The following is a 71,002-nucleotide window of genomic DNA, read 5'->3' on the forward strand; positions in this document are numbered from 1 at the left end:
TAAGATTTAGAGCAGATATTTAAACTTACTCTTAAAGACAATATAATTTATCTCATATATAATCGAGTTGACTCATGAACCTAACGAGTCGAACTATGTATAGTTCAAGTTCAACTCATTTAGTTAACGAACTTAATTTTTAGCTCATACTCAGCTCATTTGGTTCATGAACCTAGTTCAACGATTTAATTTTCGAATCGAGTTTCGAACTATTTTCGAGTTAGTTTGGTTCATTGCCAGCCCTACTTGCGGCGGAGGATTTTTTTTTTTTTTGCTTTCGCACCGGTTCCGACCTACATAGTAGATCGACTAATCCGACTCGTGCTACGGAGGCACGTGCATTGGCCAAGCGTTGTTTCTGCCAGGAATCGAACTCGGTATTCCCCGAATATCGTCCTTTGCAAAGACTCGTTTGCCACTCGAGCCCAAGCGCTTGGATCGGCGGAAGATTTCAATTGAACCAAGATTCCAATTGAGCTGACCCGCGTGAAGTAAGATTGACCTGACCCGCGTGAAGCTTCATTAAATACTTTTGGAAGGGTGGTGAAAGGAGGCTGAGATGAACAATTACAATTAAACCAAGATTTCAATTGAAGTGACTCACGTGAACCAAGATTGAATTCACCCGCGTGAACAACATGAAGTTAACAACTTTTGGGAGGGTGGTGAAAGGAGGTTGAGGTCAAACCATACTTAAACAGCTTCCGACGAGAATAGTAGAGAAAGATGAAATATTGTATTAAAGCTGATTGAATTATTGTACAAAACATTGTGACATAATTTTTTTATAAATATGTTTCGAAACACTTACTTTAATCTCACTTACTCATATTCTTTAATATCTATTTTATGTGAAGTCAAGCTTCCCAAATATTGTGTTTTGATGAAGACAACTTTAAAATTTTCAAGACCATGCACATATATCAAAGAAGAAGGAAGAAAAAGATGCATGACTTTGTTCAAGCTTTATGATGAAACTCTTAAGATATATGAAATTCTTTTCATATACAATCTTAGTGCTCAAAATAAATTAATCATACGTATTAAAACTTAGTAAAATATTTTTTTAAGTTTCACTCAAAATAAATTAATCATGCATATTAAAACTTAATAAAATATTTTTTTTAGTTTCACTTTTTGAAAAATATGTTGAAAAATAATTTCTTATTTCGTTAATATATTATTTTATGAGACAATTTATTATTTTAAGTATATATAAGACAAAGCATGTTAAACCAATATATTGGCATTGTGAAACAATAGATTGCATGGTTAAATCAATTTAGTAGCATTTTTTAAAACAATTGAATGGTTGGTACTTCTACTGTTAGAAAGAAAGATTTTTTTAAAAAGGGACAATCCAGTGTCTCTTAATCAATTGATAACGGTTTATTTTTATTTTTAAAAAATATATTATATTCGTTGTAAGCCAATCGATTGGCTTTTTGAAACAATTAAAATTGTTGCTCACAACGTTTGAAAATTTCTGAAGCAATGTCTCTTTTTGAATATAATTGTTTTTAAATTATTTTCATAAAAATCTCTTGCTTGTATTTGTTCAAATTCAGCGTATAAACTTTTTTACAGAATTTATTCTAACCATTGCCATGAATTTTGAATGATTGTATGCACTCTATAAATTGACTTCAAAATTATATTTTTCAAAACCTCTTTCAATCAATTTAACAGAAAAAATCTCTGCATATTTTCATAACAGAAATTTCACCAAGTGATACTTTTGAGTCATATTTTTCATATCATATTCATAAAGTATCTTGAGCACTTAAGAGAGTATATTGTTCTTGAGTTTCATGTTTGAAAGAGAAGAATCCTTCATAGGATTTATATACTACAAATTTATTTATTCAAAAATTCTTGTTTGTATCACATCTTATTTTTCCAGGATTGTTGGAATTAAGATTGTGTGAAGTGTATTCCTTGTTTTTAGGATTGATGGAAACAAGAAGTTGAAAGTGAGAGGATTGTTCTCATTTCAACTTGATAAATCCAAGAGGATTGTTCTTGGTGGTTTGGGTGTTAGAAGATTGTAGGATAAGTCTTGGGATTAGGCTTGTACAAATATCTAACAATAGTGAAATCTCTTTCGTGTTGAAAGGGGACTGGAGTACTCTCAGATTGTGAGGGGAACCAGCATACATCATTGTGTTCTTTACTTTTCCGCATTTACCGCTTTCCAAATCATAACCAGAAAAGAAAGTAACACATTTCTAACTCTTGCACCAAACCAGAAATAATAAGAACATCTTGTTTCTAAAAACCGATAAACTTTCAAAGTCCTAATTCACCCCCCCTCTTAGGCGCACTCTTAAACTTATAATTCGCATCAGCGCATGTTATAGGTAACTTGTTCCTAAAGATCCAGAATGGCTTCCGCAAATCAAAATCCTGTTTTCAAAGATGGTGGTAGTAACAACAAGTCTCCATTGTTTTATGGTGACTACTTTGACTTTTGGAAAATCCGAATGAAGGCTCACTTAGAAGCACAAGGAGAAGAATTATGGGAAGCAGTCCAAAATGGTCCCTTTGTTCCTACAACTGTTGTCGATGGCGTTGAATCAACAAAGCTTAAAGTTTCATGGAATGATGATGATGAGAAAAAGGTCCTCTATGATAAAAAGGCAATCAATCTTCTTCAAGGTGCACCTAGTATGGATGAATTCTTTCATGTCTCGGCATGCACAACGGCAAAAGAAATATGGGATAATTTAGTCGAAACTCATGAAGGAACCGTTGAAGTTAAGAGATCTCGTTTAAATACTTTAAGTCAAGAATATGAATTATTCAGAATGCAGCCTAGAGAATCAATCCTTGATTTACAAAAAAGATTCGTTCACTTAATAAATCATTTCAGTGCTCTTGGAAAGAAAGTCTCTACCGAGGAACAAAATCTAAAGGTGCTTATATCTTTAACAAGAGAATGGCAATCGAAAGTAACGGTGATATCCGAGAAAAAGAATCTATCAAAGATGACTTCTGCAACCTTGTTCGGTAAACTTCAAGAATATGAAACAGAACTCGGAAGACTTGAAACGCATGAAATTTAAATAAAAGATTCAAAAGACATTGCATTAAAGGCAAGAGTCAAACATCATGATAACAATAAAGAGGATGAATCCACTAGTGAAGAAGATAATGAGTTTATCAAAAAGTTTGAAAAATTTCTAAGAAAAGAAAGGAAAAAAAGGAGATCATTAAAGAGGAAGCACCAACAAGGAAGGTTAAATGCTTTGAATATGGAGAAAGAGGACATGTCAAAAGCGAATGCCCTACACTTGAAAAGAAGAATAAATACTTCAAGAGAAATAAGGATAAAAAATCAAAGAAAGCATATATAGCATGGGAAGACAATGAAGTAAGTTCATCATCCGATTCCAAAAGCAAAGAATATACAAATCTGGCATTGATGGCTTCACACCATTCTGATGATGAAGACAATAAGGTTAGTAACAAATTTACTATCTATGAAAATGATGCACAAGGTGCTATAGATGAATTGTTAAATGAATGCAAAATATTATATAAAACTATAGCATCTCAAGAGAAACAAATCTTGTCCTTAGAAGAGAAAGTAGAAACAATTGAAAAGGAAGTCAAGGATGAAAAACAAAAGATGATTAATGATCAAAAAGAAAAACTTGTGTGTAAGAATTGTGAATCATTTTCTTTTCAAATTGTTCAATTAAAGAGAGTTCTTGAAAGGTATGAAAAGGGACAAATTGGGTTGGAAGGTGTCCTTAGACAACAAAGATTCTCTAATGATAAAAGTGGTCTTGGTTATTCAAAGTCTAACAAACCAAGTACTAGTAAAACTATTTTTGTGAAGGCAAGTGACCAATCCAACAAGAAAGAAATGGATAAAGCACAAGAGGTTCATTATTATCATAAAAGAAAAAGTTTTGTTAAGAAGAAATCATATACTCCTAGATATAAAAACAACTTTGTACCTACTTGCTTTTAGTGTGGTATTGTTGACCATACACCTAATGCTTGCTATGTTAGAAACTTTAGTGTGACAAGTGGTCATTATGTGTGGGTTAAGAAAGGAACTAACTATGATGGACCCAAAGCACATTGGGTACCAAATCAAACATAATTTGTTTTGTAGGTTTGCTTGAGGTCCACTTAAAATCTATAGTGATTTTTGGTAAGTGGTGGTTCTAAGCATTTGATGGGAGGCATAAACTAACTTTCAAATCTAGTTCTAAAGTCCAAGGATTATTTCATATAGGGAATACCTTAAAGGAAGAATTATTGGCATTGGCAAAGTTGGAGTACTAACTTTCACATCCATTTGAAGATTTACTCATATTCTTTAATAACTATTCTATGTGAAGTCAATCTTCTCCAATATTGTGTTTTGATGAAGACAACTTTAAAATTCTCAAGACCATGCACATATATCAAAGAAGAAGGAAGAAAAAGATGCATAACTTTGTTCAAGCTTTATGATCAAACTCTTAAGGTATATGAAATTCTTTTCATATACAATCTTAGTGCTCAAAATAAATTAATCATGCATATTAAAACTTAGTAAAATATTTTTTTAAGTTTCATTCAAAATAAATTAATCATGCATATTAAAACTTAATAAAATATTTTTTTTAGTTTCACTTTTTGAAAAATATGTTGAAAAATAATTTCTTATTTCGTTAATACATTATTTTATGAGACAATTTATTATTTTAAGTATATATAAGACAAAGCATGTTAAACCAATATATTGGCATTGTGAAGCAATAGATTGCATGGTTAAATCAATTTACTAGATGTTTTTTTAAACAATTGAATGGTTGGTACTTCTACTGTTAGAAAGAAAGATTTTTTTAAAAAAGGGACAATGGATTGGGTGTGTCTCTTAATCAATTGATAACGGTTTATTTTTATTTTTAAAAAAATATATTATATTCGTTGTAAGCCAATCGATTGGCTTTTTGAAACAATTAAAATTGTTGCTCACAACGTTTAAAAATTTCTGAAGCAATGTCTCTTTTTGAATAGAATTGTTTTTAAATTATTTTCATAAAAATCTCTTGCTTGCATTTGTTCAAATTCAACGTATAATTTTTTTTACAGAATTTATTCTAACCATTGCCATGAATTTTGAATGGTTGTATGCACTCTATAAATTGACTTCAAAATTATATTTTTCAAAACCTCTTTCAATCAATTTAACAGAAAAACTCTCTGCATATTTTCGTAACAGAAATTTCACCAAGTGATACTTTTGAGTCATATTTTTCATATCATATTCATAAAGTATCTTGAGCACTTAAGAGAGTATATTGTTCTTGAGTTTCATGTTTGAAAGAGAAGAAGTCCTTCATAGGATTTATATACTACAAATTTATTTATTCAAAAATTCTTGTTTGTATCACATCTTATTTTTCCAGAATTGTTGGAATTAAGATTGTGTGAAGTGTATTCCTTGTTTTCAGGATTGTTGGAAACAAGAAGTTGAAAGTGAGAGGATTGTTCTCATTTCAACTTGATAAATCCAAGAGGATTGTTCTTGGTGGTTTGGGTGTTAGAAGATTGTAGGATAAGTCTTGGGATTAGGCTTGTACAAATATCTAACAATAGTGAAATCTCTTTCGTGTTGAAAGGGGACTGGAGTACTCTCGGATTGTGAGGGAAACCAATATACATCATTGTGTTCTTTACTTTTCCGCATTTACCGCTTTCCAAATCATAACCAGAAAAGAAAGTAACACATTTCTAACTCTTGTACCAAACCAGAAATAATAAGAACAACCTGTTTCATAAAACCGATAAACTTTCAAAGTCCTAATTCACCCCCTTTTAGGCGCCCTCTTAAGCTTACATTCTATAGCTAATTGAATTCTTTAATATTTATTCTATAGCTAATTGAATGGCTAAAAACTATTGCAATAAAATGATAAAATATTAAAATATAGTTTCCTAAAAAAAATGAATGAGGAGATTATAACAGAACCATAAGCATGAGACAAGTGTTTGTAGATATCCGTATCCCATATTCTCATTCACCGGATATTATACTAACCAGTAACAAACATGTGTATACGCACAGATTCTGATCTGTTATGCAAGTCATTTGAAGAAGATTTCTATCCCATACTCTCACTCATCGAATACTATACTAACTAGTAACGTGCATATGCACAATTTCTGGTCTGTTACGTGCATTTGTTTACATAATATATTTATTTTAAATAGAAGGTTAAAAAAGAAAAAAATTAGATCAATAATAAATTTTTTCGCATATAAATATATTTAGATCAATAATAGATTTTTTCCCGTAAACCATTTTTGGATCAAAAATATTTGATCATAAATATCAATTCTCGTATATAAAAATACTTAGATCAATAATTGATTTTGTTTCCGTATACAAATATTATTTTTGTTTAGGTAACATTTACAAAAATATTTAGATCAATGGTAAATTTTCATATATAAAAATATTTAGATCAATAATAGATTTTTTTCCCGTATACAATTTTTTAATCAAAAATATTTGGATTATAAATACCATTTTTCATATATAATATAGATCAATAATAGATTTTTTTTCCTGTATACAAATATTATTTTTGTTTAGGTATCATTTATAAAAATATTTAGATCAATAATAGATTTTTTCCGTATATCATTTTTTAATCAAAAATATTTGGATCATAAATATCATTTTTTTTGTATATAAAAATATATAGATAAATAATAGATTTTTTCCGTATATTAATATTAATTTTGTTTAGGTATCTTTTATAAAAATATTTGGATAAATAGTAAATTTTCTTATATAAAAATATTTAGATCAATAACATATTTTTTCTCGTATAACATTTTTGAATCAAAAATATTTTGATCATAAATACCATTTTTTCGTATATAAAAATATATCGAGTAATAATATATATTTTCCCATATTCAAATATTATTAATGTTTAGGTATCATTTACAAAAATATTTTGAGCAATAGTAAATTCTCGTATATAAAAAAATTTAGATCAATAATAAATTTTTTGCCGTATACCATTTTTTAATAAAATATATTTGAATTATAAATATCATTTTTCGTATATAAAAGTATATAGATCAATATGAGATTGTTTCCCATATATAAATATTATTTTTATTTAAACAAAATCATAATCTATAATATTAAAAATATATTTAAAGAGATGAAATAATTACTATATTTAAAAGATTAAAAATATATTTAATTCTATAATTAAATGTTATTAAATTAGAAATGACTCGGTTAAAAGTTAGAAGTTATAAGTTTTATTACATCTAAGACAATAAATGACTTTTACATTAGTCATGATAACCTAAGGCTCAAAATCTTAGTTCATGATTGTTAGAGGATGAGAGAACTATTCTTCTTCTTAAATGTCTAACATTAGTCCATAGGATTTTCTGTCATGAAAGATTAGAAAAATCCTAGACACGTGAGAGGATTTGTTAAAAGATATGACTTTGAAAATTCAAATAAAATAGGATTTAATGTGTAACATCCCTAGATCGCTAATCACACTAATTATATTAATATTGGTAGTTAGGCATGATTATGATGATTAGTAATTAGAGGGAGGATGTTAGAATAAATTGGTGAAGCTAAACAAAATTAGTTTTATTAGAGTTTAAGTGGAGGGTAGATTAGTCATTTCACTTGTGGACTACATTAACCATTTTTGTAGACTCTAACTATTCTTAAATCAAGAAAGAGGAAGAGAGGGGTGGACAAGAGAAGAAGAGGAGAGGATGAGGATTCCAAGTTTCTTGCATGCAAACATCATAATCCTTATCACCAAACCAGCCTCCATCCTTCATCTACTTCCTTTTAAGGTGGGTTTCTAGGTAAATTCTTGGGTAGAGAGTTAGGGTTTCACATGAATAAGGGTTGGCTTTTGATAATTGATTGTATGTTCTTATTTGAATTGATGACTTTATGTTGCATGTTAGTATGGAGCATGAATTTACTTGATCATTGATTACATGAACATGCATGATGAATCCTTATGTGTGTAACCTGTGAAATCGTGTTAAGAATGATTCTACCATATTTGGGTCTGTTTGAATTGAGAGGAAAATGTATTGAAACTGATATAATGGAGGGAAAATGGTATTTTTGGCTCTGGTTCAGTGAGCAATCGATTGCACTACAGTTTAAATCCATTGCACTGCTCCAAATGTGTGATTTTTTTGCTCTGGTTCAGTGACCAATCAATTGCACTACAGTTTAAATCCATTGCACTGCTCCAAATGTGTGATTTTTTTGCTCTGGTTCAGTGACCAATCAATTGCACTACAGTGTAAATCGATTGCACTGCTCAAAATATATGATTTTTGCTTCTGGTTCAGTGAGCAATCGATTACACCATAGTGTAAATCTATTGCACCTGACAGAAATTTACCCCTTTACTATTTTGACCATAACTAGAGTTCCGTAACTCAGAATTAGGCGTCGTCAGAGACATTGGAAAGATAATGAAAAGGTATATGAGATGCCTAAGCTTACACAAATTTAAAAAACTCTTAAGTATTAGAAAATTCCATGTGTATATTCTTGTATCTTGATTAATAAAGATAAAGACTTGGAAAGATGAACCTTAGGAAGCCTAAGTAAGAGTAATGGTTGGAAGTTGCCCGCTTTTCCCTTTAAGCGGCTCCTTCCAAGATCCTACAATCTAATGGTGTAGTAGGTATGGTATGAGGGGTTAGACAACAGACAGAAGGATAGTAGCTGCTCATTGATTGTGGTTGATTTAAGAATGAGGCATGTTACACATATATGTTGGCTACTTCTTGCGAGATGATTCCAAGGATGCCCTTGTGCCACATATATGCAGGTTATTTCTCGAGCTTGAGTCTCTGGAATGGTTCATGCTTCGTAGTTCATGAGCTATTCTTCGGGGATGAACTCCCGGAGATGTAGACCACCACCTTTCCTTTGTCACCTCCCATTACGGGTGAATGTCGATGTACAACTTGGGCCTTGGGATATTGGGGGGGTTAAATCATTGTGACGATTCAATGTCGATCTTATGGTTCTCTATAGTCCATATGAGTTACTTACCATAAAGTCTGAAATAAGATTCCTTCCCAAGATTGAAGTAAAGTCACTTCGGAACCGTATGGATAAAGTCTTATTATAGCATTCGTATTCAGAATCTTGTAGAGCCGAGTGGACCCTAGGATAGGGAACCCACTGAGACTAGTATCTCACCCCATTCCTACTATTATTTTTGCAGGTGCTTCTTCTCAGGAGAAGGGAAAAAGCAAAGTGGTGTAGTGATGGGCGGGATGGATGTTTCATGAAGCTTCCGTTGTAGTTTTTGTTCTTTTGGCTATGTTACATTTATGTATTTTAGATTACTAGTTTTGTACCTTATACATGACTTTATGGCCGCTTAGGCGTATTATATGATTTTAGTACCACCTTTTGACTATGTATTACATTATTCTAGATGTATGGTATGCATGGTTGTTACATAATTTTTACATTGTTACTGCATAAGTACAATGTTAATAGAATATGGAATTAATCCTTACAAATCCAAAATCAATTGATAAATTGGGAGTCAACAAAATAAAAGTTACATAAATCATTTTAATAAATAGTTAGAGATAGAGTATCACTACTTTTTGATATGTTTGGGTTTAGTTGCAGACTCTTTAGGTGTTAGAAAGTCTGATGTATATATCTCTTCAGGAACAGTTGTTGAAGCTAGCCTTTTAGCCAGAGTGTTGGTTGAGCTTGACTATGAACTCCGATTTTACCGGTTTGATGGTGTTAGTTGGGTTTATATTGAAGGTTCAACAGATAAAGTTGGTTGTTTCCGAATGGCAACAAAAGTATATTAGTTCCACATTGAATGAAAGTGTGGATTAGTGTCTAGGTAATCAACAAAACATATTTTTGAATTGCAAATTTCATAAAACATCACCGTTTATAAAGTAGTTAGGAATAACTCCAACCGATCATAGAAGTATGTTATAAGTCATTTATATCAGTCAAACATATAAGTTAAGGAAATAATGATGGATATGAAAAAAAATTATCAACCTATCAGTTTGAATACACAATAAAAGATCTGGTGTACAATAGGTAAGCATGTCGAACATCAAAATGAGACAAGCAAGTATACAGAAGAAATGATAAAGGGAACCAAGAATAATAAACTGAGGGAAGCAAGTAATGAATAAATCATGTTGTTCTTGATGAAAAATCGAAATTAATTATATAGAAGAAAGATGCAAGTAATAAATATGAGACAAAAAACCAGAGCAAGTGTCATGTCACATTTAGACAGGTTCATGGTAAAAAATGAAAAAGGAAATTATAAAAGCCAAAAACTTTAAAGTGAAAAGAGTCATGTCTATTTCAGCTATCATTTCAACTTTAACAGAACTATGTTAAACGCGGTGAAAAGAGTATTGAAGAGCATTCAAAAAATGGCATAAACGCATAAGATGCAAAAAATCAAGTCTTTATCCAATGAGACACAATATAAAAAAAACAAAAGTTGAAAATGAAAAAATAAAAAACAAATTGATGAAAAAACCATGTACAATAGGATGTGTAAAGCAAAAGTTTCAGTCGGCCATAAAAAACTATTAATCCAATTTTAAAAACACCATGTTCAAATTAAAAGAAAAATGTAGTACCTGCACACGGGTATCGGGTATCAAGGAATAGATAAATGTAGTACTTGTAAAAAAAGCAATAAAAACTGCATGGCTAGTTTAACATCATTTCCAGCCATCATAGACATAGATGTCTATTCCAATGTTTCACACAACTTAAGCTGTTATGAGTAGGCATGAACACAACTTAAGAGACTTAAGAGTATCTCCTAAAAAAACGGACTTTGCATCAAAACATCTTAAGAGTACAGCTATAAATAACTTAAAAGCTGGTTCTCAAAACAGTTCCAAATAGTTTCAAAATATTCATCAAAACAACTTAATAGTATAATCAAAATAAGCATCAAAACTACTTAAGAGCAAAACCGAAAAGAACTTAAAAACTGGCACTCAAAACAGTTCCAAATAGTTTCAAAATAAGCATCAAAACAACATAATAGTAGAACCATAATAAGCATCAAAACTACTTAAGAGCAAAACTGAAAATAACTTAAAACCTAGATCTCTTTCTTTTTACACTTCCAAAATAAACATCAAAATCACTTAACAGTAAAACCAAAATAAGCATCAAAACCACTTGACAGTAGAACCAAAATAAGCATCAAAACAACTTAAGAGCAAAACTCAAAACAACTTGTTAACATTTGTCAAAATAGATATCTGGATTAGCATTAGTCAAAGTAGATATACTGATAAACTTATTTATCTGCATAAGAACAAAAAATGAAGTTGAAATAGTGAAGTAATGAGAATATCTTTTATCCGGATAAAACAAGTGTCCAGGAGATTTGAGAGGGTTTTGAATTTTCCTTTTAAATAAACTGCCACTTGGATGCATCCTTTATTTTGATTGGTGTTTCTCATTTAGTCCATTACATTTAAGATCATAATTTAGACAACGTTAGTGTAACATTATTTTGTTAATAAGGGTAAATTAGGGATATCATTAGTAGTCTCCATGCTTAGGTAGATAATTGATTAAAATTCAGTATTATCCTTTATAATTTATTTTAATTTAAAATAAAAACAATTATATAAAATGTATTTTATGTCATTTTAATTTATCAACTAATTGAACGCTAATTTTACTAAACATTTCAATTTGTTTATCAACTATAAGTCACCAACCATCAGCTATAAACTATAAGTTATCAGTCATCAACCATCAGTCATAAGTTGTAAACTATAAGCTAACTTAGCAAATTAATACATTAAAAGTATGCTTTAATTTTAAATTGTATCTAATATTTAAGTTTTATTTATGAAATCAAAAAATATAAAATTCACATAAAAAATAAAAAATACATAAAGGGAAAAATAAATAAATAAATAAAGGAAAAAGTTAAGTTGTATATTAATATATACATATATTGACGTCTTTAGTGGTATACACCCTCTAGTCACTATTATAAACAAATTTTATTTTATTTTTTTTCATTAAATAATTGATGTATATGGATTATATATGGACTAGATACATCAATCATTGGATGAACAAAAAAAAAGTCAAATTTTCTTATAATAGTGGCTGGATTGTGTATTCGCAAACTAATTACAGAAAGTAACATACGATTCACCAAGGATATGAGGATAACGAGCATCGCCTAAAATATGATTCGTGGTATGCCCACAAAGTAAGTCCATTAATTGAGTCACTCGATCGTTGGTTATATCACTCGCCCACTTATGAAAGTATGGGGTGTGACATGTCATGGCCCACTAATGGTACGAGAAAGGAAGTTAAAGAAGAATAGTGCATTCTCCAGTATAATAGGGAAGTAATTGATCCATATTCCAAGTTCTTGAGAGAGAAGAGTATTATAACCGCTCTCTTGGGTCTTAAGATCCTGGCCCAAAAAATTCTTATAAATACCTTAGCCATAGGTGAGAAAGGGAGATGCAATTCACTCAGTAATCATCCATATACAAAGCTTCTCACCATCTATGTGTGAGCTTGTTCTAACTCCCCAACCACTTAGACATCGCTACACAATAAGGTGTAACTGGAATTGCATTGCAATCGGTATCATTTATTTTGATGTTTTGTCTAAATTTAATTTGTAAGTGTAAATTAAATTATCACATTATTGTAATTCGTTTGTAATTGTTTTGTAAGTTTATCATTTCAATTATTTGTTTAGACATGTACCTTGAGATACCCATGTATTTCATGTATTAGATTTGGACATGTGATAATGTGTCTTTTTAGCCTAGATTTGATGCAAGTCAAAATATTGAATGTAGCTTTAATCACAAATTAAAAATATTTAAATCAAAGTTTTTTTTAATCTTGATTTGAATCATACATGTTATGATTCGAATCAAACACCTTCTAGAAAGTTTAGAAATTGGTTAAGCCACCTAGATTCGAGTTAAAAAAGTGTGTGATTCAAATCATTGTACATCATGACTCGAATCACATGATAATTTGATTAGAATCATGTGAATCAAAATTTCTTTAAAATTAAAATGTGATACGAATCATGTTTTAGTATGACTCAAATCACAGATACAAAACATGAACCAAATTCAAATTACAAATTATTCACTTTAATATCTTTAACTCAAATAATTACTTCTTTGATTCAAACCATAACCTCATCATTTGACTCAAATCTTATTTATTGTCTTTCTTTCATCTTTTTGTGTCAAACCTCATGCATCTATTTGACTAAAATCTTATTGTCTTTCTTTTATTTTTTTTTCAATAATCATTATTCATTGTTAGTGATCAATATATTCACCAAAAACCAAATACTCATTTTGTAAAGAATCTTGGGAGAAGCCATGAGAGTTTCTTCCTTTACACACATTATCTCCTTATTTTATCCTTGTGAAAAACTTCATAGAATGTTGATGGTTAGAGAGTTTATATCTGTGTTGTGTGAGATCCTTTAGATAATGTTAATCATCTTCAACCTTATATCAAGAAACCATTGATGCAACCTCGGGCAGTTCGAGCCTTCACTAGGCTCATCCGTCTTGAAAACCCCCATCTGGTTTTCCTAATGGTAACTAGATTAAAGTTTGACGAGATGCAAAATATTGTTTCGAAAACTGGTTTTAAGAACATGTTTCCTATTGATTGTAGAGGTTCAAGCAAAGGAAGAGCTGGTGATTTGTGTTTATTATGGAATGAGGAGCTTAATATTTAGGTTGTCTCTCACTCTCCTAACCATATTAGGGCATTTTGCCACGAAGGTGAAGACAACAATCCATGGGCCTTTCTTGGTTTGTATGGTTTCTCAGAAGAACACCGAAAAAGAAATACTAGGCAGCTGGTGCAGGATGTTTGCAGAGAGTTGGGTGACTGTCTGATTATTCTTGGCAACTTCAACGATGTTGTTAAAGATTGCGAGAAAGTGGGTGGAATTGGAGAACTTTATCTCAACTCTCTTGGGGCAGGAATGCAATTAAACAATGTGGCTTACAGGATATTAGTTTTACTGGTTACCCTTTCACTTGGTCGAATGGCAGACAGGGGAATGAAAATATCCAATGTAGACTAGACAGAAGCTTTATCACGCATATCTTTAAAGAACAATTTCCTAACACTTCTCTGGTTCATCTTCCTTGTCAAGGATCAGATCACGTGGATCTACGCATTTCTATTGAAAAGGAGTTTGAAAGAGAAAGGAGGTTCTACCTGTTCCGTTTTGAAGAGGTGTGGTCTAAAGATCCATGATGCGAGAATTTGGTAAAGCAGGTATGGAGGGCTAATGGAAACACTTTTACTCACAAAACCAAAGTTATCCAGGAACTTTCATCTCTGTTTAAGGAGTACAGGTCTGGGAGTGTGGAAAAGGAAATTAGGAAATTAGAATCCCTATTGAAGGAGGAAAGGAGATCGGTGACGAATGTTGAGGAGATCCAGAAATTTAAAACTCTTGAGAGACAAAGGGGTAAGTTGTTGGGAATTGAAGAAACTCTGTGGAGGCAAAGGAGCAGAGCCACGTGGTTGATGGATGAAGATCGCAATACAAAATTCTTCCACAACAAAGCTAATCAACAAAGGAAAACCAATACAATCAAAAGGCTGAAAGACAAGAATGGCATCTAGTGTTCTGGCTCAAGGCAATGTGAGCGTATTCTGGTTGAGTATTTTTCGGAGATATTCAAATCCTCCATTCCCACGAGCATTGATGAAGTTTGCAGTTCTACCAATGTGAAGTTATCTAAGGAGTATGTAAATGTGTGTGCTTCCCCTTTTTGTGAATTCGATGTAAAGGAGGCAATATTTCATATGCATCCAACAAAAGCCCATGGCCCTAATGGTCAGTTTGCTATTTTTTCTAGAAGTATTAGAACACAGTTGAAAGAGATGTCACGACAGTTGCGTTGGAAATTCTGGATCATCATCGGGATCCCTCTGACATAAATGCGGCTTTCATTGCGCTAATCCCTAAGACCAAAAATCCGTGTTTCCCTCATGAATTTAGACCCATCAGTCTCTGTAATGTAGTCATGAAAGCAGTCACGAAGGAAATTGCGAATAGATAGAAGCCCATTCTGCCGGAAGTTATCACCGAAGATTAAAGTGCTTTTGTTAGAGGCAGATTGATAACAGACAACGCGTTAATCGCTATGGACTATTTCCACTGGATGAAGAATAAAAAGAAAGGGAGGAAAGGATACATGGCACTAAAACTAGATATGTCTAAATCCTATGACCGTATTGAATGGGATTTCGTGGTGGCGGCTTTAGAAGCAATGTGTTTCCCTTCTAATTTGGTCAGTCTTATCAGAAGGTGCATGACTACTATATCTAACCAAGTGCTTGTTAATGGCAAGCCAACCAAGAAATTTCATCCGGAGTGGGGGCTTCGCCAAGGCGACCCTCTCTCCCCTTATATGTTCATCATTTATGCTGATTTTATTTCAGGTATGCTTAGGAATGTTGTTGTTATTTCGAAGGAGATTCATGGAATGCAGGTTTCTAGAAAGGCCCTTATAATTTCTCATTTGTTCTTTGCCAATGACAACCTCATTTTTCCTCTCGCAAATGAAGCAGAAGCTGACAGAATTTTAGGAATCCTTGACATGTATCAGCGAGCCTATGGCCAAGTAGTTAACTTTGAAAATTCCAAGGTGTCTTTCAGCAACAATTTTTCTTCGAGTATTAAGGAATCCATATGTTGCAGGCTTTGTTTCAAATTTGTGGCGAGTCACTCCAAATACCTGGGCCTTCCAATGGTGTTTGGAAGATCAAAAAAAGAAGTGTTCTCCTTAGTCATTGAGAGGGTATGGAAGAAAGTGAATGGGTGGAAAGAAAAGTTCATATTTAGGGCTGGTAAGGAGGTGCTCATTAAGGCAGTGGCACAAGCTATCCCAACATACACTATGAGTTGCTATTGAATCCCAAATAGTTGTTGTAAAGAGATTGAGTCGATGCTGGCAAGATTTTGGTGGGGATCAAATAATGAGGAGAAAAAGATACACTGGATGAGTTGGGAGAGATTGGCAAAAGCAAAAGGCGACGGAGGAATGGGTTTCCGAGGCATCAAGGACTTCAACAACAGCCTCCTTGGTAAGCAATTCTGGAGGTTATTACAGAGTGACGGTTCCCTGTTCGAAAGACTTTTCGAAGGAAGGTACCATCCAAGAAGCAACATTTCTGAAGCAGGCTTGGGTTTCAAACCAAGCTATGCTTGGCTCACCATCTTCAGTGCAAAGGATTTGGTCCTTAATGGGACAAGATGGTGAATAGGGAATGGTGAAAGTGTAAACATTGTTGGTGAAAATTGGATTCCTAATGTCCCAGGTTTTAAACCGTTTACGATGTGCAATTCCTTGGAGCAAAACACAAAGGTTTCTAGTCTGATTGATGGTGATCTTGGAAAGTAGAACATGGAGATCCTCAGAGATCTTTTTGCTACAAATAAAGTGGATCACATTGCAAGTATTCCAATCTCCACTAAAGCTCCGGAAGACAAGCGTATTTGGCACTACGAAAGGGACAGGGAGTAGTTTGTTAAGTCGGCCTATCATCTCTCGAGAAGAATTCTGCATCTTCCAAAGGCTCAATCTTCTCTTATACAAGATGGTGAGATTTGGAAACATCTTTGGAAAGCACCTTTGCTGGAAAGGACAGAGAACTTCATTTGGAGGCTGCTTAATAATATTCTCCCGACAAAGTGCAATCTTGAGAAAAAAGGTATTAAACTTGATACATCCTGCCCTCTTTGTCATTGTTTTCTTGAGTCTGTCAATCATGTTTTTCTCCATTGTGAATTTTCAAAGAGAGTCTTCTTCTCCCCACCCCTTGGAGTGCGTCTGCCGGATGCTAATGAGTTGGTTGTTTGGTGTTTTAAAATCAAAAGAGCCTAAGTTTGTACAAGTTATTGGCTTTGGTTTGTGGAAAATCTAGAACGCTAGGACTGTGTTAGTGTTTAGTCAGAAGGTCTCATGCCCGCAGGGAGTGGCTCAAGAAATCCATGAAGCATCTTTAGATTTTAATGACTCTAGGCAGGTGGGTTAGAATAGTGCAAAGAAAAACACGATGAGCCTCATTCCTAAAGGATTTTGGAGTGTTCAATCGGATGCTGGCTGTTTTGACAATGGTGTTGTTTCATTAGGGTGTGTCATCAAAGAGCCAACGGGAAACATTGCTCTGGCTACGTGCATGAAGAGTTTGAGTTATGCAAATTCGGCAACAACGGAGCTTCTTGGCATTCAATGGGCTATCCAATTGGTGTTGGATCTTCATATAGATTCAACTCTCTTCTTTTCTGATGCCTTATGGATAGAGGATTGTGTGAATGGAAATGATTTTGATGCTGCTTTGGATTCGATTGTTCAGGACTGCAGGCTCCTCCTAGGAAAGTTTAAGAATTCTCCATTGTTGTACTTAAATAGAACTTTTAATTCTGATGCCCACCTTTTGATTGGTGTTGGTAAATCCTTAGGTAATATAACTTGGATTGGTAATTTGCCCACTGTTGAGGATGTTGATGTATCTTTGGCCCATTTGACTCTTTCTTAATCTAAATGATGTTTGGTATAAAAAAAAAAAAGAAACCATTGGTGTAGTGTTCAATTCTAAAGATTGAGTGTGAAAGGTAGATTAAAGATACGTTAGAAAATTTAATGTTTTTTTTGAGAAATTTGTTTTATATATCAGGAGAAAGGATCTCTTCTTGTATAAATTATTAGATGGTGTTTAAAGGAATGAGCTAACTATCAATATCATCTACTCCAACCAAGAGATTTTGGTGAAAACGTTCTAAAATAAATTGAGGACTGTGCATTAATTTTATTAAATTCCTTGCATAAAACATATCCTAAAATAAAAGGAAAATTCTTATTTATCCAACTCAAAAAGTTACGTTTAGGGTGTGTTTAGTTCAAGGTAAATGGAGGGAGGGGAGGGAAAATTTTTAATTAATTATGTTTGGTTCAAATTTAAGGAGGGGAAGGGAGGGGAGCAAAATCCCTCCAAACCTCACTTTTTGCGTTCCTCCGAATTGGGGGAATTTGGAGGGGAGGGGAGGGAATTTGAATTTGAATACGTAAAAAATCATTATATTTACTAAAATATCCTCAATTTAATTTTAATATTTCAAAATTATTTATTTTCTTTTGTGTTAATGTTTCTCTTCTATGTGATTTTTCTCGATTATTTCCATCAACTTATTATAACTATTATCCACCTTCAATTTTTTTTTCAATTTTTTTTACTTAATACGAATCATAATCATTGCATTATTTTTATAATTATTTTAATGTTTATTTATGTTCATTTTTTCTTCTAATTTTGTTATTTATCCCATTATATTTTCTTTTATATCAAATTTTAAATCATTCACTTTATTTTATTTTTTGTTTATTTATTTTATTAAAAAATCTAAATTATTAGTTTTAACAATAACTTATTTTATGTATTTGTTTTGTTAGATGATTCATCACTATTTAAAAATTGTTATTAGCATATAGTTTCGTCTGTGTCGGAGAGTTATAATCTGAATCAAGTGTACTCAGTTTATAACGTTTTAGTCCCTCAATATTAAAATATTTATTACTAAAAAAATATTTATGAATTTTTCATATTTGAATATTATATCACTTATATAATATTATAAGGGTAAAAATATAATTTATGAATAAAACCTGTCCCCTCCCCTCCTGAACCAAACATATTTTTAATTAAAACCCCTTTCTTCCCCTCCCCTCTCTTATTTTGAACCAAACACTTATTTGATTAAAAAAAATCCCTCACCTCCCCTCCCCTCCCCTCTTTTAAAATCTCTCTCCTCTCCTCCCCTCCCCTCCCCTCCTTTCCTTTGAACCAAACAGAAATGCATTAAAAATATCAAACAAGACACCAATGCCAATCCCGTATTTTACCCAAATTTCATGTTTCATAAATTTATCCTCCAAATCCAAACCAACACAAGATCTCATGAACTAACAAACCATGTTTCTCACTCTCATAAACCATAAACTCTCTCTTTCTTCTTCTTCTTATTGCTTCTTCTATCTTCAACCTTCCATTTCACCCAACACTCACACTAAACCCTCTTTCCCCATTCACTCACACAAAACCCCACTTTCATCACTATCCCTTTCTCCAACTACATCTCCAAACTCTTCAACTACACAAAACCCCATTTTTCTCCCATATTTCGACCAGCACGAACAAGAGCAAAACACAAAAGAAGAAGAAGAAAATCAACAATCCTATGACCCAGATGATCCAATCTACAAATTCTTCAAAACCCGCACAAGGGTTCCATCTCAAAACCCGGGAAAACAAGGAAAGTTGTTCCTTCAGAGAAATCGTCGTACAACATGGCACCTTGCTTCAGATGATTTTCACGAAGAAGAAGAAATCTCTTTGTTGGTTGAAGACGACAAAGAAATGGGGTCTCAAAAGAAGGAATCATCATCACTGCCTGAAGGTGTTGTTGGGGAAATTCTTCATCTTGCAAGGAATTTGCCACAGAATTTGACTCTAGAGGAAGCTTTGGGAGAGTATGAAAAAAGGGTCAATACGAAAGAGTGTTTAGAGGTTTTGGAAATACTTGGGAAAGAGCACCTTGTGGTGTGTTGTTTGTATTTCTTTCAGTGGATGAGGTCACAGGAACCATCACTTGTTACTCCAAGGGTTTTCACTGTGTTGTTCCCTTTGTTGGGAAGAGCAAAGATGGGTGATAAGTTGATGGTTTTGTTCAGAAACTTGCCGTCTAATAAGGAGTTCAGAAATGTTCGTGTTTATAATGCTGCAATTTCAGGCCTTCTCTCTGATGACAGGTAGCTACACATTTATTCACATTCAATCATTTCTATAGTACTAGTATAGTATTGGCGTGCGTTATTGCAGACCGTCTCAAGTTTCTGGAGGTATTTTGTAGGTTAAAGTAGTATAACTATGACAAAATAAATAGAGGCATTATTTATTTAACCATAATTGATTGTGACAAATATTTTTAAGAGGCCCTATTTGGCCCCGGCTTAACCGTGACAAAATTTGGGTTTTGTATGGTAGTCTGCCTTGCATGCTCTCAAACACGACGACGCTGACTTATTGTATAGTATCTATGTGTTGTTCCATTCATTGTTATTGTATCTGTTCATACCAATGTAGTTTTTCCGTTGCAGCACTGTGGTAGTAATACTGCATAACATAAGAGTTTGATGTTGATACCTTCCTGGTTGTGTTTATTAGATACGAAGATGCTTGGAAGGTTTATGAGTCGATGGAAACAGATAATGTTTTTCCAGATCATGTGACTTGCTCTATTATGATTATTGTTATGAGAAAACTTGGGCGTAGTGCAAAAGATGCATGGCAGTTTTTCGAGAAAATGAATAAAAAAGGAATCCGATTGGGCGAAGAAGTCCTCGGTGCACTGATAAAGTCATTTTGTGTTGAGGGTCTGGTGAGTGAAGCTCTCATCATTCAATCTGAAATGGAGAAGAAAGGGATTTCTTCAAATGCAATTGTGTACAACACTCTGATGGATGCATATTGTAAATCAAATTGCGTAGAAGAAGCCGAAGGCCTTTTTGTCGAGATGAAAGCTAAAGGGATTAAACCAACCGCAGTTACCTTCAACATTCTAATGCATGCATACAGCCGAAGAATGCAACCTAAGATTGTAGAGAATCTGCTGTCAGAAATGCAGGATTTTGGCTTAAAGCCAAATGCCAATTCATATACTTGTCTAATCAGCGCGTATGGAAGGCAGAAAAAGATGAGCGACATGGCTTACGATGTATTCTTGAAGATGAAGAAAGTCGGAATAAAACCCACTTCACATTCCTATACAGCAGTGATCCATGCTTATTCAGCTAGTGGCTGGTACGAGAAAGCTTATGCTGCATTTGAAAACATGATCAGAGAAGGTATCAAACCTTCAATAGAAACCTACACTACTTTACTAGATGCGTTCAGACGAGCTGGTGACACTGAAACATTGATGAAAATATGGAAGCTGATGATGAGCGAGAAAGTTAAAGGAACAGAAGTTACATTCAACATTCTTGTTGATGGCTTTGCTAAACAAGGTCTCTTCATGGAAGCAAGAGATGTGATATCTGAATTCGGGAAGATTGGATTGCGACCAACGGTGATGACCTATAATATGCTGATGAATGCATATGCACGAGGAGGGTTAGACTCGAAGCTGCCGCAGTTGTTGAAAGAGATGGAAGCTCTTAAGATAAGACCAGATTCGGTAACATATTCAACTATGTTATACGCCTTTGTCCGTGTTCGAGACTACAAGCGGGCGTTTTTTTATCACAAGCAGATGGTCAAAAGTGGGCAGGTGATGGATATCAGTTCTTACAGGAAGCTACGGGACATTCTTGATGTCAAAGCCGCAGACAAAAACAAGAGTGATAAGGTAACCTTGCTTGGTGCAATTAACAAAAAGATGGGCATTATGAAAACCAAGAGGAAAAAAGATGAGTTTTGGAAGTACAAGACGAGACATGTAAAAAAACCTTAGTTTTGATGTTGATGTATAGTAGAAGCTAATGGTGCAATGCCTTGTAAAAGTTCAATTTTGATCCAATTAAGTTATATCTTTATTGATAGAACTTGTGCTTACCATGACTAGTATCTAGTTCCAACCTTTGTTTTCATCAAATATCACATCTCCCATGTTTACAAGTTTGCTTTATTTTGAAGCATATAATTTGTATGCAGCGTTAGAACGATAACAGGACCGTTGCTTAGATTATGTCGTCAATTTTTCTTTTGATTTGCTCTTAAACATGTCTCTGATAATAGTTTAATCTATCACTATGTGATGAATAAATAAATAAAAACTAAATAAGTAAATTAATAATATTTTAAGATCTCAACAGGGTTTTGTTATAAAAAGTAAAATAAAAAGAAAAATAGGATGCAAGTGCAAAGCAACAGTTACATGATCAAATTTTCTCTATCTTAACAGAGCTTCTATAAAATCATAAACATGTTGTACAATCATAAATAACTCAATCCACCGTGTCCTTCCATTAACTTCCTCTTGGCCTAATCGTTTTTTTCTACCGACGGTTGGTGTATCCAGTTTGCTCTCCATACGATAGGTGATGATAGGAGCCGTTCTGTTTTCCACCCTAATGATTTGACCTGTACCAAACATAGAGTCAGTTTCGATAAACCGAATTAAAATTAGTTTTCCATCCATGTTTAAATATGTACCTTCTGAATAAATATTTCATACTGATTTTCCATCCATGTTTGGCTGTCTGAATGCAAAGATTTGCTTTTATAAGCATTATTTGCAAGGACTAGGGCATGAACAAATGACTTTAGGACATCAGCACCACTTGAATCTTTATGAACGATAACGTTAATGATTCCTTTCTTTTCCACTAGTAAGTACTTGGCTAAATACAGTAACAAGAAAACGAAATAAGGTTTTTAGACTTAAAGTAAGAATCGGAAAGCAAGTGGTTGAAAAAATTTGAGAGATTAACCTTTCGTGTAGTAAGATGCTACCGAAAGCAAATGCTCCTTACTGTTGGTGTCACACAAAAGAGAATTTTCTAAGTAAGCTTTATGAATGACATATCAAAGAAGAAATTTGGTATCTATGACGAGGGCACAGACTAAATTTTAGCAACTCACATTTCCATTTCATCGAATGAAGAAATCCTTGTGCCTAATCGTACTTTTGTATCCAATGAATTAGCCTTCTTTGAACTCCATGAAGTTAGTTGTATCGGTAAAACATGCTCCAGTGAAGAGACCTGTTTAGGGGAGAGAACTGGCAAAAAGTTTAGAAGCATGCATTAATATAGAGAAACAATAAGAACAGTATAAGCCTGCTTCATGTGACAAAACTGTTCTAAAATGCAGCCGATTTTATGTGCCAAAATCATAAACAGAAGAGTAAATGATCTAAGTCTAACATCGAAGATAAGTTGTGAAAATGGAAACAGATAATACCTTGGCCAGTCTTCGTGAAATGCTGCAAGAGAATAGAGCTTCTTTCAGGGTTTAGTGAGTTCAGTGCCAAGCATCGAACAGCTCGGTAGTTGGCTACATTAAACAAGACACCATTAGCATTATCAAGTTCAGTGCCAAAACTCGAAGGAATGCATAAAAACAAATTACGATTTGAAAACATACCATACATATGAAACAGGGTCAAAGACAAAAAAGAAAACCAAATTGCTAGCGGATGCCCAATAGTAATGCGAGCAACAAGCATTCCCAGTGCCATGCCAATCATCGTAGCCACAGTTTCTTGACTTCCTTCCTATTGATGTATGTTCACAAATCAAAATATTATCTATTTCTTATGCCCTACTAAATAAAAGACTTAATAATAATAATAATCTAAACAATTAATATTAATACAATTTATACCTTAGCAGATATATCTGCAGCATTATCCTGAAGAGCAAAATGTTGAGTCAAAGCTGCTCTAGTAGCTCCACTTGCAACCCCAGCTAGTTCAAAATCATGATTTAAGAGGAAAAATATTAAATTACTGACATGGAAACTAAAGAGGAATAAAAACTTACAGAAACTAACTAATAAATTATGTTACTGATCTATTTTTGAACTTGAGGAAATGCTGGAACTTACTGAAAGATCTTGATATGCTCCCTAAGCAAACGATAAAAACAAAAGCTGATGGAAACAATGGTGAAATGAGATCCATTAGCATACCTGCAATCAGTTCACAAACCTTAACATATCAATATGACTATATGAGATATAAAAACTGTAATGTGAACAAACAATCAAATATAACACAGTAGCATCAATAAAAGATATATTGAAGCCTTCATGTTAAGTTTTAGTTTCACGAAACAAAATAAAAAAATAGAAATTAGTGACCAAGTAAATCATTCCAAATAGAAGTTATCTTCTTCTAATAGTCTCCATATATTATCAATAATAATATAGCAAGATGAGCATATCATGATTCATGAGCTCTACATACACTGAAAAATCAAAGTTTTAAATTAATGCAAATCTATGCAGTGTTCATATCAGTTAAGAACAGTCATATTCAACATCAACAAGGTAAATAGCTTTGGAGGATACTGTTAATTGAATTAATGCATTACGAGGATAGTGTTTAATTCATAAATATATTTGGATGATACTGTAAATTAAATGGAACAAACACTGTTATGTTATTTGGTCGTAAGGGGAGAATGGTGCACGTGTAGGCCTCAAAATTTATTCAATCGCAGTCCTTGGATCTACATGCTATGAAACCAATACTCAATCAGTTAATTGTTTTTGACCTATGTCTATACATAAGAGAAAATTTTCATAAAGAGCATGGATACAGAAATTTCTTCTAGAAAAAGACGAAGTGCCAAATAACCTACCAAGATCATTCATTAGATCTGCAACCAAACGCCACATTTTTGCATTACTATCAAGATTTGATCCCTGCAGCATATAGAAATATAGTTAATAGATCATGCTTTCGGAATCATTTGAGTGGAAATTGAACCAGCATACAGAGTCATTGCTGCATATTTCATTTCAAAACTAATAAGAACTATAATTTCATTTGAGAAACAAACCTGGTAGAATGTAAATAAGATTCCTCCAAGCATGCCAGTTAGATCTCTCAAAAACCACTGGAAATAGTTTCAACATTCAATGTCAACACATTGCAGCCTAAGAATTGCAGCCTAAGAAACACTAAAAGCAACATAATGTACCAAAATAAAACAAAAAAAAAAGGACAAACAACTCCAAGCCCGACACCACACAAAACCAAACATGACTATCACACATCGACAATTAATAAAAACTTGAAAAATGAAAGTAATTTGATGTAATCACATATGTCGGTTTCTGACATATACATGTGTTGAACACCGGACACGCCTCCAATCTAAAGTATCGGTGCTACATAGTGTTCAAGTAAACACATAATAGAACCAGTCCACTGGAAATAGTTTCAGCATTCAATGTCAACATATTGTAGCCTAAGAAACACTAAAGGCAATGCACCAAAGCAAAAAAAAAAACACAAACAACTTGAGGCTTCATTCCCGAAGCTCCAACATAAAATAAAAATTGAAAATAAATATAAAATCCAACCACATGTTTTGGCGATGTCTGATACCAACACGTGTTGGACACCAGACACGCCTCTGATCTGAATTGTAGGTGCTGCATATCGCTCAAACAATGTAGAATACAACTAATTGATACCTGAAAAGTGGCACCAAGGACAGTAGCTGATTTCTCACCAACTCCAATAGCACTCAAGAGAGCCTGAAAGGGATTTTGTTAACAACTCATTCACTACTCAAACTTTTGCATTACTACTACAAATAACGCCTTACCTGGGTAGAAAGCATGGTCCTTATATATGTTGAAAGTCCCTACAATAACCAATCTATAATTAACTCAAAAACAATAACAAAACAGTTTTGATGACATAATTCATAATTGAATAGTTACCTGCAATAAATCCCAAATTTGAAAAGGAACATAATCCGGAGTAACACTGCTTGGAAACCCCTGAAAGAGAAACCCTTTCAAAAATCACATAGTAATAATATAGTAGTTGAAATCCACGATAGTTATGACATAGAAGCTTGCCTCAGGAACAAATGCTTGAAGAAAGCGTCTCCAGACATGGGTAAAGCGTGCACCAGATCTGTGTATGGAGAAAGAGGAAGAAGAGGCTTTGATGGTGAAAGTCTTGGAGAGCTTAGTGGGGGATGAACCGTTCCATTCTTCCAATGTTAATATTGGAGTTTTGTTGGAGGAGATGACGGGTGGAGAAGAAGGTGAAAGTGATTCCATGATGCTGAGATCATGAAGTGAAATAGTTGGATTGCGAGACAGACAGAAGTGAAGTGCCAAACCTTGATCACTTCGCAGGTTGTAAGAAGGGTCGGTCCTCTTCAATGTGTAACAGGTTTTGACTTTTTGGAAATGACTAAATAATTTAGGTAAAAAAAAATTCTATGTTAGATTTTCTATATTTATTTGTCTTAAATTATTTGTTCATTTAAAATAACAATGTAATTTCTCTATTTTTTATTATAAATCGTTTTAAATTTTTTACATATATTAAGAAAAAATATAATTGTTGTATGAAAATGAGAAATTATGAAGGTTTTATAAAATTGTCCTTCTTTGATAACATGTGGAAGATAAATTTACATAATTGAAAAAAAAAAGAATAATAAATATTTAAGGATATAATAGGAAAAATATCATTAATTATTCATTGGAATTTGGAATTGTTAAGCTACTTATATTTAAATATAATTTTTTTCTAAAACGACTTATAATAAAAAACAGAGGGAGAAATATTTATTATTTTTTCGCTAATTTACCCTTATTTGTTGTATTTTAAATCATGTAACAACTCCACTACTTATTATCAATAAGATTATTTTAATAAATGATATTCATTTTATCATAGAAATGAACATAATTAATCATTATCTTAAAAAGTGTGAAAATCTCAAAGAGGACACCTATTGTGAGACGGAGGAAGTAATTGATAATATTTAGTTTTGGTAAAATCATTTTTTTCTAGCCAACGATTTTGTATTTATAATTTTTTATGCAAATATAGAAGGAAAACGAGCAATAAGTTGTGCTGCTATTCTCTTAAGAGGATTTTCGATAATGATCGTAGTCACTGTCTTCTCAAGCCTCTGACCTTCACTCGGTCGCTCAAGGAACAATCAACATTCAGTTGATAAACTTGTGTTTACATAAGTGCTTCTTTTAAGCAGATTACACAAATATATTAAGCACATATTGTTTAACATAGATCTGAGCAACAACTCCTATGTTAAAACAATTTACTAGAAGAATCTTAGACCTAAAACACTATACGAGCAACAACTCTAGTGTTCATTACATTGTTCTCAGAGATGTATATGATTGAAAGTTGAGTAGCATCTTGTAGTGGTCTTCTTCATCATCATCTTGTTGAGCAAGATCCGAGCAGTAACTCCTTGCTTCTTCTGATTTCTTCCAAGATGCATCTGATGATAGTCGAATGGCATCTTGAAGAATCTTCTTCTGATCAACTTCGGCATAAACAACTTAGGCTTTAGCAGCAACTAAATTGCCCATCAGCATTTTGATTGGTATGTGCTTCAACTTCTCATTCCGACTTATGCTTTTTTATATCAGTTTGATAACATAGTCATCTTCTTCATCAGTTAGTTCATGTTAATATGTGTTAGTTGATTTCCATCTCAAACCATATCACAATTAACAACTACAATGACAACAGCTGTTATAGTAGTTAGAACATGACTGTGACATCTTTTTTGTAGCTATGTCAACGACATCAGAAGCTACGCATAGATGTGATATGAATAACAAATGTGTTCCCAATGTCATTACCTTTTGTTGGATGATTCAATCTTCTTATATAGTTCTCAAAATAGACGTTGAAGGTTAAGAAGGTCTTTTGAATCCCAACGGCTAGTTCCCAACGGATAAAATCAAGCTTTTGCTGTGGATAGTACTTTCTTTTGTCTTGTAGCTTGATATGTTGTAGTTGGTGAGAGACAACTTCTGAGGAATAGTACGTACAAATGGTTGAGAGATGTACTACTGTACTATTTCCTTCTTGACCAAGTTCTTTGATCTTATCATCATATAATGTACTTCTAGTTCTGAAGTAGTAAGCTTGGAGGAGATCAACTTGTCTTCTTCTTTCTGATAATGATTCTGATATGTAGTTCAGAAACTACTTTGAAAGAAGAATAGAATCATTATCCCATGAGAGACAGAGTCTCGTTTATCAGAATTGATAGCAACAGCTCTTCTGAAGAAATGATACTTGACTTCTGATCTGGAGTTGACTTGTGACATTGTAGCTTGTCCAGATTTTGCTTCAGAGTCCTTAAAGTTAGAACCTTGCTTTCCAAATATTTATGACAGCAGCCAATCTGAAAATGAGTTCTTCCTTTGATGAAGGCACTTCTGATTCTTGAATCTTCGTCTTCTGATCTTTAATACATCCTTGAGTTTGATCTTCTTAAGCTTGTCTTGACATTTGATGTATCTGGTCTGTATTCAAAATCTTCGACTTTGTCTTCAGAAATGGAAGCGGAAGCTCTTTTGATGAACAAATCTCAACTTCTGATTTTGGCTTGAAAGCTCGATCTTGCATGCTGATTTCTGATATCGGGGTACTGGTTCCGTCTTTGACTCCTTCTGATTACTTGCGACTTCTGAAGCACCAACTTATTAAGAAGTGCACAGTAACTTCTTCTGATGATCATTCAGCAGCAAATAGTATTTCTGAGTTGCCTTGCTTGTTTCTGATGATTCTTTGCGGACAACAATCCAGAATCTCCTTGAACATAATATTTGCACACTCAAGAAAACTATTACAAACTGAATTGTTACATACAAAATATATGTGTTGTTATCGTCAAAAAATAGACTTATTTCCAGAACAAATCTTGTTCTTACAATCTCCCCCTTTTTGATGATGACCAAAACATGTATTTTGATGGGACAATTTTACAAGGTAATATCATGAAAAATAAAGTTTTTGTTAATAACGATACTCTCCCTGAGTCTAAGACTCATGACATGTTTCTTCTATCAAAATCATCCATCTCTTCTCCCCCTTTTTGTCATAATCAAAAAGGATGTGAACATTGAATCGCAAGAGATATTAAATGATGTCCTTCAGATTCAGATAACTTCATATCACACCATATTCAGAGTTTTCAGCAACAGCTTCCCCTGAATGTGTAACCTCCAAAATTTAATTTATGCTTGTTCAAAATTATTCTCTGATCCTAAGACTCACAAAATTAGTAATTTTGGATTATCGGAACATAGAGTGATATTTCCAGATAGTCTTTCAGACTATAAGCCTTTAGCGTCTAGACTTGTTCATCAGTACTTAAGTCTTTAGATCTTCAGAGCTTGTTTTCTTTAGACATCAGAGTTACATCACTTTAGAGACTCTTGACATTAGAATGCTATTGTTCATCAGAACATGCATAGCAAAGAAGCAAGAATTAGGTTCTACTGAGGTTGGCCATGCCGTTTATCAGAACCTGTTTCTCAAATGAGACACTCCCCCTTAATTTCAGACTTAATAAAGATCAAATATCCTGACTATGAACCATCTTGGGTAACTCCCCCTGGTTCCAATAGATTAGATACTATCTTTAGGTCTTGATTCATGAGAACTCTCATTATCAGAGCTTGATTGACAAATTCATTTCAGAGCCTGATTTCCATTCCGAAAAATCTAGTGCCTAAATGACATCTTTTAGAGCATGATTTCATTTCTTCGGGTTGAGGTCTCTCAGATCCATTGGTTTAGGGTCTACAACGAGATTGGGATTTCCTATAGGTCAAAGTTTTGCAGCATAAGTACATCATTAAGGAATATTCCTTAATATGAAAAAGAAATTGGGATTAGTGACTTAGAATGCAATTATGACAACTATCGGCTCTTAAAGATGACTTTGAATTTAGATTGAGGGATGAAAACTTATCTTTCTAGTTTTCAAATTGGTCCAAGGTTTGGAAATTAGCGGAGCAGGTTCTTTATGTGGATATCCATGACCTGTAAATGTGAGTGAATAATGTTCACTTAGATGGGGATTGAAACTTCAATTCATTATGTACTAATATTTCTTTGGTTGTTTGTGAAATTTAGATGGTAACCATAATGCTTGGGATGATTATAAATGGCTCAACAAACTTGAACTTGTTCAGAATACACCAAATAATAACTTTTGGAAGTAGGTGTGACATATTCTTGCTCCTGTGAAGGTGAAATTCTTCTTTTGGACAGTTTTACATAAGTCCCTTCCAACATCCTTCATGCTGAGATGATGACGTTATATCATGGATTGCAGATGATCTGAGAACGTGACATCAAAGACCTGATGTGTTATTTTGACTTCAACTTTGCTATCAAGCTTATCTCAAAGTCTATTAATATTTGACATCATTATGTCGCAATTCTTCACAACATTAAGAATATATCTCTGGAATGACGAGTTCAACTATTTCATACTCTTAAGAAGATAATGTTTATGTCGACTATCTAAAAAAACATAAGGCTGGTAATGATATATTGTACTGATAATTTACCGAGCCTCTTGTCAAAACCATCACTCTCTTCTTAGTTAATATGACTTTATTTTTTTTAGATAACTTTCTATCTTTTTCCTTTTCATTTTTCCAATTGTACTTAAAAAAAAGTCATTTAGAAAAAGAGCTTCTGTATTTGGAAACAAAGTAGTAATTTTTTAAATAAATGACTTAAAAAAATAGCTCTTGAGTCCAAATGTATATTTTAAAAAAAATAAAATGAAGGAATGTATAAAAATAAATTGTCATTTATTAAATTCAACGTGGTTCCAGGAGTGGCTAGATATGTGTAATGTATAGAGAGGCGTGGGTTATAGTAGTAAAATAGCATGGGAAAAATGAATTGAACAAAAAGTGGAAAAATAACGCTAGAAGGAGGGGTTGAACCTCCGACCTTGTGGTTAACAGCCACACGCTCTAACCAACTGAGCTATTCCAGCTTCGTTGTTTAGGGCACTCTGATGTCGTTATTTATATACATGCATCTCGTGATATGAAATGTAAATCACACAAACCACATTACACACAGAGTAACACAATCTGAGAACACTGAAACCTCAAACCAGCAATCGAATAACACACAACATGCTTCAATTCAACCAACGAATCAACAATGGCCAAAAACCTTTTCAACTTCAATCTTCCATATAGATCCTTCTCCACCACACCTGAAACCCCCACTCTCTATTCTTTCCTCCAACCCTGCTTATTCTCCCTCAAAAAACCCCATTTCGACGAACCCCCAAACCTCCCAACTCCCCCACCACACTCACTCTCCCTCACACCCCACCAGCTTTCATCTCTCCAAACAACTCTCCACAAATCCCTCATCACCTCTCAAACCGATGAAGCTTGGAAATCCTTCAAAACCCTCACAACCCACCGTTCCTTCCCACCTAAACCCCTCACAAATTCCCTCCTCACCCACTTATCCTCACTCGGCGACATTCACAATCTCAAAAGGGCTTTTGCATCCACCATCTATCTCATTGAGAAAAACCCGAACTTGCTCGATTTCGAAACGATTCATTCCATGCTTGTTTCGATGAAATCTGCCAACACTGCTGCCCCGGCTTTTGCGATTGTTAAAACAATGTTTAAAAATCGGTTTTTTATCCCTTTTGATTCGTGGGGTGGTGTGGTTATTGACATTGCTAGGAATAATGATAACCTTGCTGCTTTTTTGCCTGTTTTTGAAGAGAATTGTAGGGTTGCTTTGAGTGAGAAGATGGAGTTTATGAAGCCGGATGTTGCGGGTTGTAATGCTGCTCTTGAAGCTTGCTGTTGTGAACTTGAATCGGTGACTGATGCGGAGAGAGTTGTTGGGATAATGTCGAATCTTGGTGTTAAACCGGATGAGTTTAGTTTTGGATTTCTTGCTTATTTGTATGCGTTTAAAGGGTTAGGAGATAAGATAGATGAGTTGAGAGTTTTGATGACGGGTTTTGGTTACTCGAAAAACAATAAATGTTTTTATTCTAATTTGATTAGTGGTTATGTTAAGTGTGGTAATTTAGCTTCTGTGGAGTCGAGTTTTCTCAGTAGTCTGAATGATAGAGACGGGGAGGAAGTTTGGAGTTTTGATAAAGATACTTTTTGTGTAGTGGTTAAGAAATATCTTCAGATGGGAAATATCAAGGGTTTGGCAAATTTGATTATTGAAGCTCAGAAATTTGAGTCTTCGAATATCAAAGTTGATGAGTCTATAGGATTTGGTATTGTTAACGCATGTGTTAGTATTGGACTATCTGACAAAGCGCACAGTATTCTCGATGAAATGAATGCTTTGGGAGGCTCGGTTGGTCTTGGGGTCTATGTACCAATCTTGAAGGCTTACTGCAAAGAGAATCGAACTGCGGAGGCTACTCTATTGGTGATGGAGATTAGTAGTTCAGGTCTGAAGTTGGACGTGGAAACGTATGATGCTCTGATAGAAACGTCGATGTCCAGTCAAGACTTTCAGTCGGTGTTTTCTCTGTTTAGGGATATGAGAGAGGCGAGGATTCCTGATTTGAAAGGGAGTTACTTGACTATAATGACAGGTTTGATGGAGAACAATCGACCTGAGTTGATGGCAGCTTTCTTAGATGAAGTGGTTGAGGATCCACGTGTTGAAGTTGGTACTCACGATTGGAATTCTATAATCCATGCTTTTTGTAAAGCTGGGAGACTAGAAGATGCAAGGAGGACTTTCAGAAGGATGATATTCCTGCAATTTGAGCCGAACGATCAGACTTACTTGTCCATGATTAACGGGTATGTTTCGGCAGAGAAATACTTTGATGTAATGATGTTGTGGAATGAGGTTAAGCGCAAATTATCAGCCGATGGACCGAAGGGGATCAAATTCGACCAAAATCTGGTTGATGCGTTCCTGTATGCTATGGTCAAGGGAGGTTTCTTTGAAGCTGTGATGCAAGTTGTTGAGAAATCTAAAGAGATGAAAATATTTGTTGATAAGTGGAGATACAAGCAAGCATTCATGGAGAAACATAAAAAGCTCAAAGTGGCCCGGTTAAGAAAAAAGAATTTTAGAAAAATGGAAGCGCTTATTGCTTTCAAGAATTGGGCTGGCTTAAATGCATGAACCGAATGTACTGGTGAGTGATTACCATCACTTCTGGATATACAACGTGCATGTTCTTTCAAGAAGCAAGCTTTGATTTCATAAATTCAGAGCACATCAATTTTTTACATTTCTCGATAACAAACAACAGAAATTTGGGATTTTCGGGTACTCCATAAGTTCCTATTCTCTTTAGAATTTTTGATGTACTACAGAGCTATTTATTCACACCTAACTATAGCATTTTTGGGCCCAACGTAAGTTTTTGCAATGGTTTTGATGGAGTATATCTGTAATTATGGCAATGTTGTTTATATTTATTTTTGAAGATGGAGACTTAGTTGATTTGTGGGTCATTCAGGGCCACCATTGCAATCTTGTTCATCTGAAATTTTGTCGTATAAAAGTGAAGAGGTCATCTGTGCCTTCCATTCTCATACACTACTTAAATTAGATTTTAGTTATATTTCATGTCTAAATCTTTGATGCAATGTTCCAGGGGCTAGAAATAAACAAAAGTATCTATAAATTGCAGCAGAGTTTCATAGAATCCGAACACTTAATTTAAGATATGTATTGTGTCCAATGATGTTTTAAGTGAGTTGAATATTCTAGACTTTGTATTTAGAATTGTTTCTCTTCAGCCCTTAACCCAGCTGCTTGAATTTTCATGTCATTACTCTTTGATGCTATCTTGTGGTATGAAGATTCTAAACCTTATGTTTTTCAAAACGAAGGGATATGTTTGGCACTATTCATATTCCCAAACATATCCTTGTTCCATTGTCTGTGATTAACCTTAAGCAATTGGATCTTCTCGTTTAAAATGTACATGAAGCAACCCACCACTCGAACATTTCAACAATTTTGAATGAAATTGTGACTTTCATCATGCAGAGACCACATTTTGTGAAATTTGAAAGGAAAAATCACTCTAGATGCAGAGAACTTGAATTCAAATAAATTTGGATAACAATCAGACCTAAGCTTTGGCATTGCATTAACAAATTTGATTGCAAAAGACTATATCCAACCTTCTTTCCACCAGGTTATTCCCTAATCTACCATTAGATCAAATGTACAATATTCCTTCAGTGTGGAGATCAACCATATTGTTAGAATATACCAAAGCTGAAAAATCTAAAATAAAAATCCTATTGTGTTCATGATGAGCCCCCTATGATTGAACTGAAATTTTCAATAAGTTGTGACTACAGGTACTCAATAAACTCATGCCAATGAATCATTCTTTTCAGATGATAGGTTGAGGCATATATAGCAGCCAACATAAAATACAATAAATAACAATAGTAACATTGAACTCTAAACCAACATCAAACTGTTTATAGCATCTCCAACCATGAACCTATTTTTGAGTTTTTTGGGGACCTATTAAGCCACGTCAGTTTGAAGCAATTCAATTAATTTTTCACTTCAATGGTGCAACTCTGAAGAACTCATATTGGGTCTCACAATTTTACTTTATAAATGAATATTTTATTCATATTAAATTTTATAATAATAAATTTTATAACAATTTTACTTTATAAATGAATATTGGGTCCCACAACAGAAAATAAGAACATTGTATCTCTTTTACTCGATGTCCGACTGTAGCAATGAGTATGCCAAAAAGCAACTGCCAAGTGGAAAACAAATTGAGGAACTTGCGAAAAACTTAGCATTGGAGCTGGTCTTACACACATTTCCATCAACCAATTGACCTATTTCATCCACCTTAAATTTTTCTAAATTATTTCTATATACTTTTTTATTTTCGAAAATTTAACAATTTCTATATACTTTTTTATTTTTATAAAGTACTAAAGGAATAAAATTTTAGATAAAAATAAAATTGAAGATTTTAGATAAAAATAAATTTTCTTGATAAAGTACTAAAGGAATAAAATTTCTATAATATTTTTCTCAAAAATAATATTCTTAGAATAAATATCTAAAATATATTGAACTTTTTATTTTTATTGTAAAATTTATAATTTATTGTATTAAGTGTTAAGATACATAAGTTTGTGAACTAAATATAAAAACATTTTATTTGAAATTCATGTATTTAATTTTCTTCAAGTTTAAAAATAATTACCTTTTCAATTTCAATTTCAAAGATCAGTGATCTAACAATTAAAATATTAGAGTGAGAGAGTGACATCTTTGTTTTTGTTTCCACCCATCCAATATTCCCCTTGTGAACAACAAATATCTTAATTATTAAATACATACATATAGAGTGTTTTGTGAAGTGTAATTAATCAGAACATCATTCTTAAACATCAACAACAAATGGAGGAATCAATGTTTGTCTTCTTGTCACTCCTACTACTTTCTTCACTGCTACAAAGGGTACACTCACATGGAAATCATCCACTGTCAAAAGTTGCTATTCATAAATCAACATTTTCCCTTCTTCACCTTGCTCACATCAAAGCAACTCCATCACTTCTTGGATTACAAGTAAGTTTCAGTAATTTTTATCAAATAAAAGAAACACGGACACCAGAAACACGATAGTGACACTATCACAAACATAGGTGTCTGTGCTACAAAAGAATATAAGTTCTTCACTTCAGTAGTATAATTTGCAATAACTTTTATAGGTGTGATTATGCAAAGTTTTCTTTGTGCTTCTAGAATAACTTTCATGCTTTATTTTCTTATTGTTGATCCTAGTTTAGTTGATTTTTTGTAGGGACAAACTTCAGAATCGATAACTGTAGAATACAGTTCTCCAATTCCTTCAATTGATGATTGGATTGGAGTGTTTTCTCCAGCAAACTTTAGGTCAACTTCAAATATCTGTTCATATCTATACTATATAGCTAGAAAGCTAGCTCCCCAATTTGGAGTTTTTTTCACAAATTCTTGATTTATTTTTCAGTGATTCTGCATGTCCAAAAGAAAATGGTAGGGTTTATCCACCACTATTGTGTTCTGCACCTATTAAGGTATGTATGGATGTAACCATTAACCAAAATCATTTATCTCAGACTCAGTTGCTTTTCTTGAAGACTGAGAAGCTGAAGATTGAAAGAATTGAAGTGATGGTCTAATGTATTTGTTTTTTTATTGGACAGTTTCAAAATGCAAGTTACTTGAATCCGCAGTACAAAACAACTGGAAAAGGGCTTCTGAAGCTTCAGCTTATTAATCAGAGATCAGATTTCTCATTTGGACTGTTTTCTGGTGGCTTATCAAATGTAAGCCTATCACTAGTTTGAAATTCGTTGACTCGTCTTATTTACCTTTGAACCCTATTATCATGGCTCACATACATTTCTTTTGAAATTCAAATTATTCTTGTAATTCCCTCAAAAGCTTCTAATTTTCACATCTACCGTAATTTATTTGTTTCGTTTTACCTGTTGACAGCCAAGGCTAGTGGCAGTGTCCAATAAAATCGCTTTTGCAAATCCAAATGCACCAGTTTACCCTCGTCTGGCACTAGGAAAGTCATGGAATGAGGTAAGTTCAACTTCTTCTGTCATAGATTGCATTACATGAGAAAATGGTTATTTTATTTTTTTTCAAAATTAAAATGTCATTTATCGCTTAAAAACAGATGACTGTAACATGGACGAGTGGATATGGGATTAGTGATGCCGAGCCGTTTGTTGAATGGAATCCAAAAGGAGGGGATCATGTACATTCACCTGCTGGGACACTGACTTTCACTCGTGATAGCTTATGTGGTAAGTAAGCCAAGCCTTACCTTTGAATTTGTGCACTTGATATATATCCTGTGATTAATTTTTCTTACACATCCAAATTCTTGTCCGACACACTTATGATATAGACACGATATCTTCGTCTATGTTTTCATATATCCTTAACAAGTGCCTTGGCAAGGCCACCAATAGAATCATCAGTTTTACTCAACATGTTTTGTTTAATGGAAAATTTTTCCAACAATGTTGGTCATCACTCGCTAACAGGTGCACCAGCTAGATCAGTAGGATGGCGTGACCCTGGATACATTCACACCAGTCATTTGAAAGAACTGTGGCCTAATAGAATGTATGTTATTTCTAGCTTATACTGGCCTATTTATATGCACTTTTTAGCATATCATGTTGTGTAATCTTATTATGATTAAACTGAATCAAAGTTCTTTGTGCTTTTTGCGTGTTGTGTAGATATGAGTACAAGATAGGACACAAACTCAAGAATGGAACATACATTTGGAGTAAACAGTATCAGTTTAGAGCAGCTCCCTTTCCCGGGCAGAAGTCATTGCAACGCGTAGTTATATTTGGTGATATGGGGAAGGTTTGAACTTTGAACTGTTAGATTCAAAGAAAAGTTAAGATTGATAATGGATTGCATTTGTTGCAGTTTAAAGTTTCTGGTCAACAATTTAGATTATAATTCTTTGCCTGCAAGATATATTGAGTGTCTTTGTTTCAACATGCGTATGAGATTCTATTTGCTTGGATGTGAACTGTAATTGTATTATCATGCAGGAGGAAGTTGATGGTTCCAATGAATACAACAACTTTCAGCATGGTTCAATTAACACTACCATGCAACTTATCCAGGACTTAGAAAACATTGACATAATTTTCCATATTGGAGATATAAGTTATGCAAATGGATATCTTTCTCAGTGGGATCAATTTACAGCACAAGTGGAGCCAATTGCATCAACTGTGCCTTACATGATTGCAAGGTTTTTTTTTTTATGGCATGCACGTAAAATTAGTCAAGGAAGTACTTTTCTTTTAGTAACAAAATGAAATTCTAATAATGCGGTTTTCCAGTGGGAACCATGAGCGCGACTGGCCTGAGTCAGGATCCTTCTACGGGAACATGGATTCTGGAGGAGAATGTGGTGTTTTGGCAGGGACTATGTTCTATGTCCCTGCTTCAAACAGGGCTAAATTCTGGTATGGCAGACACCATTTTATTTGTTTCAGAGCAAATGCAATGATTGAGAGGTGAAACTTAATATGATTGAAAGGTGGAACTTTCATTGTAATTGATGTTACACTTTTCTACTCTTGCTTACCAGGTATTCAATTGACTACGGCATGTTCCGTTTCTGTGTTGCTGACACTGAACATGACTGGAGAGAAGGAACAGAGCAGTACAAGTTCATCGAGCATTGTTTGGCGTCGGTTGACCGACAAAAACAGCCATGGCTAATCTTCCTTGCACATCGGGTACTTGGTTATTCTTCGTGTATTTGTTATGCAGAAGAGGGATCATTTGCGGAACCAATGGGAAGAGAAAGCCTTCAAAAGCTGTGGCAGAAATACAAAGTAGACATTGCCATCTATGGTCATGTGCATAATTATGAGAGGACATGTCCCATATACCAGGTTTATTCAACTTCATGAAAATTATCCATCCTTCCAAATTTTGCCAAATTAAGAATGAATGTGAATATTATCAATACTAAAGAGTGCTTGTGTTTTTCTTTAATCTTTTGCATGTTGATATAGAATTTCTGCACTAGTGAAGAGAAACACAACTATAAGGGAGCCTTAAATGGGACCATACACATTGTTGCCGGAGGCGGTGGAGCAAGCCTTTCAACATTTACATCTCTAAAAACCAAATGGAGCATCTTTAAAGACTATGATTATGGATTTGTAAAACTAACTGCCTATAATCATTCAACTTTGCTGTTTGAGTACAAGAAGAGCAGAGACGGGAAGGTTTACGACTCCTTCAAAATATCACGGGATTACAGAGACATCTTGGCTTGCACCATGGATAGTTGTCCAAGTGCAACAATGGCGTCGTGATTGATGAAAGATAAATATGTAAATATGTGAAAATTATATAATTGCCAGTCATGTCATCTTGACCAAGTTGACTTTGATAGAACACACAGTTAATTTATTGCTGAATTTTTATTCTGGAAGCACTTTTTTGTATCTAAAATAGGATAGTAAGGAGAAATACAATGCTACACAACCAAATCCAGTAATTACTATAACCCAGTTGAATCCAGATGTGTAGTCAAAAACTGAGGTTTTAAAGTTCATTCCAAATACTCCTGCCACCGCGGTAAATATTGCAGCCACCATTGTGGCTGCTGTAAGAAGCATCTCAAACTTTATTAGGAGGTTTTGAATATTCCCCTGTAACAGATAGAGTGAAAAATTCAGAGTATATCAAATAAATAAAGTGACAGAAGAATGTTGCTAGTTGTTAATCTTAACCTACCAGTTTTATGTTGAGAAAATCTTCAGTGTCGTCTATGTATTCTTTGAGCTGCATTACCGGCAAGAGTATTATTATCAATGAAGTTCAGCAATGTGGGTAAATTCTAAAACTACGGCTCTGAATAAAGTCAATTTTCTCATACCGAGGATAATGTATTGAGAGTATTATCAATGACGATAAAGTATGCTTCCAGCAACATCTCCAGTGGCTGAATCCTTTCTTCATTATCTGATGAACTTGTTGTACTACCATATTTACTTGAATTTCCAATACTGCTGCTGATAGTTCTACGCAACATCTGTAAGCCACTAACTGACTGCTCCGGTGAAGTAGGATCTGATTTCGAAATCACTTTGCCTGATGATGTGCGACTTAGATTCAAATCACTCGAAGGGTAGGCATCTGATCTTCTCCTTTTCTCAGTCAGGCACATCTCAGCCATGTCACCATCGTCATCCATGAGATGTTCTATTTCATCACGAACCTGATAACTATATACAAATTACTAGTTGCAGGTAATAGAAAGCTAGAAAGAAAGAAAAAATATATGAGAATTAAGGATGAGAATTCCATGTTGATCAACCTTCTGAACTCGCTGAGTCAAAGCAAGAAGGTGACCTTTGAATCTTCTAACACTTTCCAGAAGGAGAGTACTGATAGACGAGGCCAGTTCATCTAGGACGGGATATATTTCCATCTCTAATTCTTTCACCTATCAAATCAAAACCGTTCTTAATATAACATTTTCAAGATGACAGCTTTCTTATGCACATATACATATGGCTAATAGCTTAATCAGCGACTTCTTACGCATATAACAAAGCTATATAGTGAAGAACTCTGAAATATAAAAACATATCAGTTAATACCTGTTCATCTAAAGATGTGCATGTCAATTCGAGAGCCAACTCCAGTGCCCGAAATTCAAAGGGAAGGTCATCTGTTTAAAAACAGAAACACGGTAAGCAATTCTACACAGTAATTACCTCGATCGAAAAACTTTACAATTATACAGCAAAAACAGGAACAATCCTTACCAGACTTTTCTTTCCGGAGCCGATTGCATAACTGTGACCTGTACCGACCAACAGTCCCATCCAGTGAATTCATGAGAATCACTTCATCCGCAGTAATTATACACCGGATTTGCTCAAGGTTGACAACAATAGCCATCTCCCTTCCTAATATCGAAGAAGGATAAATAAACATGGGATCCAATAACCGAAGATCTCTCGAAGGCAAACAGCAATCTCTCATAATAGTAGCCTTGTCAAGCGTCACAACCTCCGAATTCCCATCCTGATCGATTTTTATCCAAGAACGACTCACATGACCTCTCTTCTTCAGTCCCGTTATACCAGTCCTCTGATTCCCTTGCCTGTTAACATCATACTCAGGTAAATCGGAAACACAATACTCGCCGTGTGTTTCTTCCATTGCATTGTCCATTTTACTCACTAGCAGTTCTGAATCTAATACAAGTACTTTTCACCTTCACTAATCAAGCATTCATTTCCACAACAACCCTTAATCAATAAAAAAGGAAACAATTATAACAAATATGAAATAGTTAATATAACACTAAAAATCACAACTTTAATTAATATCTTGAATACCCACTTTCCCTACTCAACAATATCCCTTAGTTTCAAACAAGATAAAACTTTTTACATACATATCAGTGATACCGCTACTAAAGTTACTAATTTTATAAAGGGGTATTCAAAACCAGTGAATGATTGTGAAAAAATTGGAAACCCAAAAAAGGAAAACAGTAGTAACCTGAAGATTATGTTTTCGAGTGTTGAGACAATACTGCGTGTGTAGGATTTCGCTTTTTGCAGAGCAGAAACGTTGAAGAGTATCGATCGGTGAATCACCATGAACTTGTGATTATAGTTTTTTAGGTAGAATATTCAGGTTTTGAGTGAAGACTCGTTTATTTTCGTATGCGAATAAAAAAAATGGTATCCACCCCGACACGTGCACATGAAATTTTACCATATAGTTATCGTCCATCCCTACCATTTTTAAAATATTCCAATTTATCATTTTCACCTATCAAATAAATTTTTACATCACCTTTAATATATATTTTTTTTAGAATATTTCATTTCAGCCCTTGAATCTCTTAGGCACGAAATTCTAATTTTGTCTTCTGATTCTATAGATGCACATGAGGAATCACTCTTTTTTTTTATAAAAAAAAAAATTAGTTTTTTCCGTAGGTGTATCTACGAAAACATTCTAAACTAGTGTATGTTGGCAAAAACTACAAATAAATTCAATTCAGGAATTGTTCCGTAGGTACATCTACGAAATGACTTAGCGCCAGAGTATCACGTAGATGTACATACAGAAGCATCTGATATAGTTTGAATCAACATGATTACTCCCCCATTGTCACATTTCTTCTTCAACACTCACTCTCACCATCCTAAACAACCATACTTCATCAATATCATTTTCCACACCAAAGCTCCAACTTTTTGGTGCAACAAATCAAAGGGAGCAAGAGAAGAATGGATTTCAAGTAAATAGTCATCTTTATCCATTGCACTGCTTACATTATGCATCAATTTTCTGTAAAAAAAAAAGTTACGTTCCTTCAAGTGTATGTGTTGTTTTTTCTGCAGCTGTCTTGTAACTTTGTGTTATTTTTGTTATTGGTTACGAATCAATATGGTGCACCCCGATAATATCTCAAGAGAATTAGTTCCTTCTGTCGATGTTTCTCCGAATACTGAAGGGGTAGTCGTAAAGACGGTAGATGTCGGGGGTGACTTTAATAACAAGCAAGACTTTGATGATCGGGAAAACATGCTCACATGGATCCGTAGGAATGCAACTGTTGAAGATTAGGGGAGAAAAAAGTGAGATGCAACAATTGTTGAAGATGTTGGATGATAACAAATACGTGTCGCGGTACAGAACTTACGACAATGGGATTACGGTTCGAGATATTTTTTGGACTCATCCGGATTCGATAAAGTTGTTCAACACTTTCCCGGCAGTACTCCTTGATTCTACGTACAAGACCAACAAGTATCGACTTCCGTTATTTGAGATGATAGGTGTTACATCCACCAAGAAGACATACGCCGTTGGTTTTGCTTTTTTGGAGTGTGAAAAAGAGGATAATTTTAGGTGGGCATAGAGGTGTGTCGGTCACTTTTGAAGGAACAAGTTGAGATGCCCAAGGCAATTGTTACGGACCGCAACACCTCTTTGATGAATGCGGTGGAAAAGGTATTTCCTTCTTCTAATGCATTACTTTGTCGATATCACATAACATGTAATGTAAGAAGTAAGGTTAAACCCACAGTCGGGATGAAACAAGTAGAGACTGAAGGTGGAAAATTGATGAAGCCCGATGTGATTGTTGATCAAATAATGGATGCATGGACTCGTATTGCAAATTCTTCGACAAAAGAATTATACGCTGATTCCGTCTTTCAATTTCGGAAAGTGTGTGAAAGGTACTCGGATTTATTGAAATATGTTGAAAGCACCATTCTTGATAAGGTGAAGGAGAAGTTTGTGTGTGCGTGGACAGATAATGTCCGACACCTTGGGAATACAACCACCAGTAGAGTTGAATTGGCACATGCTAGTTTGAAAAATTGGTTAGCTAATAGCAAGGGTGACTTGTGTCGATATTGGGACACCGTAAATCTCATGATCAAAATCCAACCTAATGAGATATAAACCACATTTGGTCGGAGCGTTACGGTGTTGGAAAATCGATTTAAGGACAATAGTCTTTATTCTCAATTGATCGGCAATGTGTCTCGGGCCGATAAAACTATATTTTTCACAAGGCCAAACGAGGTGAAACTGTCGGTTTCGATAGTGTAAAGTGTAGTTGCACTATTACTAAATGTATGGTCTCCCGTGTGCATGTGTTATTGCTTAAAAAGTGAGACTAGGTGAGCCAATAAGAATGGAAGGAGTTAATCACTTATTGGAAAAGACTTAGTTTTGATGATGATGGTTGCATCGAAGGAGAAAAATCGAATATCTCTATTACTTCCGAATTGGAAGCGATACAAGAGAAATTTTCGAAGGCCGATGACAACATGAAACTCCACATCAAAGAACAATTGCGGAAGATTGGATATCCCAAAATAACCGACATGAAACCTCTGTCTCAACCGATTAAGACAAAGGGTGCTCCGAAGAAATTTGAAGCCTACGCCGAATGATAACTCAACTACACGGTCTCATTCTTATTGTGAGCATGTCGATAAAAAATTTCCCGACTCACCGACTCTTAAGGAATTTATCAATTAAAGAATTAACATTTGAAGAAGAAATACAGTTGTTGAAGGAAGTGTGTATAACAAACAAGGATAACCTCATGCTAAGTTACACTGGTGTTAGTGGAGATGATTGGAAAAGTCTTACAAGTAGAAGTGATAAGCTATTACTAAGGGTGAAGAAAATGTTGAAGAAGTACAATATGGGACTAGATGCCATGCCATTGATTTGGGACTTTCTCACTAAAGCTTTGGATGAAAATCAATTTAAAATACTAAGGTATACCCTTGGTGTTTGCATCGTTCATAGCACATATCAATAAATACTGGAGAGTTATGTAAAAAGAGAAAAACTTATATTTGGAGTTACCTTGGTTATACCAGGAGTGGTATAACTGGATTAGTGTTACTAGCAAGACAAACTTATATTTTGTTTTATCATATTCTCAGATTACAGATCCTAACCTCACCATGAATAAAAATCAAGCTGGTGGAAGCAAACTTATCCAAGAGATTGAGGTCTCAAAGGAGGTTATTGATATGATGGAGTTATGGTTGAATAAAACCAAGGAATCTCAAGAGGTTAGGAATAAAATCTCAAATGTTGAACAATCGTGAGGAACAAGCTACAAGAAGATTCTTACCAAGAATCTGAATCCTAAAAAGGTAAAGAAGGTAGAGGAAATTTTGAAGGACCTAATGAATATATATGTAAGTGATTCTGAATCAAATGATGACCTTGAGAACTGCATGGATTCACACAGGGATAAAGAATAAAGACCATTTGGTGGTTTAAAGGGTAATATTATTTAATGGCCCTTGTATTCTTGGCATGTTTCTCTTATTTTTTTGGTAAAGGCTCTATAGCCTTTTAAGACTAAGTTATGAAATAATGTTGTACATCTTTTGATGATGATTTTGGCGACTTTTCCCCCATGGTCTGGTTGTGTATGTACTAAAGGGAGAGATTGAAGTTCTTTGTGAAATGTTCCTTTGAATTGGTTGCATTTTGCAAAACAACAATATGAAAGAAATGTTCAAAGTGATCTAGCTTGCTAAAGGTGCAAAAGGAACACATGTTAAACACAATGTCCCAACATATTGCTCAACATTTGTTGCATTTTAGAAGAATTTTTTTATCAAAGATTGGATCAGATTTTATTGTTATTAAGATAATAATATGATTATATGATTTGTTAGATCGATGTGAAGATCAAATCAGATTTAAAGAAATTTAAGTTTGAATTTGTAACAAACCAAATCATATCTTTTTGTTGGAATGCAAGCATTCAGGTATACAATTGAAGATATTCATGTATTCCACTCTAATGCCTTAATAGGATTAGTCTAGAATATATATATATATATATATATATATATATATATATATATATATATATATATATATATATATATATATATATATATATATATACACTTTATTTTTAAGTAACTTGGCATACAAGGTTTGTCTAGTTGAGTTGTAATATTCAACATCATTCAAACATGTTATTTGAGAAGTTGGTCACTAGGATTGTCAGATTTAGGGGGGCTCTGAATATAAAGTCATTGGGTAGTGTTAGGAAGAGGCGTTGAACAACATGAGATTGTTGTTTATTGTAAGTCTAAATGTACTAAGCTATTAATTGTGAATTTACATTCTTTGGGTTGTGGATTCAAACCTCTACAAGTAGGTGTGGTTTCATCAAATTGGATAACTAATTCTCTGCATTATTTATTGTTTTTCAGCCCCATTAACTTGCATAACTCATTCTGTTATATTTGTGTTAATTCTAGTATAACTTATCGAATCCACTGTTTGAGCACTGTGTTCGACATTTGTCCCCGAGGAACAATATTTTAGAGAGAGAGAGGACATCCACATTGAATTTCCAAGACCAACTTCTCTCTCTATTGTGACAACAAATCTACAGTCTACTTAGCACATGATCTAACATTTTACGAACGTTAAAACATATCAAAATCGACTGCCTCCTAATCAGAGAAAAGATTGAATTAGGACTCAACAAACTCTTTTTCATTCCATCTTCTGCTTAGATTGATTATGTTCTTACTAAACCTTTTCCTACCCTACATTTTTTTCAATTTTAGTCAATCTGGACTTGTCTCAATACAACGTCCAACTTGTAGGGGAGTTATAGATAAAAGTAAAATTAATCATAGTCAATTATTAATTATTTTCTATTTTAATGTTAATTAATTGAACTTTTATAGTAAATTTAGTTGGTATATTGGTGTATAAATACACCACCTGATCCCTCTATTAAGTTAAACTTTTCATTATAATAATACAAATACTTTTTCTTTTCAACAATTCGAATATATAATAATATATTTATATTATAAATTAAATTTAAATTATTCTTTATCATAGTATTAGGTTCAAAGTTCTAGTTAGTGAAAATATTTTCATGATTATTTAGCAATTTCAATCTCTTCAATTAAAAGCTTTTTAATCATCTAATAACCTTTGACCCTAAGTAATATTAATATCAACAATGACACAACATAGTTTAATGGTTATATTTGTATATATTTTTTAGTAATTATTGTACAACATTTTAGTTGAGACAATGACATTGTAATTTATAAAAAAATACATTGATTTCTAAATCATGGATAATAATGTTTTTGTATCATAAAACAAACTGAAATTATTCTTCATTATACTATAAGTTGTGCTATGTATACACCAACAATGTGACACCGTACCCTATTTACTAAACTTAGGGTGGCCCAAATTTCAATGCATACATATAAAATAAAATAAAAAAAATAGATAGTATAGTATAAATATACGGTGTATATGTCAAAATATGATGTAAACCTATCATTTCTCTTATACTATTTATCTTAAAGTACATTATTGTCAAAAGGTGTTTCCCCCTTTGCAAAAAAACTCAATCTCTTCAAATGAATGCTTATATATTGTCATGTAGCATCTTTTAACCTAAGAAAGATAATTTGATGCGTTCAATCAATTATTGTTGAGCAGAACCAATTACGTTTTTACAAAACCTTTTAAATTCTAGTAACATGTTCCTTTAAGACGCATAATCATTTTCGGTGCCCAGACGATGCCATGAGTAGAACAATCGCTGCAATAAACATAATCAACATGCTTCCAAGTAGTGTATAAGTTCTCTTTGATGATTTTCTATACTCTCCAAACAAAACAATCCCCCAAAAAGTACCCACAAGTGGAAGAGCCTGCACATAAAATACTCTTTAAATATAAAAAGTTAATCATGTGAATGATACATGTGAACTTTGAAATGTAGAGATAGTGTAATGTTAGTATTTTTAACAAAGTGGATAGTTTCTTTAATCAGTGTCTAGAGAAAAATTTAATATTGTAATGTTATCTATGTTATTTTGTTTCTCTTTAATTAAAATATAACAACTAATTAAATAATATTCTCTAATTTATTAATTATGAAATCTTATTTTTGTTTAGTTGTTACGTGTTTTAGTTTTTTTATAAATGATACACACATGTGTCTTTCTTGTTTCGCAACTGATTTAACATTAATGGTACAATATTTTTTCTGGTTATAACGGTATAACACATTTTAGAGTTATTTTAGCAAAATATTTTAGGGTTCTTTTTCAATCATATCTTAAATTTTTTTATGCATTCTGATTTTTAGGGGAGTATACCCTAATAATCCTTAGCAGTAACTCATTTACCACTCGAGCTAAATTGTTTGGTTAATATATATTTTTTAAACTAGTCATTTTTGGTATGTATGTTTTTAATTTTTTTTACCTATCCATTTAAAAATTTAAATTACATCTTTAACTTATTGGCAAAACATTTAAATTACACTTAAATGGCAAGTTGTTAGAATATCTAATTTACTAAAATTAATATTTTTTTCTTCAAATTATCATTATGTGTTTGTCAATGAAGATATAATTAGAGAAAAAAAGGATATACACTGACAGTGACAATGTAAAATAATTTTACACTGTCAACCAATCACGACCATGTTAAGTGTCAAGTCATACGGTTATTTTTTTAAAAGTTATGTGACATGGCTGATTGGTGAATCCCAATTGGATGACAGTGTAAAATTATTTTACACTGTCAGTGTAATACCTTTAACCTCATATAATTATGATACTGACTAGTGAATCATTTAATTAATATATATATATATATATATATATATATATATATATATATATATATATATATATATATATATATATATATATATATATATCCCGCACAATATGGAACCCTATAGGAACTTGCGACAATGGTTGTGAGATTCATCCAACAGACTTGTCGAGAATCCTTTAAGAAAACTTTTCCACTTAACAACTTAGAAGGCATATGGACCATAGTACGATATCTACTCTTAGTGACATACAAGGATTATATCAAAGGGATATCTAAGGACCGTCTAATTAGAAGTTACAAATATTTGGATGACGTTAAGTCGATGGCATCAACCTCATTACTTTTGAACAACACGTGAATTAAGATAAAATTATTTTAGAAGGACACTTGATTAAAGCAGTCAAGATAAAAGGTGTATAATGTTAGATTGTACTTGCAAGAGGTAGAAGACTCTAGGTCTCTATAGATTCCAGAACCCCATTATAAAAGCCTAAATATGGTCTCATATTAAGGTACATAGTATTCTGATCTTAAACACCTCTCACTTTTAACTACATTGGCTTAGGCGTCAGAGTGTTTGCATGTACCAATCCAAATTAACATAGAGATGAGGTATATATAGTTAGCTCAACAACTAATGATGATCATTTCTCTTCTCGACTTCCTCTAGTTGAACTTTCTCCATTTTCTTTGTTCTAGATACATTGTAGCCATCATTTCAAATATGTTATTTTCTTCATCCATAAATAAAATCCAACTCTTCACATTTTGAAGTTTATACACTTCTCTGTCACAAGCCTCATAATTTTTATCATTCGTTTCCAAATTTTCTTGGCACCATTTCAAGTTATCAGCATATAAATTCAATCTCTTATACATGTCATCTAACTTAGCATACCAAGCCAGCATCCGTTATACACTTTCTCGTAATTCTATTTGAAACTAATTAAAAATATACAAATTGTTACTGTTGATCAAAGTGTGCCCCATTCGATGATAGGTAAAAACAAGTTAGGGCCATTATGCGAGCCACGTGAGAGATTCATTCTGTGAGGATCACCTGACGCACTAAAGGAAGTATCATTGGACTATATTTTAGAGATGCATCTCCGGAAATGTCATTGAGTTGTTATTTAAATCAGTTGCGACAATAAAAAAAATAAAATAAATTAGTTCAGGAGGTATTTCATAGATGCATCTTTGGACTATATTTTTTTTTAAACAAGGTGAATATCATAAAACAAAAGATTGGCATGCTCTTGGATGCGTCCAAAGATGCATTTCCTGATGCATGAAGGGAAATTTTGAATTTTCAAGGGTGTGGTATGCTCATGTAAGGGTGGAAAGAGTATTTCCAACATATTATGATCCCACACGTTGTGAGTCCTCCATAAGAACTTGTGACAAAGGCCATCAGATTCATCCAATAGGCCTGTCGAGGATCCTTTAGAACATTTTCAAGCGGGAAGGACTCATAAGGACTAGGGACCAAGGTATGAAACATCCCTAGTGGAACACACAAACCATGTCGAAGGGACCTCTAAGGATTGCATGGTTAGAAGTTATGGATTACTAACGTCACCGCACCGACGTTGGGTTGTTGACATTACAACTTTCAAGTTTTTAACCACAAAGAAACCCGTATCGTGGAACCTAAGATAGACATATCCTTGAATAACACCTTATCAAAGTAGTCAAAAGGAACTTAGCCATTAGATTGTACTTGCAAGAGATCATTTTTCATTTGGCCTCTCATACAGGTGTAAGAGGCAAGAGATCCTTTTTCATTTGGCCTCTCATACTGGTGTAAGAGGCAAAAATTCCAAGGTCCCCGAAAATCATAGAATCCCAATATATAATTCTAATAAAGATATCATATTCAAATACACATTATTCTAATCCTAAACATCTTTCACTTTCTGCCATCAATTACTTGGAAATTAAAATGTGTTCAGGGACTCTCTGGTTGGATCAAAACATCAAGACACTGAATCAATCATTTGAATTTATCGTCGAAACTTGGTTCACTTTCTCATTTGTAAACTAAATTTGTAAAGTAAATTGGTCAGATGTTCTCTTGATTAGTACATTTTAGTTATGTTGTACATATATATATACTTGTAACATAAATGCATTGAGAATGAAAGTTGAATTAACCGGTCGAATTCTTTTTAATGAGAAATGACTAAATTGTTACAAAAACATAAATGATGTGTTTCAAACTTTAAATTAAGGAGAAAAATTAGATACAATTTCTTAGGTGTGGTTTATACTATTTTTCAATGAAAATATGACAAGTGTATAATTTCCTCCTACACATATGCAATTTTCTTCTATTTTCAATCTTTAAAGGGTATTTTATGTACATTTGTCATATTTTCATTGGAAAATAGTATAAATCACACCTAAGGAATAATATCTACGTTTTCTCCTTAAATTAAACTCCATAAGATATATTCTTACCATTTATGTTTTATAACGAAATAATCAAGTATACATCTTAGTAAAAATTTCCTCCTAAAAACAAAGTTATGTATCATACATAAAAGAAAGTAAAGGAAAACTCACTTGAACAACATCTGCAGCTGCATATCCTGCAGCTTGACCCGCCATAAACTGAAGTCCATTCCCAAATCCACACAGGAGACCAGCCAACAAGGCCAAACCTCTACCATTCCAATCTCCCAAATACCCTTTCAATGATGACTTAGGTAAGCTTAATATTGGATGGTAAAGGAAGATGATATTTAGAATGATGCCAACAACAAAACAAGAGACTGAGAAATAAAAGAAGGTTGTATAAACACTTAAATGAGGAACCCCTCTCCTTAAAGTGTGATATTGGTCATTTGTTGCTAAATTGAATAATGGTGAGAATATAGAGAAGGAAATTCCTGCAAAGAAAGTTATAGCCAACCCAATAAAAGTGCTCTTTCCACTTGCTTTAATGGATCTTCTTTTTTCAAGTTCTAAGAGAAAAATTGCAGTTCCTGCTTTAATCTTGTGTGTAGCATCACTTTCATTCTCTAAATCTTTTGAACTAACTGTTTATGTAAGAATAAATGAAAAAGACCAATGTTATTCAAATATGACAATTATATAATGTAGAAAAATGTTGTTACCTTCACTTGCAAAATCCTTGAGCTTAGCTTGATTATCTGCAATATTTGATGAATGAACAATGAAGCCAAGACAAACTGCAACAAAGAAGCAACCAACTCCCGGGAAAAGAATCTTAGCTTTATTTATTTTGTCATCCAAAAAGTAGTTCAAGATTGTTCCTATCAAATAAACAAACAAAAAATTTCAGCAACAAAATATATAGAGCTATAAATAAGAAATGTATATATAAGATGAGAATGAAATACCTATAACAACAATTATGCTTGATGTGATTACACCAGCAACTGATAAACCAACAAAAGCCCAAACATATTGAGAAGACAAATTTCCAATGCTGAGAACAACCCCTCCAGCCATAGCAAACAAGACAGAAGGCATGTTATCCTGAGAAAGCTGTGACAGGAAGTTTGGGTCCTGAGTGCCTATTTGACCAAAGGTGAAAGCAATAATAACAGCAGCCAAAAGATTGGTGATGGTGTAATCAAGGTAGGTATGTTGAGGAAGACGGCCTCTCCTTTCTAATAGATTCATAACAGCAGGCCATGTCCCTAAGAAGAACAAGGAAAGCAGCATGCATACTATGGCACCTCCTTTGCTCTCAACCTGATACATTTTTCAACAATTTTCTATAATATGTGATGGGAATATGTGTACTATCTAGAAAAGCCAAATGAGTTAATTAATTATTACTAGTATATAATAATATCAATACTAGCATTATGTCTTTAAGGTTATATGTGAGGGCAAACATTATGACTAGGTGGATGTTATTTAATCAATTACTCCTTCTAGTTTTTATTTTATGTCACTTTTCATCCTTCCATACATATTAAAAAATATAATTAATTTTATATAAATAAGAACCTATTTGAATTATTTTATAAAATTTATGTTTTAGTATTGTAAATATAAATTAAAAGAAAAAAATAAAAATATTATTAAAACATGTTTATTTTATTTATATTACAAAATTATTTATAATTTAATAATTAATCTTTGTTGAAGAATGTGATGGGTTAGTTTTAATAATTTTGGCTTAATTGTAACTTTAGTCCTTCTATTTTATCTTTTTTATTTTATTTTGATCCTTCTATTTTAAAAGCCACTATTTTAGTCCTTTTTTTAAGTTTTCTATGCAATTTTCGTCTCCTTATTTTTCGTCTCCACTATTTTTTTTTTGCAAAATTAGTCCCTATTTTTGTCTTTATTTCATTAAAGAACTCAAAAGGAGACCAAAATCGTGGTTCTAGAAAAGGGAAACCAAAAAAAAATAAAAAGTAAAATTGAAGAGGTGAACTGAAATGGGATTTTTTTAGTATTGCGGAAGTCATGACGGCGTCGAGGAAACGGGGACGACCGAAAAAGGTTTCCCGGTCACCAGAGATAGTGAGTCATGACTAAATTGCGGCGGAGAAGGGTGGAGAGAGTGTTTGCGAAGGTGCAGTGAGTGATACGAAGAAGGACAATGGGGATGTGAGGGAGAATTGGGAAAGTGACGAAGAGATTTTAGGGATTGACCAAAACCCTAAAAATGGCGAAGGGGATTCTAAGTTGGTGAATCAGGAGCAAAAATTGTGGGTAGATGTGATTCAGGGGAACCGGAAATCGGTGAATGGGAAAGCAATTACATATGTAGCACCCAAGATAGTGGAGGGAGTGGCGGAGGCGATTATCGAAGAAGATGATGTTGCGACTGAAATCCGATTTTGGGACACCGCTCTTATCATGTATGCTATTGGGGGAAACTTGAGCATGAACGCCGTAAAGAACTACATGACGAAGGAATGGAATTTTGTAAAGCTTCCTGAAATGTTCTACAATGATGAAGGGTACTTTATCCTGAAGTTCAAGACGGACACAGACAGAGAAGAGGTTATGATGAAGGGGCCGTATACAATCAGTAATATGCCCATGGTGCTCATGGATTGGCGGCCGGATTTCTCCATGGAGAGGGATATGTTGCGTACGGTTCCAATCTGGGTGAAGCTTCCCCAACTTCCTCTGCACATGTGGGGAGAGAGGAGTCTAAGCAAGATTGGTAGCATCATAGGAACCCCTATGTACACTGATGAATGTACAACAGCAAAACTAAGAGTCACATATGCGAGGATCCTAGTGGAAGTTGATGTAACTCAAAAGCTGTGTGAAGAAATTGTTATTAACTATGATGGAAAGAAAAGGAAACAGAGAGTGGAATATGAATGGAGGCCCCAGTTTTGTGAACGATGTCAAAAGATGGGACATGTCTGTGAGAGGGACAAGAAAACCCATGTGAAAGTGTGGCAACAAAAGAAGGAGTGGGGGTAGCCAGAAACAGGGCAACAAAGCAAAGAACAGCCTAAGCAGAAGAGTGATAAAACTAGCGAAGTAGGTATAAATGAGCAAAAAAGCCATAGGAGGGAAGAACAAGCACAAACAGAGGATAATTTGCGCAAGAAAGATGAGATGGTGGACAAACCAGAGGATGGAGGAGAGTGGACTGAAGTGCTCAAAGGACTGAGAACTAAAGGTACGAATCCTAAACAAGTTGATTTTCTAAGGCAAATTTTTAGCAGTAATGGCTTTAGCACATTAGGAGAGTGGAATGACCCTAAGGTGCACCCCATAGGGGAAGTATGATTTTATCTTGGAATGTGAGGGGGTTAAATAAAGCAGCTAAGCAAAAAGAGATTAACTCCCGTCTCTTGAAGCTGCAGCCTAGTATTGCTATTTTGCTTGAAACAAGGATCAAAAAAGATAATGCAGGGGGAATATGGGTAACAGATGGCAGTTTATTGACAATTATAGTAAGCATGACAATGGCAGGATTTGGGTCCTATGGGATGAGAACAATACTACAATCAAGATGGAATCCATGACTGACCAGATGGTACACTGTGGGGTGTATAATACTGATTGTGGTTTTGTGCACTGGCTGACTGCAATATATGCATCAAATAATCTTGATAGAAAGAAGGAGCTATGGAAAGATATGGGAAACATAAGCAAGTCTCAGCAGGGACCATAGATTGCAATGGGGGACTTAATAATGTGCTGGGAATGCAAGATAGAATAGGAGGCAGAGCAGTTCAGGAACAAGAATTCAAAGACTTAAGAGATATGATGGAGAATGAAGGATTGTTTGAAATTGAGAGCATAGGAGAGAGGTTCACATGGTATAACAAAGATACTGAGGACCCGATATATTCATGTATAGATAGAGTTATTGGCAACATGGAATGGATTCAAAAGAACATAAACAAGACTGTGCATATGCTAGAATCTGGGGTGTCTGATCATGTTGTGGTATGTATACAGGGTGATGTGCTAGAGAGACCAAAGACTGGGTTTAAATTCATTAATGCTGTGACAGGTATGACAGGGTACAATGAGGAGGTTGCTAGAAGTTGGCAAGAGCAGAGTAGAGGGGACAAAGGCAATAGACTATGGCAGAAATTGACGAGACTTCAGCCAGTTCTCAAAAAGCTCAATAGGCCAATCCTAAGCATAAAGAGTCAGCTTGAGGAGAAAAGAAATGAGCTGAATGAGGTTCAAAATATGGTTAGGCAAGATAAAATGAATAAGGAGCTGATTAGTAAGGAGAGAATTTGCACTGAGGAGCTGTTAAAACTCAGTGATTTAGAGGAGGAAGTCCTTAGACAAAGAGCAAAAGTTGACTGGATTAGAAAGGGTGATGGGAACAACTCATTTTTTTACTCCACCATCAGAAGTAGAGCTAAATAGAAGCTGATAACCAAACTTGTTAAGGATAATGGAGAGATATGTGTGAACAAGGAAGACATGGAAACTGAGGTGCTGGAATTCTACACCAGTTTAATGGGAACTGCTGCTGCCAACCTGGAGGGTGTTGATATAGGTGCTATGAGAAGAGGCAAACAGTTGAATAGAGAGCAGAGAGCCATGCTTAGCAGTCCTGTCCAGGTCAGGGAGATTGAGGCAGCGTTAAAGAGCATTGGAGATCTTAAAGCACCAGGGATAGATTGCTATGGAGCTAGGTTCTTCAAGCAATCCTGGCAAGTCATAAAGCAAGATGTGATTGAGACAGTGAGGCTATTTTTTGAAGAAGGTATAATGGACAGCAGATTTAACAAAACACTAGTTACCCTTATACCCAAGCATGGAAAGGCTAATAGCATCAAGGAGTTCAGACCTATCTCTTGTTGTACCACAGTGTACAAATTGATATCTAAGATCATGGCAAATAGGATGATTGGTGTGCTTGGAAGTATCATTAGCAAAAATCAAGCAGCATTTGTGCCTGGTCAAAATATCCAGGACCATGTACTTCTGGCATATGAGCTGATTAGAGGTTATAGCAGGAAAAGTGGGAGCCCTAGATGCATGGTGCAAATGGATATTAGGAAAGCGTATGATTCAGTTGATTGGGTAGCAATGAAAACTATAATGACAGAAATTGGATTCCCTAGAAGGTTTGTCAAGTGGGTGATGCAAGCAGTAACCATAGTCACATACCAATTCAACATTAATGGGAGGATAACCAAGAGCATCAAAGCTGCAAGAGGGCTGAGGCAGGGAGACCCCATATCTCCATTGCTCTTTGTGGTTGTAATGGAGTACTTGCACAGGAAGGTGGATGACTTGAAAAGCAAGGCAGGCTTTAGATACCACTCAAAATGTGACAAAATGCAGTTGGTGGACCTGAGCTTTGCAGATGACCTGTTGATGTTTGCAAGGGGTGATGTTGTATCTGTCCAACATATGATGGATAAGTTTAATGAGTTCTCAAGATCCACGGGGCTGACTGTAAATCTGAATAAATGCAAGATATATTGTGGGGGCATGAAGGAAGAAGATAAAATACATATTGAGCAAATTATTGGGTTCACTAGAGGGCAGATGCCGTTTAGATACTTAGGGATCCTCTTACAAAGCAGGAAACTCTCAAATAATCACTGTATGGAGATAGCTGAAAGAATAGGGGAAAAGATGAAACATTGGAGTACAAAGCTCTTGAGCTTTGCTGGCAGAGTGACTCTACTAAAAAGTGTGGTGTTTGGAGTTGCAAGCTACTAGATGAGCTGTTTGCCACTACCAAAACTGGTAACAAAGAAGCTGGAGGCCTTGTGTAGATCGTTCCTTTGGACAGGAAAAGGAGAAATCACAAGGAAATCGCCAGTTGCTTGGGACAATGTGTGTGGGCCTAAGAGTAATGGAGGGCTAGATGTTATAAACCTAGGGGTCTGGAATAAAGCCTGCCTAACAAAGCTCTTATGGAAGCTAACTAGCAAGGAGGAATCCTTGTGGGTGCAATGGGTTCATAGATATTATATAAAGAATGAGGATGTTATGCAGGTGCAAGTTAAGGAAAATGGATCCTGGATCCTTAGAAGCATATTCAATCTGAGACCTCAGGTGACACAGATGGAACATTGGAAAAAATTGAATGAGCGAGGTGGTTTCAAAATGAAAAATCTGTACCTTGAATTCTTGGAAAAGCACCCGAAGGTAGAATGGAGAGTTTTGATGAGGAAAAATTGTGCACGACCAAGGGCAGTTTTCACTATGTGGCTGGCGTGTAACAAGCGATTAGCAACCAAAACCAGACTACAGAAGTTTGGTGTGCAAACTGATCTCAAGTGTACTTTCTGTGATTGTCATGAAACAATATAACATTTGTTGTTTGAATGCAGAGAAACAAAGACAATTTGGGAGCAGATGCTTATTTGGCTCAACATGAAGCATAAGGTGCAGGGGTGGGAGCAAGAACTCAGTTGGGTGACCAAAGTGTGTAGAAGCAGAAATTGGAGAAGCAACATTGTTAAAGTGGCTATTGCGGAGACAATTTATGAAATCTGGAAAAATCGAAATGATAGAGTTTTTCCGCATCAGTACAAGGAGAACAACATTGCTCAAAGGATTATTGAGCTCATTGTGAATAGAATATGGGTATACCCAAAATATAGGAATAGAGTAGCTCAAATGTTAGTTTGAATAACATGATAGAACTGGTATATACGTTGTATACCGCTGGACCCTAAGGGTCGCTTGGCTTTGTATTGTTTCTTGATTATAATATAATCGTTTTTCTCAACAAAAAAAAAAATAGGGGACCAAAGTTACAATTAAGCATAATTTCTTTCTTTCCAACCATATTTGTTTTCTTTTAATTACAAGACTCAAGAACTTGTTTAAGAAGTTCTAATTTAGTTTTACTCAAACTAATAGAATATTGTTTGACTAAAAGAATATAAAATCAATGAGATATTTTTTAAAAAAAAAATCATAAGTTGCATGCGGTATATATTTTAGTTTTGTATTTGATAAATAAATAAAACCTAGCTAGCAAGCAAACACAAACACCTATTTGTATACCATAAGGAGCAAAAGGATATTCGATTCAAATATATATATATATATATATATATATATATATATATATATATATATATATATTTATGGATAAATATTTTAAACATCACTTATATACGTTTATGACGACTCTCTACTTATGTTGTATTGCATTTATCTATTACATCCTTTTTATAAAATTAAAATTATAATATTGAAATACGGGCCGGGCTGGCCCATCGGGCCGCACGGGCCTTTGAAAAATGGGTCGGGCTCATTTTATGTGGAACATTTAACAATTGGACTGGGTCGGGTCAGCCCATTAAAACACGTTGGCCCACAGGGCCGAAGCGGGTTGTGTCGCGCCGGCCTATTTGACAGCTCTACCCATACCTCATATATTAAATAAAAATAAATAATAAAAAAATATTTATATGGAGACTTTATCAAAATCCCAAACAGAACAAAAGTAAAAAATAATGCTAAAAAAATGGTAACTTGAAAAATCCAACTTATTCCTCAAGAACTCTTGCTTCATGAATTTGAGGGGAGGGGTAGGGTGAGGTGTGTGTCTGTGTGTCTGGGGGGTTGTAGTTCACCAAAGTGTCGAAACAATTGATTGATTGTAGTTTGCAAGCTTATCCATATAAGAGTTGTCTTTTATAAAAGTCGACTTTTCTGAGAAAAAATCAAATTTTTATCGAAAAAAATAATTTTTTTTCAAAAATATAAAAAGTCGAATTTTTTCGAAAATAAAAAAAATCGAATTTTCCAAAATAAAAAAATCGAATTTTCCAAAATAAAAAATTCAATTTTTTATTAAAAATAAAAAAGTCAATTTTTTAATGAAAAATAAAAAAATGATTATGAAATTTTTTTTTGGAAAAGTTTGGACCTTGAAGCCTTATTTAAATTTTAAAGACCTTTATTTTAAAACTCTGCATATTTTGGAGCTCATTTACTTTCAAAAATTTAGACCCCTTATATTTTGAGGACCTTAAATATTAGATCCTAACATTGTTTTGTGAGAACTTGTAGTGAGAGGTGAAACAACTACATACCATAACTTAAAACTAACATGCAAAGCATGAACATTTCTAACACTTAAATGATATATTCAAAGGTAAACAACTACATACCATAACTTAAAACCAACATGCGATATTCAAAGCTAAACAACTACATACCAGAACTTAAAACCAACATGCGAAGTATGTTAATGCCTAAAAATTTGTCTTTGGTGGGAGTTGTATTATTAGTTTTTGGAATAAGTTTTATAATATGTGCTTACAATGAGTTTAATATTTCTAACAATTTTTGTTTCATTTTTCTGTTTTATTTTTTCTTTCTCATTTTTTCTGTAATCTTTTTACTATTTAATTTAATTTTTTATTTTTTAAAAATATCTATTTTTTATTTTAATTATTTATTATTTGCATTTTTAATTTTTACTTGATCTTTTTACTATTACTTGATTTTTTATTACTTGATTACTTGTATTTACATTTTATTACTTGATTTCAATTATCTTTTTACTATTACTTGATTTTTTAATTATTTACATTTTATTTAATTTAATACATTTTAATTGTATTTGTGTAATAAGTTTATATATTAAATAAAAAATATTTAAATACATTTTTATTTAATAATTAAAATGTATGTTTTTATTTAATATTTAAATACATTTTATTTAATTTAATACGTTTTAATTGTATTTGTTTAATAAGTTTAAATATTTAAGTAAAAAATATATAAATACATTTTTATTTAATAATTAAAACGTATGTTTTTATTTAATATTTAAATACATTTTATTTAATTTAATACATTTTAATTGTATTTGTTTAATAAGTTTAAATATTAAATAAAAAGTATTTTAATACATTTTTATTTTATAATTAAAACACATGATTTTATTTAATATTTAAATACATTTTATTTAATTTAATACGTTTTAATTGTATTTGTTTAATAACTTTAAATATTAAATAAAAAATATTTTAATACATTTTTTATTTTATAATTAAAATGCATGATTTTATTTAATATTTAAATACATTTTATTTAATTTAATACGTTTTAATTATTTATTTACATATTTAAACGAATACAATTTAAAACTATAATTAAAAAAAATATTGTTGTAAATATTAAAATCAAATAATAAATATTAAAAAAATACATTTTTGTAATAATTAAAAATGCAAATAATAAATAATTGAAATAAAAATAAATATTTTTAAAAAATAAAAAATTAAGTTAAATAGTAAAAAGATTACAGAAAAATAAATAAAAAAATAGAAAAATGAAAAAATGAAAAAAAATTGTTAGAAATCATAACATGAATATTTAAATGTTAAATAGAATGAAGTAAACTTACTGTAAGAGAATATTATAAGATCTATTCGAAGCACAGGACAAATTTTTGGGCATTAACATGCTTTCTAATATAAACTAAAAATTTATATAATAAAAAATGCTTACTTGGCAATAAAAATAATAAATAAATAATATAAAAAGCCACATGGGTGATCCAGTCAACGAAAAAAAAAAATACATGCCACGTAAGCTTTTTGGATGATTGGATCTGACGAAGGTTTAAAATGAGAGAATCTTCAAATGTTAGGGGAATCCATATGACTTCTTTTTTTTTTGCATGGGGCTTTTTCAAAAACGCCCTATATGACAGGAGGGTAAAAAGGTATTAACCGTTTTCTTTTTTTAGGAATGCATACAAGTGTTGGAAGCCCCTTATGTAGACCTAAGAAAGGGATAAATTTACAAAAGGAGCCAAAAGTAGAATCCCCAGTCGATGGTGCTTATACGCATTGAAAGGAAGTTGTAATCCATTTTTGGAAGTGGGAGTCGTACACAAGGAAACTATAGCCAAAATAATTACCCAATATACATTGTTCTAAAGCAAGAATTGCAACATCTCACTCAGTTGAGTTCTAAAATGAGATTGTGGATTAAAAAATTGTGACCCATATGAATCATAGTAAATTTACTATCACCCAAGATAGAAAATGTCCATAGTGTCTTTCAACCATTGCAGTTCAGCCAACACAACAAGACTACAAAGGGATATCAAGGAACTTCCCTCATAACATGTCTACAAAAAGGGCCAAACCATTATCCCTTAACCAAATAGGACTAACAACCATATCATTAGTTTCTTCAAACTCTTGATAGCTGCTAACATAGAACAGGGATAAGGGCAGATACCTTAAGGAATCACCACCATAAATAAGTATTTCAAAGCATTTTTATAACAACTTTTAACAAACAACAAACAAAGTCACACATTTCACCCTATCCAAAAACTTAAAGAAAAAAATAGGTAAATAAGAAGGAGAAAGATGACATGGAAAGATAAAGATCAACAAATGTAGTGAGACGTTGAAGTAAGCAGAAACAAGTCACCAAATGTTGAGAAGAAAATTTTGGAGAAGCTACCCAAAAATAAAGAAGAATGCAAAAGAAACTATGAAACATAGACTTCCTATTTATAGAGGGTCTTTTGAACCTAAAATTCCAAATCTAAAATAAATTTTCAAATGAAAAAAACTAGTAACAAAAAGCCATATGGCTTCACCAACAAAACATTTTAAATTCTATTAACATGTTCCTTTAAGACGCATAATCATTTTCGGTGTGATGCCGTGAGTAGAACAATCGCTGCAATGAACATAATCAACATGCTTCCAAGTAGTGTATAAGTTCTCTTTGATGATTTTCTATACTCTCCAAACAAAACAATCCCCCAAAAAGTGCCAACACGTGAAAGTGCTTGCACATAAAATACTCTTTAAATATAAGGGTTAAATGTACTTTATCCCCTTGTCATTGTAGCGAGTTTTGACTTACACCCCCTTAAGAAAAGATTTGTGATCTCCCCCTTGACAAATGAAGATTCCTTCGCTATAGACCATGTGTCACTATTCCATCCAGAATCTTCCTACGTGGCGTCCAATTGGACTTTTATTTTATTTAATTTTTAAATTTTATGTGGCATTATTTAATTTTTTAAAACTTTTTTATGTATAATTATTTTTATTCCTTTCTACGTTTTCTTATAATTTTAAATAATATTTTTTATGAAATTAAATTTACAAAATATTAGTTATGGGCTTAAAGCATAATACCTTCACTTAGCTCATATATTTAAGTCCATTTTCAATTCAATTGTCCACGTGTGTGTTTGCCTTATAAATATTGATAAGTTTGTTACAAAATTCGATGTGAGACTCTATCAGTTAGGTTACTCCCTGCATCACAGCTCAGGCTAGGGTGAGAGACCTGTTTAGGTCTCTTACCGTGAGAGACTTCATTTATTTTTTGGTTTTAAATGCTTTTCAACCATTGGATTAAATTAGGGTACCATTAGATTAAATTGGGGTTGCTGATGGTATGGTGTACCCAACACACACAATAAAACTCTTTAATGCTGGTCCATGTGTTTTGCTGTTTCCAATGTCTGAATGGTACAGTAAAAGTTAAAAATTTTGTAGCCAATGATTGTAGCATTAATTGAATACTGAAGAAATTGAAAAAAAGGAAAAATGGGCGTGGAGCAAATTGAGATAGTAGTATCATCTTTGCAAAATGCACCCCTCATTAACATATAAATATTACTAGTAAAATTAAAATTAATAATAAAAAAACTGCATATTTAAAATTTACATTAAAATTATAAAAAATATTGTTTTTTATTTAAAAACTTGATGTTTATTTGAATAAAATAAATAAATAAAGTTTAACTTAATAAATCTAAGCTAAATTTATTTTGTAAAACTTGATTTTTTAATTTAAAAATATATATATGTTTACCATAAAAAATTTCACTTTAATTTTAATTTTTTTTAACTTCAAAAAATATTGTTTTTTATTTAAAAACTTGATGTTTATTTAAATTAAAAAAATAAATAAAATTTAACTTAATAAATCTGACCGCTAAATTTATTTTGTAAAATTTGATTTTTTTTTAATTTAAAAAATAAATTATGTTTATCTTATAAAATCTCACGTTAAATTTTTTTTAAAATTAAAAAAAAAAATTGTTTTTTATTTAAAAACTTGATGTTCATTTAAATTTAAAAAATAAATAAAGTTTAACTTAATAAATCTAACGCTAAATTTATTTTGTAGAATTGGATTTTTTATAATTTAATAAATAAGTTATGTTTAACTTAAAAAATCTCACGTTAATTTTAATTTTTTTAAATTTAAAAAATAAATTATGTATAAATTTAGAAATCTCAGGTTCATTTAAATTATTAGTTATTTTATTCAAAAACAATTATTTTAATGTTTAAATAAATCATTTTGACCTATAATAATAATAGTAATAATAATAATAATTATAAAATTATAATAATATTAGTAATAATAATATTAATTATAATAATAATAATAATAATAACACATAGTTATAGTAATCATAATAATAATAAAAATAATAATAATTACCAAAATAATTGTAATAATAGTAATAATAATAACAACACATAGTTATAATAACCATAATAATGTGTGAACCATGTAAGGGATTCAACTGATGATGTCGAACTATGTGTGAAACATGTCAGGGATTCAACTGATGATGTCGAACTATGTGTGATCCATGTCAGGGATTCAATTGATGATGTCGAACTATGTGTGAACCATGTCAGGGATTCAACTGATGATGTTGAACTATGTGTGAACCATGTCAGAGATTCAACTGATGATGTCGAACTATGTGTCTACCATGTGAGGGATTCAACTGATGATGTCTAACTACGTGTGAACCATGTCAGGGATTCAACTGATGATGTCCAACTATGTGTGAGACATGTCAGGGATTCAACTGATGATGTCGAACTATGTGTCGACCATGTCAGGGATTCAACTGATGATGTCTAACTATGTGTGAACCATGTCAGGAATTCAACTGATGATGTCCAACTATGTGTGAAACATGTCAGGGATTCAACTGATGATGTCGAACTATGTGTGAACCATGTCAGGGATTCAACTGATGATGTCGAACTTTGTTTGAAACATGTCAGGGATCCGACTGATGATGTCGAACTATGTGTGAAACATGTCAGGGACTCCACTGATGATGTCAAACTATGTGTAAACCATGTCAGGGATTCAACTGATGATGTCGAACTATGTGTGAAACATGTCAGGGAATCAACTGATGATGTCGAACTATGTGTGAAACATGTCAGGGATTCAATTGATGACGTCGAACTATGTGTCGACCATGTCAGGGATTCAACTGATGATGTCTAACTATGTGTGAACCATGTCAGGAATTCAACTGATGATGTCCAACTATGTGTGAAACATGTCAGAGATTCAACTAATGATGTCGAACTATGTGTCTACCATGTCAGGGATTCTACTGATGATGTCGAACTATGTGTGATCCATGTCACGGATTTAACTGATGATGTCGAACTATTGTGAAACATGTCAGGGATTCAACTGATGATCTCGAACTATGTTACTACCATGTCAGGAAATCAACTGATGATGTCGAACTATGTGTGAAACATGTCAGGGATTCAACTGATGATGTCGAACTATGTATCTACCATGTCAGGGATTCAACTGATGATGTCGTACACTCGTACTATGTGTCTACCATGTCAGGGATTCAACTAGTGATGTCTAACTATGTGTGAACCATGTCAGGGATTCAACTGATGATGTCCAACTATGTGTGAAACATGTCAAGGATTCAACTGATGATGTCGAACTATGTGGAACCATGTCAGGGACTCAACTGATGATGTCGAACTATGTGTGAACCATGTCAGAGATTCAATTGATGATGTCGAACTATGTGTCTACCATGTGAGGGATTCAACTAATGATGTCTAACTACGTGTGAACCATGTCAGGGATTCAACTGATGATGTCCAACTATATGTGAAACTTGTCAGGGATTCAACTGCTGATGTCGAACTATGTGTCTACCATGTCAGGAATTCAACTGATGATGTCTAACTATGTGTGAACCATGTCAGGGATTCAACTGATGATGTCCAACTATGTGTGAAACATGTCAGGGATTCTACTGATGACTTTGAACTATGTACCATGTAAGGGATTCTACTGATGATGTCGAACTATGTGTGATCCATGTCACGGATTCAACTGATGATGTCGAACTATTGTGAAACATGTCAGGGATTCAACTGATGATCTCGAACTATGTTACTACCATGTCAGTGAATCAAATGATGATGTCGAACTATGTGTGAAACATGTCAGGGATTCAACTGATGATGTTGAACTATGTGTCTACCATGTCAGGGATTCAACTGATGATGTCGAACTATGTGTGATCCATGTCAGGTATTCAACTGATGATTGTAAACTATGTGTGTACCATGTCAGGGATTCAACTGATGATGTCGAACTATGTGTGAACCATGTTAGGGATTCAACTGATGATGTCGAACTTTGTTTGAAACATGTCAGGGATCCGACTGATGATGTCGAACTATGTGTGAAACATGTCAGGGATTCCACTGATGATGTCGAACTATGTGTAAACCATGTCAGGGATTCAACTGATGATGTCGAACTATGTGTGAAACATGTCAGGGATTCAACTGATGATGTCGAACTATGTGTGAAACATGTCAGGGATTCAACTGATGATGTCGAACTATGTGTCGACCATGTCAGGGATTCAACTGATGATGTCTAACTATGTGTGAACCATGTCAGGAATTCAACTGATGATGTCCAACTATGTGTGAAACATGTCAGGGATTCAACTGATGATGTCGAACTATGTGTCTACCATGTCAGGGATTCTACTGATGATGTCGAACTATGTGTGATCCATGTCACGGATTCAACTGATGATGTCGAACTATTGTGAAACATGTCAGGGATTCAACTGATGATCTCGAACTATGTTACTACCATGTCAGGGAATCAACTGATGATGTCGAACTATGTGTGAAACATGTCAGGGATTCAACTGATGATGTCGAACTATGTGTGAAACATGTCAGGGATTCAACTGATGATGTCGAACTATGTGTGATCCATGTCAGGGATTCAACTGATGATGTCGAACTATGTGTGAACCATGTCAGGGATTCAACTGATGATGTTGAACTATGTGTGAACCATGTCAGAGATTCAACTGATGATGTCGAACTATGTGTCTACCATGTGAGGGATTCAACTGATGATGTCTAACTACGTGTGAACCATGTCAGGGATTCAACTGATGATGTCCAACTATGTGTGAAACATGTCAGGGATTCAACTGATGATGTCGAACTATGTGTCGACCATGTCAGGGATTCAACTGATGATGTCTAACTATGTGTGAACCATGTCAGGAATTCAACTGATGATGTCCAACTATGTGTGAAACATGTCAGGGATTCAACTGATGATGTCGAACTATGTGTGAACCCTGTCAGGGATTCAACTGATGATGTCGAACTTTGTTTGAAACATGTCAGGGATCCGACTGATGATGTCGAACTATGTGTGAAACATGTCAGGGATTCCACTGATGATGTCGAACTATGTGTAAACCATGTCAGGGATTCAACTGATGATGTCGAACTATGTGTGAAACATGTCAGGGATTCAACTTATGATGTCGAACTATGTGTGAAACATGTCAGGGATTCAATTGATGATGTCGAACTATGTGTCGACCATGTTAGGGATTCAACTGATGATGTCTAACTATGTGTGAACCATGTCAGGAATTCAACTGATGATGTAAACTATGTGTGAAACATGTCAGAGATTCAACTGATGATGTCGAACTATGTGTCTACCATGTCAGGGATTCTACTGATGATGTCGAACTATGTGTGATCCATGTCACGGATTTAACTGATGATGTCGAACTATTGTGAAACATGTCAGGGATTCAACTGATGATCTCGAACTATGTTACTACCATGTCAGGGAATCAACTGATGATGTCGAACTATGTGTGAAAATGTCAGGGATTCAACTGATGATGTCGAACTATGTATCTACCATGTCAGGGATTCAACTGATGATGTCGTACACTCGTACTATGTGTCTACCATGTCAGGGATTCAACTAATGATGTCTAACTATGTGTGAACCATGTCAGGGATTCAACTGATGATGTCCAACTATGTGTGAAACATGTCAAGGATTCAACTGATGATGTCGAACTATGTGGAACCATGTCAGGGACTCAACTGATGATGTCGAACTATGTGTGAACCATGTCAGAGATTCAATTGATGATGTCGAACTATGTGTCTACCATGTGAGGGATTCAACTAATGATGTCTAACTACGTGTGAACCATGTCAGGGATTCAACTGATGATGTCCAACTATATGTGAAACATGTCAGGGATTCAACTGCTGATGTCGAACTATGTGTCTACCATGTCAGGAATTCAACTGATGATGTCTAACTATGTGTGAACCATGTCAGGGATTCAACTGATGATGTCCAACTATGTGTGAAACATGTCAGGGATTCTACTGATGATGTTGAACTATGTACCATGTAAGGGATTCTACTGATGATGTCGAACTATGTGTGATCCATGTCACGGATTCAACTGATGATGTCGAACTATTGTGAAACATGTCAGGGATTCAACTGATGATCTCGAACTATGTTACTACCATGTCAGGGAATCAAATGATGATGTCGAACTATGTGTGAAACATGTCAGGGATTCAACTGATGATGTTGAACTATGTGTTTACCATGTCAGGGATTCAACTGATGATGTCGAACTATGTGTGATCCATGTCAGGTATTCAACTGATGATTGTAAACTATGTGTGTACCATGTCAGGGATTCAACTGATGATGTCGAACTATGTGTGAACCATGTTAGGGATTCAACTGATGATGTCGAACTTTGTTTGAAACATGTCAGGGATCCGACTGATGATGTCGAACTATGTGTGAAACATGTCAGGGATTCCACTGATGATGTCGAACTATTTGTAAACCATGTCAGGGATTCAACTGATGATGTCGAACTATGTGTGAAACATGTCAGGGATTCAACTGATGATGTCGAACTATGTGTGAAACATGTCAAGGATTCAACTGATGATGTCGAACTATGTGTCGACCATGTCAGGGATTCAACTGATGATGTCTAACTATGTGTGAACCATGTCAGGAATTCAACTGATGATGTCCAACTATGTGTGAAACATGTCAGGGATTCAACTGATGATGTCGAACTATGTGTCTACCATGTCAGGGATTCTACTGATGATGTCGAACTATGTGTGATCCATGTCACGGATTCAACTGATGATGTCGAACTATTGTGAAACATGTCAGGGATTCAACTGATGATCTCGAACTATGTTACTACCATGTCAGGGAATCAACTGATGATGTCGAACTATGTGTGAAACATGTCAGGGATTCAACTGATGATGTCGAACTATGTATCTACCATGTCAGGGATTCAACTGATGATGTCGTACACTCGTACTATGTGTCTACCTTGTCAGGGATTCAACTAATGATGTCTAACTATGTGTGAACCATGTCAGGGATTCAACTGATGATGTCCAACTATGTGTGAAACATGTCAAGGATTCAACTGATGATGTCGAACTATGTGGAACCATGTCAGAGACTCAACTGATGATGTCGAACCATGTGTGAACCATGTCAGAGATTCAATTGATGATGTCGAACTATGTGTCTAACATGTGAGGGATTCAACTAATGATGTCTAACTACGTGTGAACCATGTCAGGGATTCAACTGATGATGTCCAACTATATGTGAAACATGTCATGGATTCAACTGCTGATGTCGAACTATGTGTCTACCATGTGAGGAATTCAACTGATGATGTCTAACTATGTGTGAACCATGTCAGGGATTCAACTGATGATGTCCAACTATGTGTGAAACATGTCAGGGATTCTACTGATGATGTTGAACTATGTACCATGTAAGGGATTCTAATGATGATGTCGAACTATGTGTGATCCATGTCATGGATTCAACTGATGATGTCGAACTATTGTGAAACATGTCAGGGATTCAACTGATGATCTCGAACTATGTTACTACCATGTCAGGGAATCAAATGATGATGTCGAACTATGTGTGAAACATGTCAGGGATTCAACTGATGATGTTGAACTATGTGTCTACCATGTCAGGGATTCAACTGATGATGTAGAACTATGTGTGATCCATGTCAGGTATTCAACTGATGATTGTAAACTATGTGTGTACCATGTCAGGGATTCAACTGATGATGTCGAACTATGTGTGAACCATGTTAGGGATTCAACTGATGATGTCGAACTTTGTTTGAAACATGTCAGGGATCCGACTGATGATGTCGAACTATGTGTGAAACATGTCAGGGATTCCACTGATGATGTCGAACTATGTGTAAACCATGTCAGGGATTCAACTGATGATGTCGAACTATGTGTGAAACATGTCAGGGATTCAACTGATGATGTCGAACTATGTGTGAGACATGTCAGGGATTCAACTGATGATATCGAACTATGTGTCGACCATGTCAGGGATTCAACTGATGATGTCTAACTATGTGTGAACCATGTCAGGAATTCAACTGATGATGTCCAACTATGTGTGAAACATGTCAGGGATTCAACCGATGATGTCGAACTATGTGTCTACCATGTCAGGGATTCTACTGATGATGTCGAACTATGTGTGATCCATGTCACGGATTTAACTGATGATGTCGAACTATTGTGAAACATGTCAGGGATTCAACTGATGATCTCGAACTATGTTACTACCATGTCAGGGAATCAACTGATGATGTCGAACTATGTGTGAAACATGTCAGGAATTCAACTGATGATGTCCAACTATGTGTGAAACATGTCAGGGATTCAACCGATGATGTCGAACTATGTGTCTACCATGTCAGGGATTCTACTGATGATGTCGAACTATGTGTGATCCATGTCACGGATTCAACTGATGATGTCGAACTATTGTGAAACATGTCAGGGATTCAATTGATGATCTCGAACTATGTTACTACCATGTCAGGGATTCAACTGATGATGTCGAACTATGCGTGAAACATGTCAGGGATTCAACTGATGATGTCCAATTATGTGTGAAACATGTCAAGGATTCAACTAATGATGTCGAACTATGTGGAACCATGTCAGAGACTCAACTGATGATGTCGAACTATGTGTGAACCATGTCAGAGATTCAATTGATGATGTCGAACTATGTGTCTACCATGTGAGTGATTCAACTAATGATGTCTAACTACGTGTGAACCATGTCAGGGATTCAACTGATGATGTCCAACTATATGTGAAACATGTCATGGATTCAACTGCTGATGTCGAACTATGTGTCTACCATGTCAGGAATTCAACTGATGATGTCTAACTATGTGTGAACCATGTCAGGGATTCAACTGATGATGTCCAACTATGTGTGAAACATGTCAGGGATTCTACTGATGATGTTGAACTATGTACCATGTAAGGGATTCTACTGATGATGTCGAACTATGTGTGATCCATGTCACGGATTCAACAGATGATGTTGAACTATTGTGAAACATGTCAGGGATTCAACTGATGATCTCGAACTATGTTAATACCATGTCAGGGAATCAACTGATGATGTCGAACTATGTGTGAAACATGTCAGGGATTCAACCGATGATGTTGAACTATGTGTCTACCATGTCAGGGATTCAACTGATGATGTCGAACTATGTGTGATCCATGTCAGGTATTCAACTGATGATTGTAAACTATGTGTGTACCTTGTCAGGGATTCAACCGATGATGTCGAACTATGTGTGAACCATGTCAGAGATTCAACTGATGATGTCGAACTTTGTTTGAAACATGTCAGGGATCCGACTGATGATGTCGAACTATGTGTGAAGCATGTCAGGGATTCCACTGATGATGTCGAACTATGTGTAAACCATGTCAGGGATTCAACTGATGATGTCGAACTATGTGTGAAACATGTCAGGGATTCAACTGATGATGTCGAACTATGTGTGAACCATGTCAGGAATTCAACTAATGATGTCAAACTATGTGTCAACCATGTCAGGGATTCAACTGATGATGACGAACTATGTTTGAACCATGTCAGGGATTCAACTGATGATGTCCAACTATGTGGGAAATATGTCAGGAATTCAACTGATGATGTCGAACTATTTGTCTACCATGTCAGGGTTTCTATCGATGAGGTCGAACTATGTGTTATCCATGTCACGAATTCAACTTATGATGTCGAACTATGTGTGAAACATGTCAGGGATTCAACGGATGATCCCAAACTATGTTACTACCATGTCAGGGATTCAACTGATGATGTCGAACTATCTGTGAAACCTGTTAGGGATTCAACTGATTATGTCGAACTATGTGTTATCCATGTCAGAGATTTAACTGATGATGTTGAACTATGTGTGAACTATGTCAGGGATTAAACTGATGATGTTGAACTATGTGTGAAACATGTCAGGGATTCAACTGATGATGGTAAACTATGTGTGAACCATGTCAGGGATTCAACTGATGATGTCGAACTATGTGTGAACCATGTCAGGAATTCAACTGATGATGTCCAACTATGTGTCAACCATATCAAGGATTCAACTGGTGATGTCGAACTATGTTTGAACCATGTCAGGGATTCAACTGATGATGTCAAACTATTGTGAAACATGTCAGGGATTCAACTGATGATCTAGAACTATGTTACTACCATGTCAGGGAATCAACTGATGATGTCGAACTATGTGTGAAACATGTCATGGATCCAACTGATGATGTTGAACTATGTGTCTACCATGTCAGGGATTCAACTGATGATGTCTAACTATGTGTGATCCATGTCAGGGATTCAATTGATGATTGTAAACTATGTGTGAACCATGTCAGGCATTCAACTGATGATGTCGAACTATGTGTGAACCATGTCAGGGATTCAACTGATGATGTCGAACTATGTGTCTACCATGTCAGGGATTCAACTGATGATATCAAAGTATGTGTGATCCATGTCAGGGATTTAACTGATGATGTCGAACTATGTATGAACCATATCAGGGATTCTACTGATGATGTTGAACTATGTGTCTACCATGTCAGGGATTCAACTAATGATGTCTAACTATGTGTGAACCATGTCAGGGATTCAACTGATGATGT

General features: G+C 34.0%; 8 protein-coding genes and 1 non-coding gene across 11 annotated transcripts; 5 read left to right on the plus strand and 4 right to left on the minus strand.

The window, feature by feature from the left end:
• The first annotated feature begins 13,661 nt into the window (after positions 1 to 13,661).
• Positions 13,662 to 14,713, plus strand: LOC131643247 (uncharacterized). Its single transcript, XM_058913399.1, has 3 exons — positions 13,662 to 13,767; positions 13,855 to 14,153; positions 14,360 to 14,713. Exons 1-3 carry the CDS (start codon positions 13,662 to 13,664, stop codon positions 14,711 to 14,713), a joined length of 759 nt encoding a protein of 252 aa, XP_058769382.1.
• Positions 14,714 to 18,969: 4,256 nt separating this feature from the next.
• Positions 18,970 to 21,809, plus strand: LOC131643272 (pentatricopeptide repeat-containing protein At5g50280, chloroplastic-like). The gene is made up of 2 exons (XM_058913463.1): positions 18,970 to 19,902; positions 20,318 to 21,809. The coding sequence occupies exons 1-2, from the start codon at positions 19,067 to 19,069 to the stop codon at positions 21,603 to 21,605; spliced, it is 2,124 nt and encodes a 707-aa protein (XP_058769446.1). The 5' UTR covers positions 18,970 to 19,066; the 3' UTR covers positions 21,606 to 21,809.
• Positions 21,810 to 21,917: 108 nt separating this feature from the next.
• On the minus strand, positions 21,918 to 26,010 carry LOC131643273 (protein root UVB sensitive 3-like). Of its 2 annotated transcripts, XM_058913464.1 has the most exons (14): positions 25,694 to 26,010; positions 25,553 to 25,612; positions 25,435 to 25,473; positions 25,301 to 25,363; positions 24,661 to 24,717; positions 24,460 to 24,523; positions 23,702 to 23,785; positions 23,480 to 23,562; positions 23,240 to 23,369; positions 23,057 to 23,149; positions 22,736 to 22,874; positions 22,585 to 22,625; positions 22,307 to 22,494; positions 21,918 to 22,234 (listed from the first exon to the last, which is right to left on the minus strand). In XM_058913464.1, the coding sequence occupies exons 1-14, from the start codon at positions 25,898 to 25,900 to the stop codon at positions 22,136 to 22,138; spliced, it is 1,347 nt and encodes a 448-aa protein (XP_058769447.1). In that variant the 5' UTR covers positions 25,901 to 26,010; the 3' UTR covers positions 21,918 to 22,135. The 2 variants fall into 2 exon arrangements, 1 of the variants encoding a protein (XP_058769447.1); XR_009296165.1 differs by lacking the exon at positions 21,918 to 22,234 and having other exon boundaries at positions 22,397 to 22,494; positions 22,736 to 22,857.
• A 4,555-nt stretch (positions 26,011 to 30,565) lies between these two features.
• TRNAN-GUU (transfer RNA asparagine (anticodon GUU)) lies at positions 30,566 to 30,639 on the minus strand. Its single transcript has one exon. It is a non-coding gene; the product is annotated as a tRNA-Asn (tRNA).
• Positions 30,640 to 30,717: 78 nt separating this feature from the next.
• Positions 30,718 to 33,849, plus strand: LOC131643195 (pentatricopeptide repeat-containing protein At1g69290-like). Its single transcript, XM_058913346.1, has one exon. It carries the CDS (start codon positions 30,813 to 30,815, stop codon positions 32,784 to 32,786), a length of 1,974 nt encoding a protein of 657 aa, XP_058769329.1. The 5' UTR covers positions 30,718 to 30,812; the 3' UTR covers positions 32,787 to 33,849.
• A 1,165-nt stretch (positions 33,850 to 35,014) lies between these two features.
• LOC131643274 (probable inactive purple acid phosphatase 1) lies at positions 35,015 to 38,632 on the plus strand. Its single transcript, XM_058913466.1, has 12 exons — positions 35,015 to 35,234; positions 35,470 to 35,561; positions 35,659 to 35,725; positions 35,855 to 35,977; positions 36,150 to 36,242; positions 36,340 to 36,469; positions 36,713 to 36,794; positions 36,914 to 37,046; positions 37,241 to 37,446; positions 37,538 to 37,663; positions 37,789 to 38,098; positions 38,222 to 38,632. Exons 1-12 carry the CDS (start codon positions 35,064 to 35,066, stop codon positions 38,525 to 38,527), a joined length of 1,839 nt encoding a protein of 612 aa, XP_058769449.1. The 5' UTR covers positions 35,015 to 35,063; the 3' UTR covers positions 38,528 to 38,632.
• Positions 38,545 to 40,912, minus strand: LOC131643275 (magnesium transporter MRS2-5-like). The gene is made up of 7 exons (XM_058913467.1): positions 40,734 to 40,912; positions 39,989 to 40,477; positions 39,821 to 39,891; positions 39,535 to 39,663; positions 39,094 to 39,435; positions 38,952 to 38,999; positions 38,545 to 38,866 (listed from the first exon to the last, which is right to left on the minus strand). Exons 2-7 carry the CDS (start codon positions 40,398 to 40,400, stop codon positions 38,636 to 38,638), a joined length of 1,233 nt encoding a protein of 410 aa, XP_058769450.1. The 5' UTR covers positions 40,401 to 40,477; positions 40,734 to 40,912; the 3' UTR covers positions 38,545 to 38,635.
• A 4,950-nt stretch (positions 40,913 to 45,862) lies between these two features.
• LOC131643173 (ureide permease 1-like) lies at positions 45,863 to 51,165 on the minus strand. Of its 2 annotated transcripts, none has more exons than XM_058913325.1 (4): positions 50,729 to 51,165; positions 50,483 to 50,641; positions 49,929 to 50,404; positions 45,863 to 46,457 (listed from the first exon to the last, which is right to left on the minus strand). In XM_058913325.1, exons 1-4 carry the CDS (start codon positions 51,093 to 51,095, stop codon positions 46,389 to 46,391), a joined length of 1,071 nt encoding a protein of 356 aa, XP_058769308.1. In that variant the 5' UTR covers positions 51,096 to 51,165; the 3' UTR covers positions 45,863 to 46,388. The 2 variants fall into 2 exon arrangements, with proteins under 2 accessions (XP_058769308.1, XP_058769307.1); XM_058913324.1 differs by having other exon boundaries at positions 45,868 to 46,441; positions 50,729 to 51,163.
• Positions 51,166 to 55,517: 4,352 nt separating this feature from the next.
• On the plus strand, positions 55,518 to 56,435 carry LOC131643248 (uncharacterized). Its single transcript, XM_058913400.1, has 2 exons — positions 55,518 to 56,080; positions 56,135 to 56,435. The coding sequence occupies exons 1-2, from the start codon at positions 55,518 to 55,520 to the stop codon at positions 56,433 to 56,435; spliced, it is 864 nt and encodes a 287-aa protein (XP_058769383.1).
• Positions 56,436 to 71,002: the final 14,567 nt, after the last annotated feature.

Source organism: Vicia villosa, unplaced genomic scaffold (genome assembly GCF_029867415.1).
Source record: "Vicia villosa cultivar HV-30 ecotype Madison, WI unplaced genomic scaffold, Vvil1.0 scaffold8, whole genome shotgun sequence".
In the NCBI taxonomy this organism is placed as follows: domain Eukaryota; kingdom Viridiplantae; phylum Streptophyta; class Magnoliopsida; order Fabales; family Fabaceae; genus Vicia; species Vicia villosa.

Excerpts from the sequence above, each read along its gene's own strand:
- LOC131643274 (XM_058913466.1), top strand. The coding sequence starts at position 35,064 with ATGGAGGAATCAATGTTTGTCTTCTTGTCACTCCTACTACTTTCTTCA. Across the intron at positions 36,470-36,712 it reads CACTCGTGATAGCTTATGTG|GTGCACCAGCTAGATCAGTA; the intron begins GTAAGTAAGCCA and ends ACTCGCTAACAG. Across the intron at positions 37,447-37,537 it reads GTGCCTTACATGATTGCAAG|TGGGAACCATGAGCGCGACT; the intron begins GTTTTTTTTTTT and ends GCGGTTTTCCAG.
- LOC131643248 (XM_058913400.1), top strand. The coding sequence starts at position 55,518 with ATGAGCTGTTTGCCACTACCAAAACTGGTAACAAAGAAGCTGGAGGCC. Across the intron at positions 56,081-56,134 it reads GGTGTGCAAACTGATCTCAA|AGAAACAAAGACAATTTGGG; the intron begins GTGTACTTTCTG and ends GTTTGAATGCAG.
- LOC131643247 (XM_058913399.1), top strand. The coding sequence starts at position 13,662 with ATGGTAACTAGATTAAAGTTTGACGAGATGCAAAATATTGTTTCGAAA. Across the intron at positions 13,768-13,854 it reads TTCAAGCAAAGGAAGAGCTG|GTGAAGACAACAATCCATGG; the intron begins GTGATTTGTGTT and ends TTTGCCACGAAG. Across the intron at positions 14,154-14,359 it reads GGGGAATGAAAATATCCAAT|GTATGGAGGGCTAATGGAAA; the intron begins GTAGACTAGACA and ends TTGGTAAAGCAG.
- LOC131643272 (XM_058913463.1), top strand. The coding sequence starts at position 19,067 with ATGTTTCTCACTCTCATAAACCATAAACTCTCTCTTTCTTCTTCTTCT. Across the intron at positions 19,903-20,317 it reads GGCCTTCTCTCTGATGACAG|ATACGAAGATGCTTGGAAGG; the intron begins GTAGCTACACAT and ends TGTGTTTATTAG.
- LOC131643195 (XM_058913346.1), top strand. The coding sequence starts at position 30,813 with ATGGCCAAAAACCTTTTCAACTTCAATCTTCCATATAGATCCTTCTCC.
- LOC131643173 (XM_058913324.1), bottom strand. The coding sequence starts at position 51,095 with ATGTATCAGGTTGAGAGCAAAGGAGGTGCCATAGTATGCATGCTGCTT. Across the intron at positions 50,405-50,482 it reads CAAGGATTTTGCAAGTGAAG|TTAGTTCAAAAGATTTAGAG; the intron begins GTAACAACATTT and ends TTACATAAACAG. Across the intron at positions 46,442-49,928 it reads CAGCTGCAGATGTTGTTCAA|GCTCTTCCACTTGTGGGTAC; the intron begins GTGAGTTTTCCT and ends TTTTATGTGCAG.
- LOC131643275 (XM_058913467.1), bottom strand. The coding sequence starts at position 40,400 with ATGGACAATGCAATGGAAGAAACACACGGCGAGTATTGTGTTTCCGAT. Across the intron at positions 39,892-39,988 it reads GCTCCGGAAAGAAAAGTCTG|ATGACCTTCCCTTTGAATTT; the intron begins GTAAGGATTGTT and ends GTTTTTAAACAG. Across the intron at positions 39,664-39,820 it reads GCACATCTTTAGATGAACAG|GTGAAAGAATTAGAGATGGA; the intron begins GTATTAACTGAT and ends TTGATTTGATAG.
- LOC131643273 (XM_058913464.1), bottom strand. The coding sequence starts at position 25,900 with ATGGAATCACTTTCACCTTCTTCTCCACCCGTCATCTCCTCCAACAAA. Across the intron at positions 22,495-22,584 it reads AGCATCTTACTACACGAAAG|CCAAGTACTTACTAGTGGAA; the intron begins GTTAATCTCTCA and ends TACTGTATTTAG. Across the intron at positions 22,235-22,306 it reads ATGAAATATTTATTCAGAAG|GTCAAATCATTAGGGTGGAA; the intron begins GTACATATTTAA and ends TGTTTGGTACAG.